This window comes from Xenopus laevis, chromosome 3S (assembly GCF_017654675.1).
Source record: "Xenopus laevis strain J_2021 chromosome 3S, Xenopus_laevis_v10.1, whole genome shotgun sequence".
Classification (NCBI taxonomy): Eukaryota; Metazoa; Chordata; class Amphibia; order Anura; family Pipidae; genus Xenopus; species Xenopus laevis.
This window is the reverse complement of record NC_054376.1, coordinates 47,029,187-47,090,134: the sequence shown is the minus strand read 5'-3', so window position 1 is coordinate 47,090,134 and position 60,948 is coordinate 47,029,187. Positions and strand designations below refer to the sequence as shown.

The following is a 60,948-nucleotide window of genomic DNA, read 5'->3' as shown; positions in this document are numbered from 1 at the left end:
GGAAAATATATAGTGTCCCTTAAAAGAAATCAGGACCCCTGGCTATGGGAGTTGAACCACAACTTCCATACTCCCCCTACCAGCAAAATATGAAGATTACATGCACACATTTTCTGAAACCTGACTTTTTGTAAGCAAATCCATCAAGTCAAATAATTTATACTTTCTTGTAGACAAATGTGGGGAATGCCATTTTATAATTTCTATAAAATATTTTATTGTGTAAACCAAGAACAAAATAATCCTTATGTTAGCTTCCACAAACTGCCAGTGATGTATATTTGTATGGCAAAAAGAAAAAAACACAATCTCCATTTATTTTCACACACTCAATTCTAAGTAAATTGTTGCACGAAATTCAGAGATAATGTGGCTGGAAACAATATTGCCATTTACAGTAAGTACTGTCATCTAATGATGTATCTCAACAAGCATATTAATCACAGGAAGAAATTTTGTCATGTCACTTTGTCATGTAATCCCAGCAATGACATGTTTACAGCTATCAGGGTCGCAGCTGTTCTATTCTGTACAGAGCACCCATCTACAATTACAAGTCTTCCAGCATTTACATTTTATTACATTCTATTCTTAGACCAGACAATCTATTTTAGTTGCTTAAAACTTTGTAAAGCATTAGGGACAATGTCATTAAAATATTTTCAGATCTAGATTACCAGATATATCTAAAATAGTGTTGATAAATTCTGTACTTTAATAAAGGATGACAAAAAGATATAAAGGCCCCACTTAACACCGAGGCACTGCTATGCTATCCCAGGAAAACATACCGCCCCAAAACAACATACTAGTCCTTTATCAAAGTCAATGTGTCGTCCACCATACATTGACACAGGCTGCATATCAACAAAATTTGGTGCTTAGAAGAGACTACATGATAAGCAGATTTGTTCAACACTAGGGGGCACATTTACTTAGCTCGAGCGATGGATTAGAATGAAAGTATTTTAGAATCGAAGTATTTTTTTGGCTACTTCGACCTTCGACTACGACTTCGAATCGAACGATTCAAACTAAAAATCGTTCAACTATTTGACCATTCGATAGTCGAAGTACTGTCTCTTTAAAAAAAACTTCGACCACCTACTTTGCCACCTAAAACCTACCGAGCACCAATGTTAGCCTATGGGGAAGATCCCCATAGGCTTTACTAGCAATTTTTGATTGAAGGAAAATCGTTCGATCGATGGATTAAAATCCTTCCAATCGTTCGTTTCGAAGGATTTAATCGTTCAATCGAACGATTTTTCCTTCGATCGAAGGAATTGCGGTAAATCCTTCGACTTCGATATTCAAAGTCGAAAGATTTTACTTCAATGGTCGAATATCGAGGGTTAATTAACCCTCGATATTCGACCCATAGTAAATGTGCCCTTAGATTCTTTACAAAATACTCAGAAATCCAAACCCTAATTTAAATCTGAACAAACACCCTACAAAACAAATTGTTTGGGGAAAAAGTTCTAATTTGGTTTGGCTTAAATCGATACCGACACATTCCTATAAAAATCATAGACACGTGTCAGTATTAAAGAGATACTGACACCAGAAAAAAAACTTTTTTTGCATTTGTCATAACGTTGTTTTTTTAATGCTATTTATAATTTCGCCATAAAAGTAATTGTGTGATGCTTTTACATTACCTTTCTTACCCCCTTGTTCCTCTATGAGGGGGCTGCCATATTTGTGCAGCAATAGTCCGTTAGCATTACAAACTCTAACTGACAGACTGAGAAGAGACAGTCAGGTTGACAAAACAGTCAGGTTTAGGAACTTGAAGTAGCAATTAGAACTATCTGCGAAAAACGATCATGACCCATTGGCAACTTTTAGGGGCAGATTTACCAAGGGTTTGAATTTCGAGGGGATAAAACCCTCGAAATTCGACCATCGAATTGAAATCCTTCAAATTTGAATATCGAATTCGAAGGATTTAGCGCTAAAATAGCATTCGATCGATCTAATAAAAATCGTTCGATCGATTAAATCCTTCGAATCGAACGATTTTTAGCGATCGATCAAAGGATTTTTATCCAATGCCAAAAACTTTAATAATGCACTGGAAGGTCCCCATAGGGCAGGCTAATATAGCAATTCGGTAGCTTTAATTTGGCGAAGCATTGAAATCGACTATCGAATGGTCGAATATTCAAACGATTTTTAGTTCGAATCGAAGTCGAAGTAAATTTGAAGTCGTAGTATCCTATTCGAAAAAATTACTTCAAAATTCAAACTTTTTGGACTTCGAAAATTCACTCGAGCTTAGTAAATCTGCCCCTTAATGTAGATTAATATTTTGAAAAGAAATTTTTTTGTGTCAGTATCACTTTAAGTATGTGCTGCACCTGCAATCCTTCCATAGGCTGAAGTCCTGTTTTCATTAATAATTAGCCTACGGAAGGATCGCGCCGCCCCCAGTCCAGCGTCACTAGCACAGCACCGAAGAGCTTTAAGCAGTGTTGGAGGGTCGGGTTCATGCAGGTTTGCAGGGCTCGGGGCGGCTTTGAGGGGACTATTGCGGGTACAGCACATACTTGATACTGACACGTTTCTATGATTTTTATATATGTGTAATTCCTACAAAAGATGATCCTACAAAATATAAAAATATGTTGGCGTGGATAATCACAAGAGAGAGACCAGACCACCATAATAACTTGTAAGCTAAGTTGGGGGGCATAGTCACTACTTTAACTGAATAGGTTACAGAATTAAGCAAACTGATAATGACAAAGAATAATATACTTAAATTGACTCAACTCTTGCCACTTCACACTGTGCAAAATGGCCGGACAGTATGGTAAAACTGAACTGATACTGCTCTGTGCACCATCATGTGGATCTTGCAACAGATCACAATGGAAATGGCAACCATATGGGCAGTATATCCATTTTTTATTTTTGTGGAAACGAAAAAAGTTAAAGCCACAGTGTCAAGAAGACAACTAACACTCTATCAAAGTGTGAAAAAATGCACTCAAACATAAAAATAAAATGCAAGGAGACAAAAACAACAAACGTCTTTCCAATTTGAAGATTACCATGAAGCAAAATTCATACAGCAGCCATGAGAAGCCTATAGGTGGCCTACTACATAAGTAACGTATCTATCCCGACCCAAGGAATGACCATAAAAAGATATGCACATAAAGCTATTACATATATTAGCTGTCAGAAGCTACCAGTGACCCTAATGTAGCGAGGAAGACACGCTTCAAAATAAAAGGTCACTTTCTATAAATAACCTCATCTTCAAAAGAGAGGAAGAAGATAGTCTTACAACAACACATGAGTTTTACATTTCAGTGAACCGTCAATAAAAAAAACTCCTCACAAACAGCAACATGAAGCTGTTTTCACCTACAGTATCAGCTCCCTTACAGATCACCTATTGGGATTAAAAAGGCTACGAAATCCTGCCTTCCATTATCTAGATCTTATCAAAGCACATATTCTTAGCATGGAATGATGAAAAGTTTTCAGAATCTGGAGAGAAAACAATCAACTGGAATGATTACCATCCCCAAACTTAGGGTAAGCATTTTCTGTACAGACCCACATTTTTGTCCCATAAGCAAAACATAACTATACTATAACTATAAAAATAATCTAAATATAGTTATATCAAGATGATCAAACTAATCCCCAATTGCCATTAAATATTTGAATTACAAACAAAATAAAATGACAAACTACATTCAATTTATTATTGAGACATTTTTCAGTGCACTCAGTAATAGTTACATATTCATGGTCAAAATCATTGCATAGCCTGCAGCGTTGATTTGAAGTGGTATTTATGATGCAAAAGAGAAGAGATAAAACTGAAAATGTATCTGTATTTACTGTAACTACAGTCTACACACTACTTTGATTTAGTTTAGGGAAACACTAAATCCAGGATTCAGTTCGGGCAGGATTCGGCCTTTTTCAGCAGGACTCGGATGAATCCTTCTGCCCTTTCAAACCAATTTCTAATTTGCATATGCAAATTAGGGCAGGGATGGAAATATCGTGACTTTTTGCCATAAAACAAGGAAGTAAAAAAAAGTTCCCTTCCCACCGCTAATTTGCATATGCAAATTTGGATTTGGTTCGGTATTTAGCCGAATACTTTGTAAAGGATTCAGGGGTTTGGCTGAATCCAAAATAGTCAATAAATCCAGGATTCAGTTCGGGCAGGATTCGGCCTTTTTCAGCAGGACTCGGATGAATCCTTCTGCCCTTTCAAACCAATTTCTAATTTGCATATGCAAATTAGGGCAGGGATGGAAATATCGTGACTTTTTGCCATAAAACAAGGAAGTAAAAAAAAGTTCCCTTCCCACCGCTAATTTGCATATGCAAATTTGGATTTGGTTCGGTATTCAGCTGAATATTTTGTAAAGGATTCGGGGGTTTGGCTGAATCCAAAATCGTCGATTCTGTGCATCCCTAATTTAGTTTACCATCTCACATCTGTTTAAACATTGATTCAACTCCAAATTAGACCACTTCTTACTGCTTCCGTCCTTTGAAGCCTTGTATCCACAATTAAATATAAGGTAAGAAAAAGGTCATACGCAGAATTACTGCAAAAATTCCAGGTGCTCTTTTATTCCACTAGTGGAATAAAAGAGCACCTGGAATTTTTGCAGTAATTCTGCGTATGACCTTTTTCTTACCTTATATTTAATTTTAGTTTACCATCTATCTACTTTCTTCTTGTATATTTCCATTATTGTGCAGCATTATTTCTGGGCATAAAATCAAGTCCCTCTCTTAGGGTCAGTAGTGGAAGGTCACTGTTGTCCTCTTAGGGAGTACTGCATAAATCAAAACACCTTTTGTTACTAGCAGCTGTCACAAGTAAACAAGTGTATACCTGCACACCTGCTAAGATAAGGACTACTATACCTTTTCACAAGACACTGATACAGATTTATTGGTTACATTTTAACAGCCAACAAGAGGGGTACAAATAATGCAATAACTGAGCATGTACATAAAAAAGAAATATTGTACCCCCAATAGAAATTATTAGTATGTTACAATTCAACAATAATTTCCACACGCCATACACAAATACACAAGGCTCTACCACAGGCCTGAGCAAAGTCTACTAAGATTATGATGTACAATCGGGAGTCAACTATTTCATGTTTTATGCATGTTTCACAAATTCACAAAAACGCAAGCAACGTTTAAACAACTGTTTATAAGAATGCCTTATACAGTTTACTCATTGTATTTTTGTACTGTAATGGCCAGATTGATCAAGGGTCGAATTTCGAAGTAATGGGAGATTTTTTGAACTCCCAAACGAAATTTATTAAAAAAAATAATAATCATTTTTTTTGCGGGTTAATAGGCTGTATTCGATCGTTCAAATTGAAGTAAGATCGTATTCTATCAAATTCGATTTTTCAAAGTCCACCAATTGACTCCATACAGGTTCTAGAAGGTCCCCCATAGGCTAAAACAGCAATTTGGCAAGGTTCAGATGACGAATGGTCGAAGTCAAAGTTTTAAAGAGACATTACATTATAAATTTTGATATCTGAATTTTAGAATTTTTTTCAAATTCGAATCAAATTTGGACTATTCCCTAGCTGAAGTACACAAAAATAGCTTGAAATTCTAATTTTTTTCTTCGAATTTTCACTTCAACGCTAGATAAATCTGACCCTAAATGTACATATCTGGAATAGCCATCTTAAAGGAGAAGGAAAGCTGCAGAGACAGTTTATTGCCAATAGATTATTAGCCACAATAGTGCAAGCTAGAACACTATATTTATTCTGTAGAATGCTTTACCATACCTGAGTCAACAGCCCTAGATGCTCTCTTTGTTTATTGAAGCAGCTGCCATATTAGCTTGGTATGATATCACTTCCTGCCTGAGTCTCTCCCTGCTCACCCATAGCTCTGGGCTCAGATTAGAGCAGGGAGGGGGAAGAGGAGCAAACCATGTCCATGTGTACACAATATAAGGAACGAAATGCTGTGTTTTTTTTGACAGAGGACTCAGATCAGTGTTACTTTGAGGGTTTACTGGTGTATTCTTATAGACTTTTCTGATAAAGCTTACTTAATTTTATCCTTTTCTTCTCCTTTAAATCTGTTGAACAACATCCAGCACCACCACAACTGAAAAACTGCTAGAGGGCATTGATCGGCAGTGTGGGTATACAGATAGAGACCTGGCTATTATCCCAATAAATTCTCCACGGTTTTCTGATTTTCTAAGCGGATTTACAAATTCTAAATCTGCTATAGATGGAAGAAGGTCACATATGTTCTATAGGAATACTTATCTTCCTATATTTCCCTTACATCTTGATCTATTTAATCAAATATAAACTTGGGAATTATTTTAAAAAAAAACATCTGTCTGGGCTATACCAAGAAATCATTTGTGAGAGCCAGCACTCCACCTGTATAAACTGTATATACACAGAGACATTCTCATGCTCTCTCTCATTACTATTTAAATTCTATATTATTAAATGATTTCTACTACAGACAGGGCCGGAACTAGGGGTAGGCAGAGAAGGCGCCGGCTAACTTTTAAGTGGATTTTTTTTCTTTTGTTTTTTTTCTTTTGTTTGGTTTGCTTGGCCTTTAATAGTTTTCAATTTTATAAACTGCTTGTTTCAACTCCTTTTTGGCTCCTGCTGGCACAATTACATATTTGGGGGCAATATTGTGGATTTTTGGATGCTGCTGGCACAAGTACATATTTGGGGCAATATTGTGGATTTTTTGGATGCTGCTGGCACAGGTACAGATTGGGTGTAATATGACGGATTTTTTGGATGCTGCTGGCACAAGTACATATTTGGGGCAATATTGTGGATTTTTGGACGCTGCTGGCACAGATACAGATTGGGGGCAATATGACGGATTTTTTGGATGCTGCTGGCACAAGTACATATTTGGGGCAATATTGTGGATTTTTTGGATGCTGCTGGCACAGGTACAGATTGGGGGCAATATGACGGATTTTCTGGATGCTGCTGGCACAAATACATATTTGGGGCAATATTGTGGATTTTTTGGATGCTGCTGGCACAGGTACAGATTGGGGGCAATATGACGGATTTTCTGGATGCTGCTGGCACAAATACATATTTGGGGCAATATTGTGGATTTTTTGGATGCTGCTGGCACAGGTACAGATTGGGGGTAATATGACGGATTTTTTGGATGCTGCTGGCACAAGTACATATTTGGGGCAATATTGTGGATTTTTGGACGCTGCTGGCACAGGTACAGATTGGGGGCAATATGACGGATTTTCTGGATGCTGCTGGCACAAATACATATTTGGGGCAATATTGTGGATTTTTTGGATGCTGCTGGCACAGGTACAGATTGGGGGTAATATGACGGATTTTTTGGATGCTGCTGGCACAAGTACATATTTGGGGCAATATTGTGGATTTTTGGATGCTGCTGGCACAGGTACAGATTCGGGGCAATATGAGGAATTGGCTGCTGCTGGCTCAGGTACATAGGGCAATATGGTGGCTGCTGGCACACGTACACAGATGTTTGGGGCAATATGATGGATTTTTTGCTCCTGCACAGATACAAATTAGGGACAATATGATGGTTTTTTTTGGCTGCTGCTGGTATAGGTACAGATTGGGGGTAGCAATATAATGGATATTTTGGCTTATGCTGGCATGGGTAGAATTGGGGGCAATATGATATGTACCGGTACAGGTACATTGGGCAATATGATGGCTGCTGGCACAGGTTCAGGGGACAATATGAATGGTAAGGTGAGAAATAGTAATGCAGGAGCAGGTGGGGGAGGGGCATTGCTTGAAGCCCTTACCTAGGGTGCCAATATACCTTGGCCCGGCCCTGACTTCAGACAGCTGTCAGTGCAAGCACTTGTGTTTATGCATGGGTGTATACTGGCATGTTTCCTTCATTTGACACCATTCCGACTTTGTACTGAATAGCCAGTAAGTTTCTTAAAGTTTTCAGATTTGTAGCCAGTCTGTACATACAGTGCCACGCATTGCATCCAGACCTTAGCGAAGTCTCAGAGCTCTTTGCTAAAAGGTCGGTGTCCATAGGGATATGTCACTTACTAATGCAAGCTCAGTCAGGAACTATGAACACACAGAGAATGTTGTATCATGAACAGCGGGCAACACACGAAATTCTCAGCAAACCTCTGATCACTGACCTGCCTTCTTCGCGTTGATCAGCCTACCCCAACTATACGAGAGGAGGGGTGTACACCAATAGGAAAAAGCCCCCTCACAATAACAGCCAATGAGAGCGGTACGGAGGTCGGACACGGAAGCCAGTTTTTCAGCTGCACATTTGAGTCAACAGCGACCTGTAGCTGAGAGCCTAATGCGCATGCGCGAAGCTGTGATTATAAACCCTGTATTGAGCAGTGTTTCACCATAAATCAAGATTATCCTTGAGGATATAGTTTGTTTCTGAATATAAACGCCCTATACTGTTAGTTGCCTTAAAAGAAAAATAAGACACTGCCTGTAAATTGTAGTCGCGTGCCTGAGACATAGGAAAGTAAGTTTCTGTAGTATGATTTTAATACAGGTATTCTGGCCCAAATTATGATTCCATAATTCCCCTTAAACAGTAAAACATTGAACAAAAGTTAAAGAAACAGTAACATCAAAAAATTAAAGGAGTGACAATGTATTAACAATGTGATGACAATGTGTATTCTGTGCCTTTATTCTCCTTTTTCAGCTTTGAATGGCTGCCCCCATGGCTACACAGAAGCTTGTTTATATAAACTATAGTAAAGTTTCTGAAGCAAACACACCAGGTTGTAGCAATACAGATCAACAGAATATTATATTTTCATTACTTTCAAACACTTTCATTTTTTGGTGTTACTGTTCCTTTAAAGAGGAATTCAACTCTGCTAACTAATAAAAAACCCTACCCTCCATAGTCCCCCCTCCCTGCTCCCCCCCCTGCATAGGTGTTTACACCTGTAAATGCACCTAAGCCTGTAATTGCAGAGTCAGTGCAGCAGAGCTCATGGGCGCCATCTTCAGCTCTTTGGTAATATTCGGTAAGTAAGCTCCATATCGGCACATGCGCAGTTGGAGCAGTCTTCCGCTTCATTATAACTGCGCATGTGGCGAAAGTGACAAAAATTTCCAAAGCGTCGGAAGAAGACCCAAAGATCACCGAAACGCCAGAAGGTGGCGCCCGTCAGCTCTGCTGCGCTGACTCTGCAACGAGGGGAAATTACAGGCTATGGGGCTATGGGGGGGTTGAATTTTCCTTTAAATCAAAATGAGGTGCTTAATTAACTGTAGACCAGTCCTTCAGTTGTAATGCTGGCTACCAGACATTTTCTTGATCTCCTGAGAAAGTTATCCAATGCAATTTTACAGAAGTGTATTCAGTTAAGTTTATGATCATGACGTTGCTAAGTCACCATACAACTTCAAGGTAAACCTAGTGGTTTTGACTGTTTACCTCTGGTCTAGGGATGCACAAATCTACTATTTTGGTATTCAGCTGAATCTTGAATCAAATCTAAAGCATTAGGACAAGGAATGCTTAAAAAGAACCCTTGTTCTTGTGATATCCTTGTTGGTCTACCCAGAGGTCATCTGATTGTAAGGGTTTTCCGATTCAGTTTGTCACCTCTGATGAAGTGCATATTTGGGTGAAATGTGTAAGGAGGGCAGAGCATGTAGGCCATGTGGCACAAAGCTGTACCTTTAGTCATTTGGTATGGTATGCATTTTTGTTTGAATATTTAATTATCTGTAACCATTTATTCTTTTTATGTGCAATACTGCAAAACTATTGTTTAATTTATTTCCATAAATCCAAATCCTTCTGAAAAAGGCTTAAATTTGACCAGATCCTATACATCTGTTAATCTGGCCATAGCTACTCTGGTCATAGTTAGGGCTGTCAGTGCCAACCAGCCAGTGATGGATCATGAGCTCTTCCACACCTTCTCCATACTTTTTTCTTGCCATCATTCTGGTAGAGGTTGATCTTGGTTTCATCTGTCCAAAGAATGTTTTTCCAGAACTGTGCTTGGTTTTTTTTAGATGTTTTTCTAGTTTGTTTAGTCCAATCTAGCCTTTCTATTCTTGATGCTTATGAGTGGCTTGCATCTTGCAGTGCACCCTCTGTATTTACTTTCATGCAGTCTTCCCTTTATGGTAGACTTACATATCATAAGCCTACCTTCTGGAGAGTGTTGTTCACTTGTTTGGCTGTTTCTCTTCACCATGGAAATCATTCTGCGATCATCCACCACTGTTGTCTTCCGTGGACGTCCAGGTCTTTTTGCGTTGCTGAGTTTACAAGTGCTTTCTTTCTTTCTCAGGATGTACCAAACTGTAGATTTTGCCACTTCTAATATTGTAACAATTTCTCAGATGTATTTTTTCTGTTTTGGTAACTTACGGATGGCTTGTTTCACCTGCATGGAGAGCTCCTGTCACAACTCACCCTGGTGGTCTAGAGCAGGGGTCCCCAACCTTTTTTTACCTGTGAGCCACATTCAAATGTAAAAAGAGTTGGGGAGCAACACAAGAATAAAAAACTCCCGTGGGGTGCAAAACAAGGGCTGTGATTGGCTATTTGGTAGCCCCTATGTGGACTGGTAGCCTACAGGAGGCTCTACTTGACACTATACTTAGTTTTTATGCAACCAAAACTTGCTTTCAAGCTTGGAATTCAAAAATAAGCACCTGCTTTAAGGACCCTGAGAGCAACATCCAAGGGGTTGGAGAGCAACATGTTGCTCGCGAGCTACTGGTTGGGGACCACTGGTCTAGAGCATTCTTTCTATTTATGGGTGATGATTATGGTATTTAAAGTGGCAGTTTGTATTTTTTCATTGCCTGTTATAAGATCATTTTTGGTGATTTCCTGGTGCTTCTGAACCTGTATTCTGTCTGATTTCTGATACCTGTTGTGACCCCTGCCTGTTTTGACGATCCCGACTTCTGAAATCCTGACCCTGCCTGGTAACCGACTCTTCTATATCCAAAAAACATATTTATTGTTACACTTTTTGATACACATTTGAAATGTTTTTAAACTGCTACTATTTGGCTATGCAAAATGAATTTCTAAATGGCGACACTGATGAGGATATGCAAAATGAATTTCTAAAATGCGACACTGATGAGAAGCAAAATATTTTAAATATTGTACAATTTGCACATGGAAGCAAGCAATTGGACACTATATTTAAACACTGGAATTAGACATTTTATTGTTACAATTTTTTTGATACACATTTGAAATGTTTTTAAATTGCTACTATGTATGTTTTTATCCATGAACTTAATTAGTCACAATGTGAATACCAATGGCACTGATTGGGAGAGATGTTTGGAATTAAGTGAGCCTCCCCCCTCTTAACACTATTTAAGGATTGTTTATAACACGTTTTTGTAAACTTGATAAAGGGCTGGAAAAGCTCGAAACGTCGCTTAGCTTGAGGCACGAATAAAGTACCAATTTTTTCACCACAATCGGAGTGCTGCTGAAGTATTTTCTTGTACGACTCTTCTATATCCGTATCCCTCCTGATTTGACCCTTGCCTGTCTGACTCAGCTTGTACTCTGCCTGCCCCGACCCGGCCTGATTTGACTACACTTTCTGCTTACGCCTTGTACTGTGATCTTCTGCCAAAAAGACTTTTGCTTTACCTTTGCTTGTCCAGAACCCTTCGCTTGGCACCTCTTTTAATAAGACGGCATCCTATTAGCCGAGGGCTCCTCCCGAGGTGAAAATCGGCTGTTAAAGGCAGAAGCAAGAGCCGAGAACACGGTGCTTAGCATTGGTTCTGGATTTAGGGTGCCGAGCGTGACAACTCCTTTGACCGCATGTTGTCTCAGCAGTATCTGTGAAATATTAGCAACTATTATATCAATTCTAACAGCTGCCTTTATGAAACTCAGTGATTCTGGTCAGCAGGGACAAAGTTAACAAATGTACCAACAAAATGTATCAATTTAGAAGGGTTAAAGAGTTGTCAACCCCCCCTCCTCCCAGAGCTGCTTTAGGTGAAAAATGTAACTTTACACTTCAATATTAGAAAAACAGTCACATATAGAAAATAGAAAGTAATTGGGAAAAGCCTTTATTTCTGGTGAACTGTCTGAAACCAACTGAACTGAAAAAAGTGTTTGAAGGTGAACACTAGTCAAAGCTGGGGCCAGTAGTACAGTACAAGTATACAAGTATACTGCTAATGTTATTGTGAAAGTGGACCATAATGTCCCATGCTCCAGTATCAGGGTTTGGTTACATAAAAAAGTTCCTGTCTTCAGTTTTTTGTTGTGACACATAAGGTAGGAATTATACCTATAGTTTACTTTAATATGACTTAAGTATATATTTATGGAAGTTCTTTTGGGAGTCAGGCACTATAACCTATAGATGTCATCACATCATTGAGTAAAGTTCTGTAACTTGATCCAGATGTTATTCTACACAGTGACTGATACATTCAACAAACCTTCTTTCACATAAGGAGTAGTTTTCCTTTGATGTCCTTCTGATGTCCTTCCTCCTCCTCTCTGTTCTGTCCCTGAAAATGTAATTTAATAAAAAGGCCATCAAGCAATTAATATATCTAGTAACAAACTCAGTATTAATGTGTAAGTTACCTTTTATGACAATGATATGGGGACTGGTGATAAGGGGATTGCAACAGCTACTGAGTACTTATAACGGCTGCAAGGTGAAAACACAAAATATCAGAATATGATGCAGTAGAATTTGTAACAATGTGTTCTGCATTGAAATGTAAATTCAAGTACCTCTTGAATAGGATTCCCTAGAAATGCCACAGCCAACTGGCAACGAGACCTTGTGAATAAAACAACAAAACCAGGCTGCATCAGACCTAGTTTCTTTAAATGGTTAATTCAGTGGACTGGATAAAAAAGGCTTCTGAGAAAACACTGGCAGTCTGTGAGAGACACTCTAGCTTTAGCACACATGCTGCTTGTACTGTATCTCCTTATTTGATAAGATGATAAACAAAGTATTTTACTATATCAATTATGTTGCAGAAAAGACGTTGTTATACATCACTAAATACATATGAATAATTAAAGGGACAGTACACCCCCTAGTTCAACATGAGTACAATAAATACCGCTTGTGCTGAATATATTGCCTATTTTTATTAGAAGGGTCTATGTTTTTTGGTATTTCTTGAGGTGAACAGGGCAAACAGGGAAATTGAACCTATTGTATGTTTAGTCCTTGTGAGGCAAATAATTTGATAGTATCAAATCTACCTAATAGATCAATCTACCTTGAAATAACCAAACATGGAGTAGCTTCAGTTTCCCTGCTTGTCATATTTAATGTAACAAATAACAAAAATCAAATTTTTTTATGATTAAAATTATAGGCAAAAAGTATGTTTAACACAATCTAATTACAATGCCTTTTCAGGTCTGACACTAATGAATAGTAACTCAAGTAAGCAGCAGATGGCAGTACAGAGTAACTTAGCAGGACTGCTCCAGAATTCTTACCTCTCATAAAGATTTTGATGCTGTACAGTGTGCTTGGGATATGTAACTGTCTGGCCAAAAAATATACAGAAAAGTGTCACTCTCTAATGTTAAGTTTCACTGGTCAGGCAATTATACTGCAGCTGGGTGAAAACACACTTTATGACTCTTCCCTGAATTCCTGAAGATGTATTTAGAAATGCAGCGTAAAGCCCAATTTTCAAATGCAAATTGCTGGGTCTTTTAGGAACAATGCAGCATTTTTCTCCATAATTTAATCATAATAGTAGGTGCTTGTAACTTATGACTTATGAGGGTTCCGTTACATCTACAGCAAGGGATGCATGTGATGCACAGCCCTTTAGGGGCCATACATAAAGCTCCTTAGAGACTTAAACAAAGAACTTGCACCCCTACCCACTGTAATTCCACACTCTGCTATGCGCCTTGCATTTGATAGAAAGTCTAGCACAAGGAGGAGTGCAGGCATCAGAAGTTAAAGTGAGCCTTGTACTTGAAACTTTCCCTGAGCCCTCATTTCATTTAAATCTCTTTAACAATTCAACATGTGCCACTTATAAAACAGGGCTGCAAGTATGTACAGTATATAATTCAGTGCTCTTCTATGTGTCATTTATTTTAAAGAAGCGAAGGGGTAAATGGTCAGCTTCCAGAAGTATATGTCAAAACTGCAATGTTATATGAAAAACCTGTGCAGTGAAACCTAGCAATGTAATTACATATATATACCTTTTGAAATCAGTGCAACCAAAAGGGACTGTTCTTTATACTGTACTATTGGCACCTAAGGGCAATGGCAACAACATGTCAGCTTTCGTTGAGCTGGAATATGCACAGGGAGCACAACTCTTTCTCATACTATCACGCCATATGCCATTCCCCTAAGGTTGTAAAAGTGTTTCATGTCTGAACTTTAGAATTGTTACTGAATCAGTAAGGTTTCAAATGAATCTCTATCTCCACCTCTTATTGCCTCAGTGGCAATGTGTAATGTTGATTTTTCTGCCTCAGTCAGTTCCAAAGGTCACAGCTAAGGCTACGTGAAGAGCTGCACATACAGCTGTCTTGGCAGTGCACCTTAAAGGAAAACGCCAACTATCATAATAAAAAATAAAATTTTGCCTATTTCTTTAATGATTTGCTTTCATTTAAAGCATTTCATAATGCATAGTAAATCATTTCAAAAGCCTCACCCAATCTCTATAACAGCATGTTCCCTCTTGTAGCATCCACATGGAAGCCTAGCTCCTTCTGCTACATGCCGTTTCGTTGATACCCTAATTGGTGAGTGCTGCAAGCCCTTTAGTATGTACAGTATGTATAGTTAGGTCCATAAATCTTTGGACAGAGACAACTTTTCTAATTTTGGTTCAGTACATGCTCAATTGGGTTCAGATAAGGTGACTCCCATTCAAGAATATTCCATTTCTTTGCTTTAATAAACTCTTGGGTTGCTTTGGCTGTATGTTTTGGGTCATTGTCCATCTGTATTATGAAACGCCTCACAATAAATAAGACTGCATTTAGCTGGATTTGAGCAGACAGTATGTCTCTGAACACCTCAGAGTTAATTCGGCTGCTTCTGTCCTGTGTCACATCATGGATAAACATTAGTGTCCCAGTGCCACTGGCAGCCATGCACGCCCAAGCCATCACACTGCCTCCGCCATGTTTTATAGATGATGTGGTATGCTTTGGATCATGAGCTGTTCCACACCTTCTCCATACTTTTTTCTTGCCATCATTCTGGTAGAGGTTGATCTTGGTTTCATCTATCCAAAGAATGTTTTTGCAGAACTGTGCTGGGTTTTTTTTAGATTTTTTTTTAGATTTTTTTTTAGCAAAGTCCAATCTAGTCTTTCTATTCTAGATGCTTATGAGTGGCTTGAACCTTGCAGTGCACCCTCTGTATTTACTTTCATGCAGTCTTCTCTTTATGGTAGACTTGGATATCGATACACCTACCTCCTGGAGAGTGTTGTTCACTTGTTTGGCTGTTGTGAAGCGGTTTCTCTTCACCAGGGAAATTATTCTGCGATCATCCACCACTGTTGTCTTCTGTGGACGTCCAGGACTTTTTGTGTTGCTGAGTTCACCAGTGCCTTCTTTCTTTCTCAGGATGTAATAAACTGTCGATTTTGCCACTTCTAATATTGTAGCAATTTCTTGGATGTTTTTTTTTCTGTTTTTGCAGCTTAAGGATGGAGCCTCTGAATGAAACTTTTTTCAGTTCTGTTGTTTTCAGAAAACTATATTATATTTTTTACCGTTCCAAGTTTAAAGTTCAATGTCCCTGTCTCTACTGTTCCAATGTGGCAGCTCAGTGATCCAGGCGCAGATTCTGAACTGTTACAATTTGCTACACTTAGTTGATACATTTCTCAGCAGTATATGTGGAATATTAGCAACTATTGTATCAATTCTAACAGCTGCCTTTAATAATTCTCAGGTATTCTGCTCAGCAGGGACAAAGATAAGAAATGTATCAACTATCAAGGGGTTATTTATTAAAGTCTGATTTTTTCTGGTCAGACTTTAAAGGGAAAAAACACAATTTTTTTGAATGAAAAAAAAACGTAATTTTTTTGTGATTTATTAAACTCCAATGGTGTTAAAAGTCTGAATAAAAAATTACTCCAACTCAGACCTGTCGTGTTTATGTAGAAAAGTCTGTGTGGATTTGGTCGGAGTAGTTTTCAGAAAATAGTGAGAATTTTTTAGATTTTGATAAATAACCCCCTAAATTTATAGTTCAGAGCAAATTTCCCCCCTGCCAATGCTGCCTCAGAATGGCATAAGAAGACGAAAAATTAAACGTTACCTTCAATATTAGAAAAACCGTTGCAAATAGAAAATAGAAATTGGAAAAAGTTTTTATTTTTGGTGAACTGTCTGAAACGAATTGAACTAAAAAAAATGTTGGAAGGTGAACAACCCCTTTAATAGAAAAAAAGGTTCAATACAATGATAAAACAAAATATATAAATGAAATATAGTTACATTCAAGTTTATGCACTGAGACAAGAAGAAGCTTACAGTCTAAGTACTAAGTAATGCCCCCCCCAATATATATTATATCTATCTGATACTCGACTTCTGCATGAAGAGAGAATGAAGAGAGAGAGAGATCCTGAGAGGGGCAGAGTAAAGGGAAACTTGATTATCAGAAAAAACATCAGTATTAATTAATTATACAGTATTTAGAAAGTTTTTTTTTTATCAGTATGATAAAGTATGAAATATATTCAATTTGTATTTTAATTTGTTACATTTTCAGTTTCACGATGGTTCCCCCTTAAATAAAAAGGAAGGTATAAGACCTATGGAACAAGATGCAAGTACAAAGGACCAATGAAACAAAAAAAAACTTCAGAGTTTGTTGCAAAAGTGAAACAAAAAACAAGGGGGCTCAGGGAGTATTTTCTGTCTGCGGGGATAGGAATCTGTTTGTGGATGGAATGTAGAAAGTCAGCAAGGGTACAGGATATGCTTTACTATGTTCTACTGTGCACAGCAGAGCAAGGATTTTCTTTAAGATTTCAGTCAACGAAGGTGACATGGAACTGCACTGGAAGTCCCTGTCCCTTTCGGGTGTTAAATCTTTCAAAAGCCAGAATAGGTCACAATCCATTCTGATACTATATAGAACGAAACATTTTTTTTACTGAAATGGATCACTATTTACTTATCCCCAGGGTGCAAGTGCTAGAGCACTAATGTTTGCAAGAATGAACACTTAAGTGCTCACTTAACAAGTACTTGCACCTGGACTGCATCTTGCGGCGGATAGATAATTTGGTCTCTTTGCTCCAAACTGGAGTGCATACTTTGCACACTAGGTTCTCTTAAATCACCCCTAATGTATTTTGATCTATGCTCTCTTCTTTAGGTGTGGAGAAAAGATGGAGCTGGAGCTGGAAATCAGCCCCTACACTGGCATTAGCCTCCTGTCTGTACCTGGAACAATTGTGTCAGCCCAAGTGCAGACACACACACAGCTGATTTCACAGCTGGGCCACAGTTGTACACAAATGCCCCGAGTGCAGACAGGACAAGAGGCTAATGCCAAATTAGAGGCTTGTGGTAGGGGCCTTAGGGCTCAACTCCACTGTGCGTCGTCATCAGATCCGATGCAATGAGAGGAAGCGGATGCGAGGAGACTGATGCGGCGAATATAAAGTAAGTAATAGAAATGTCGGACCTTGTCACTGCGTGCATCTGACACGACACGACCATCGGATGAAGACAAAACGTGCATCGTTCGCATCCAACAGTCGTGTCGGATGCACGCAGTGACAAGGTCCGACATTACTATTACTTACTTTATATTCGCTGCATCAGTCTCCTCGCATCCGCTTCCTCTCATCGCATCAGATCTGATGAAGACGCACCGTCAGACATTGCAGATCTCAGCCTGTAGAGAACACAGGTAGAGAATCTGCTCCTCCACTGCTTGATGTGCCTGCACTCAAATACATTGCTTTGACTCAGGTGCAGGCAGAGGCATTGGATTTCAGCAAAAATGCAAAATCTTGTGTTTTGGTGCCAGATCAAAATCGGTCATATCTGTCTGCACTCAAGCCAAGGCAATGTATTCAGATGCAAGCACATGGAGCATCGCAGGTGCAGATTCTCAGTCTGCATTTCTCAGAAGGCCTAGATCAGCATTTTCTGGCACTACCCTTACAAGAAATGCCAGTGGTTGATCTTAAATCTTTGGAGCAAGCTGCACCAGTGACATTATCTAAACAGTGTATCAGGGATTAATGAAGCTTATTTCTTATTTATGCTGTTGAAATCATGGACACAAAACTGATAATGGGCAAATAAATTAGTAGATTGTTTAGTAGATCTTTCCAGACAACATGTCTGCGTAATAGTGTTGACAGAACCTTGGATATAGTACTTGATGGCAGTTAAACAATAGCATGAATACAACAGCAGAAAGTTATCACCAGGTAAACACTAATTCAACCAAAGGATGTTTCAAGATTTTATTTTGTTCATTGACTAAAATATCATGTTTATCTGAAAAAACCTAACTATCCCTGTTTTCATATTGACAGAAATAAGTTTGCTTAGTTCAGCAGCAAACACTGGTCAAATGAGGATTTCTGAGCTCAATGATCAGGCTTATTTATTGATAGGCCCTAAGGAAAAATATTCTAAGCAAAATAGGGGGGATGTAGTTAAAAATTGCTAGCAATGTTTAAAAAAGAGTTTTTGCAAATGTTTAATGCTGCTCACAATGTTAAATCATTTGCTGGTGAATATTATCACTAACACCTGCTCTGGAGTTTCATTAAATATTTTGTCGCAAAATACCCTTAACAATTGCAAAATTGTATTACATACACTGCGCATGTTTGCAAAAGCCATTTGTTCACAAACTTTGCAATGAAGTCTTTGGGGTAAGATGCAAACAATGGAAATCTTGGTCGCTAACATTCTCAAAGGTGTTTGGGAATTTTTTTTTTGCACTAAAGAAACATATCACATTCCCCCAAAGATGTCCTCTTATCTGTCCTCTTATTAAGACCTGTCTTTTAGATAAGAAGCATAGTTTACAAAAATTAGAAATGTTTGCAGAATTGAGTTTTCACAAAGCAGTTATAAAAATAATAAGCAATAAGCCCTCTTACATTTTATATCACTATGATGTATGCTGGGAAGTAAGTGCACAGCTCAGTACATCCATACATCAATTCCTATTTGCTGCAGTGATCAAAATGTGGTTCATAATGGATATCAATGCTGGCCTCTTGGCTAAAATCAAGTGTAGTACCTTTGGAAACACTTAAGGTGGCCATACACGGGCCGATAAAAGCTGCCGACAGACCAAGTCGGCAGCTTATTGGCCCGTGTATGGGGGCCCCCGACGGGCTTCCCCGATCGAGATCTGGCCGAAAGTCGGCCAGATCTCGATCGGATGGGGTTAAAAATCCCGTCGGATCGCGGCCGCATCTGTTCGTTGATGCGGTCCCGCGATCCGACCGCCCGTTTGGCGAACGCTAGGATCCGATCGTTGGGCCCTAGGGCCCACGATCGGATCAGCCCGATATTGCCCACCTCAAGGTGGGCATATCGGAGGTAGATCCGCTCGTTTGGCGACATCGCCAAACGAGCGGATCTATCCGTGTATGGCCACCTTTAGTCCTCTGGCTGGCAAGATCAAGGAGGAGTATCTGTTCTTATGGTCCTATGTGAAGAACGGAGAAACACTTAGTCCTCTGGACTAGGCTGGCAAGCGGAAGCTTGATGAAAGCTGGGTTGCTGTGCTCCCATGAGGGAGGAACCTGATTTGCTTTTGAGTCAGGGGCAATGCACATGCACCTATGCCTAATCATGCTTCACTTCCTTTGCCTTGGCCATTAGGCGGGCGGGAAGTTATTTCTCCTTCCGGCTGCCAGCTGGAGCCTTACTAAAGGCAATCAATGGCCATACACTGCACACTCCAGCACCTTTTTTGTGTTTGGTTTGAGCACCCTGGATGGGATCATAGTCCTTTGGCTGGACCCCAGGCCATGACACTCCCTGGGGGAAGCTTCAGAAGAACCCAGGGTAGACGGGACTCCCGATAGCTTCGGCGAAGGGGAGTCCAAACGACCCCAAACCCCTTTGGGGGGGCAGGGATGGTGGGCCCTCCCTAGCTTTGGCAAAGGGGGACCCATCCGTTCAAGCTGTTCGCGGGCGGTAGCCTGGGACACTTGGGCAACGGAGCCCATGCTTTCGGGTAGGACTCGGAAGGATGATTCAATATCATCAATGCTGGTAATAACTGACAGAATACTCCTCAGTTGGCTTAAAGGGATACTGTCATGGGAAAAAAAAATTTTTTTGCAAAATGAATCAGTTAATAGTGCTGCTCCAGCAGAATTCTGCACTGAAATCCGTTTCTCAAAAGAGCAAACAGATTTATTTATATTCAATTTTGAAATCTGACACGGGGCTAGACATATTGTTAATTTCCCAGCTGCCCCAAGTCATCCAACCTACAGCACTCAAAATGTTTTTGAAATAAACTGCCAGCTCCCACTCAGAGTGTTGAGATGCACTGCAAAAATGTCCGGAGAGCTGCAGATTGAAGAGGTAAATATACTGAGCAGTTGCTGGGGGTGCAGGATTAAGGCAGGCCAAGCTGGGCCCCTACACATTTTCAGTATGTGTATAAAACAGTCACTAAATATAAATTGCTGGCCCCATTATCCAACCTACAGCTCTCAAAATATTTTTTAAATAACTCCCAGCTCCCACTCAGAGTTGGGATGCCCTGCAAAAATGGCTGGAGAGCTGCAAGAAGGGCAGCACTGATAACACATAAATTGTTAGCACCACATCCTTCCTTCCTATATTTCTTTTTCTATTTGTAAAGTTTTACTCTTCCTGCCGCACTCTTTTTGTGTGGGGCCCCATGGCAGCTTTCCCTATGAGGCTGTATTGGATTTGCATTTTACAAAATGAATGTCAAGTTTTCCAGTCATTACAAAGAGACAGTAAACAGATGAGGATGTTGTTTGCTAAACGCGACATGGCCTGGTGAATATGAATGGTGTGCTATGGGCAAATTTAATACTGCAAAGAAAATACAGTAGGCACAAAAGTCAAAACTCAGAGCCGGTAAAGTGTGATAAGAGTTGACAATGTGACAACGAGTGTACAGTGGGAGGGATTACAATCCACCTCAGATTACACATGAAAGGGTTCAGCTCTGGATTTAAAGGAGCCTCTTGAGCATCAGATCGGTGCAGATCAGCAGAGAAGCCACCTTCCATCCAGGCCAAGTCAGCACATACAGGTATGAAAGACGATTCATATTCAGCCAATTCTTGTGCATAGGCACAACTTTGATAACCAGTGCTTCTATTCAGGCAAGTGTTACCTTACAGAAAGGGTGCATTGATTTGGCTTTAGATTTTATTTTTAATCATTTTTTCTCTGTATTTTATCTATGGGGTCACATATAAGAAGACTGAATTGGTTATCATTTTATAACTGCATTTTTTTTTTTATAAACCCTGCTTTTGGTCATATTTTTGACCAAGGGACATAAACTCGGTCTCAGTGACCCGTCTACTTTCAGCTAATGGCACAGAAAAGTGGCACAAACAGGCACTCCAGGGTGGCATCGGCTAAACGTATTTTGCATATGCAGCTCCGTGTTTTAACCCATGGTTAAGGTATTAGAATTAAAGGATATTTCAGTTCATTCTGTTTTTATGAATTTCATAATTCCCTTGCTATATTCTTTCAGCAGCATTTTTTCACTATTCCATATATATTTATATATACTGTATATAGTTTCTAGCTCTGACAGTGCAATTATTTTTCATGATTTCTTACAACCCATTTTCGGCTTCAGTTATCTGGACTTAATAATATGCCCTTGGTTTTCTAAAGGTTCTTACTCCAAAAATATATATACCTTATAAACTGTACACAGAGGGTAATTGATACCCTACTTAAATATATACACAGTATATATATATATATATATATATATATATATATATATATATATATATATATATATATATATATATATATATATATATATATATATATATATCGTAGATGTACAAGTCATGATATAAGGCTACAAGCCAAGTTAGAGCAAGGTGACTTTCAATATGCTTTTGAAAAGGCATAGCTTGTAATATACCTAATGCATTATTTCTATTTAAATGTACAATGTTTCATTTATTGTATGGTGGCAAATCTCTACATAAGCCGGATGCCTTTTTTTGCATATTTTTTTATGTGTGGAAACACCCACTCTCTTTACTTCGGCTGTCTCATTCTATATTTAACAAAGCGTTCAAAAAAGTTAATTTTTAATTTTAGATTTCTCGTTATTAAAGCTTAATTTATATATATAATTAATATATATACAGTATATATATTTTTTGTGTGTGTGAGTGTGTACTACTATGAAAGAACAGATAAGAAGAGACCACCAACATTTAAATACTTTTATTTAAAAATTGAATTCATTTTTCCAATTTGCTTGGGCTAATATAAGAATGATATAACAATACAGGCTAGGGAAAGTTCCAGACAAGGGTGTGTCTGGTTACTGATTAATCTACCACACAGACCTCTGCTGATTCCATCATTCCTGGTTTGTGTGCGAACCTCAGACACTCCTAGCCCCAGACTTCATTCAATAATCTTCCTTTTTCCTTCTAGAATCTCAGAAATGAATTTGCTATGGGATAACACATGTTACTTTTTCAAACTATGTCACCTTTCTAGTTAATACAATGATTTTAAGTATGTACTAGGTGTACAACTCACCTTTATACACTGATTTGCTACTCTTAGACCAGGGTGCGGCTGTTTAAGAGGTTTGAATTGGTGAATGTATTATATTTTGTAGTTAGAGCCCCAGTGTCTCAATGCAAAATTTGTTATTAAATCTTCTCCTTCTGTGTGCTGGTAATACATGGGCTGATTTAAGAACAAAGGGTCTAAATTGAACAAGTGCAGTCTCTGTCCAATCAAATCTTTGCTTTCATTTTCCAACTTTCAGTAGACAGTTTGAAGCAAATTGCTATTTGGTTGCTAGTGGCAACTGTACCTGTTCAATTTAGCACCTGTGTTCATAAATCAGCCGTGTATTTAGGAAAGTATGTGACCCACCAGCATGTGATTTCATCATTTCCCATTCATTGTGTACTGGATGCTTACGTGGCATTGGAAAAGTGCATAATCTATAAAAGTGTTCCAGCAATATGTGTGTCTCTGTCCTAGGGCCCTGGTATAACCATCAGAAATTGAAACTTTATAAGCATAAACAGGATTATAACCATTATGCATACCTCCTAACTTTCCCATTTTTTTGGGGCACACCCGTTTTTGATTGGTACCGGATTGGTACTGTAATGTCTCGACTTTCTGTTTGATCTCCACCACTGAACAGCTAGAAAAAGACATAAAGTTTCTAAAATGTAGTTGGCTTTTGGCAGAGAGCCCAGAATATGTGGCAAGTGCACTTAGATACTTTTGTAACAATTTAAGATAAGCAAAGAAACAATTGTAACAATTTAAAGGGTAATTCACCTTCATTAGCAAAACTGTAATAACATAAAAACCACAGAAATGTGTTCAAACTTTTCATAACCTGCAAAATGTAGTAAAATGAACATGGTAATTAGGGGGTGATCAAAAAATTTTTGCCACGCTACGCACGGCTAATTTTTTTTGTCCCTCTTTCTATTTCCAAAATGTTGGGAGGTATGCATTATGTGACTGTGCAAGTTTACTTTGCTGCAAAGTCTTAAACTTAACGTTTACCTTTTGTTATGTTGGTGCAACTGTCATATTTCTGCTACAGGCCTTTATATTTGTCTGTGTTTGGAATCATTTAACTTTAACATAGTATGTATTATAAGATATAAATGGAGTAAACATTAAAACAAATAATGGCAATGTGCTTTGTGCAGTGTAATAATGTACAAGATATAAGATATTTGATTAAATTGCAAACAGGAATTGAGCATTGTGAATTTTTAAGACCAGCTTAAAAATGGCATTTTTGAGTGAAATAACTTGTTTTTTAAGTAACACATTTTATTATATACACTGCACACTGGTGCAAATCTGAAATGGCATTTTTTCCAGTTGGTGGTTGTGTCACTTTGGAAGCATATATTAAATACAATTGCCAATTGTCAGGGAATGGGGCAGGATGAGGTTTGGTTCATAGAGCAGCAATTAATTCTTCATTTCTATGGTTTGTAATTCAGAAGTATAAATAAAAACGAATACTAACTAACAATATCTGTGTTCTGCCTTCATACACGTTCTCACAGTGTGCAATCCAACATTCAGCTTAACCATCACTGTCTTCCAAATAAGCAGACTGTCTTGTAATCTAACTTGTTTATTGATAACAGGTTGTTTGACTGTAAGTGGTCAGTTGCAATTAGTAAACAGGAGCATCGACGTAGGTGTGCCGATGTATGTTCATGTGGTAAAACTATAAAGATACAAATGGTTTGTATAAGTATATAGCAAAAACATATGAATAACATATACAGCAGCATTCATTCTAAATCAGCATGTCTGAACATATTACATAGCACAAGCACATGTTGAAGATGGCTGACAACCTATAAGGCCGCATGACTGGCTATCTACTAGAGTAACAACTACTAAGTGCAGATTAGAACTATAAAAACATCACTAAAGAACAGACTATCCTGAGACTTGTATAATTCTTACCAGATATGCTGGCTGTGGGGTAGTGGAGATTTAAGAAGCAGGAATGCTAGGAGAGCTATGCAAATGTGCTGTAAACAGTATGGTGGCTCCCTTCTCCTTCCCAGAATGCACTAGCCACCCACAATGCACTGTAGTTGCATAATTAAGAACTTTATTTATACAAATGTAAGAAACATAGGTTGCAGTGGATTTCTACTGCCGCTAGATGGCGCTGTTACGTAACTAGCTATACAGATTCTAGCTTGTTGAAGTAGTAATGATTCTTCAACCCTTGATGTGGGGCAGAACACTCCCCGTCTGGCGTCAACGGACGTCACTATTTGTCTTCTCAGGTGAAAACAACAACACGAGCTCTGTTGTTGGTCTGAGGAATAGTTTGCACTCGCCAAGCTTACAAATTTTGACCTCGGCCTTACGTACATTCCCATCCTTGCTTGGAAACGTGTTGGTGATGAGGCCCAGTGGCCACTCGTTCCGATGTGATTGGTGGTCTTTCATGAGCACGACATCCCCAGGTCTGATGTTCGGCTTGTTAGTTTGCCACTTCCTTCTCGACTGCAAGGTAGAGACATACTCTTTTCTCCATTTGTCCCAGAAGACATTAGAAAGACTTTGCACCTGCCTCCATTGACGTCTATACAGGTCTTTTTCAGTAAATTCTCCAGATGGAGCACTCAGGGTGCTGGTCTTCTGTGTGAGTAACATGGCAGGGGTAAGGATCGTCAAATCTTCAGGGTCACTGGAAAGGGTAGTCAACGGTCTTGCGTTCATGATGGCTGAGACTTCTGCCAAGAATGTGACCAGACTTTCGTGTGTGAGTCTCGTACTCCCTACCTGCGAGAAGATGGAATCCAAGATTTTCCTTGCTATCCCTATCATCCTTTCCCAGACGCCGCCCATGTGGGAGGAATGCGGTGGATTAAAGGTCCATGTGCATCCTTGCTCATTTAGGTATCTGTCCACCTTGGCCGTATCCAAATTGGAAGGAATTTGGAGTTCTTTTACTGCTCCAACGAAATTTGTGCCTCTATCTGAACGAATACATTTCACAGGTCCTCTAATGGCGATAAACCGTCGGAATGCATTTATGAAGCTGGAAGCATCCATAGATTCGATCACTTCTATATGGACTGCCCTACTGGACATGCAAGTAAACATGACTGCCCAACGCTTTGCACCGGTGTGAACACCTCTTGTGTGCCTCGTAGCCACTGACCAAGGGCCGAATACGTCTAAGCCAACGTTAGTGAAGGGAGGATCTGTGCTGAGTCTTTCAGCTGGGAGACTGGCCATTTTTGGGTTCTGAGACCCACCACGAAGTTTGCGACAGGTAATGCAGTTGAAAATGACCTGGCTTACACGTCTCTTCGCTCCAACAATCCATAGTCCAGCGGCTCGTAGATTCCCTTCGGTAAACATTCGGCCTTGGTGTTTTGTTTGAAGATGGTGATGTCGTATGAGTAGGGTCGCGACATGGTGATGTCCCGGAATTACTATAGGGTGTTTTTCTCTGAAGTCTACTTTGGCTTCCTGAAGGCGGCCTCCTATTCTCATCAACCCACCTTGGTCAATGACGGGATCAAGTCTTCTCAAAGCGCTGTCTTTAGAGACTGTTTGGCCTTTCCTGAGGTATTCTATCTCCTTAGTGTAACATTCATGTTGAATTGTGTGGATTATTATGTCCTTGGACCTCTCCAGATTGGAAGCTGTAAAGGCGCTCTTGCAGTGATGCCAACCTTTACAAGGTTTCTGACTCACAGGTAATGTAGATGTGTAGGACTTAGCTATATGAATCAAGATGGCTATCGCACGGACCAGAGACATCCAGGTGGAGAACCTGCTGAAACGATGGGATTCGAGTTGACGATCTGAAGTCACTGTGTTAAGAACAGACACTTCAGGTCGGATCTCCTCATCTGCGTCTGGGTCTATCAATTCAAATGTGTCACATCCGATGTTGCAAGCCGTTGAACGGTACAGGAACGCAGGACCTGTGAACCATGTTGTGGCTTTCAGGTGGCAGGCTGCGACGGATCTGGTTGCGTAGTCTGCGGGATTATGTTGTGTAGGCACATAGTGCCACTGTTGAGGACTAGTGGATCTCCTGATCCTCAGCACTCGATTGGAGACATAGACATAAAAGCGTCTAATTTCGTTGCAGATATATCCTAGGACTACCTTGCTGTCCGTGTGGAATTCGACTTCTTCGATTTCTAGGCCCATTCCTGAAGTTATAAGTTCAGCCAACTCTACCGCAAGCACAGCAGCGCAGAGCTCCAGTCTGGGTATCGTGTGTTCACGGAGAGGTGTCAGTTTGGCCCGACTCATGACGAACCCTACATGGCATTGTTCTTTGGCATCAATGGTCTTCAGGTATGCTACAGCAGCAATTGCCTTGATTGAAGCATCGCAGAAGATATGTAGCTTTTGCATCTTGACTTCTGTAGATGGTATGGAAGCATAGGGTCGTGTCACATGAAGGCTGGTCAAAGCTTCAAGAGACTTTTTCCAACTTGTCCACAGGTCCTTTTTCTCTGTGGGAAGCGGATCATCCCAATCGGACATCTCTGTGGTGAGGTCTCTTAACATAATTTTGCCTTGGATGGTGACAGGTGTTACAAATCCCAGAGGATCGTACAAGCTGTTTATTGTAGATAGAACTCCTCTGCGTGTGAAGGGCTTTTCTTCTTTGTTGATCTGGAAGGTAAAGGTGTCTGCCTTCAAATCCCAGAGCAAACCGAGACTCCGTTGCATGGGAAGGGAATCGGTGTCAAGATCCAAGTCCTTAAGGTCGCTTGCATGGTCTTGGTTTGAGAAGGCTTCCATTAACTCACGGCTGTTGGAGGCAATTTTGTGTAACCTCAGATTAGACAAAGCTAGCATCTCTTGAGTCCTTTTTAAGAGACTGATTGCCGACTCATTCGTGGGTGTGGATTTCAAGCAGTCGTCCACATAGAAATCTTTCTCTACAAAGGATCTGGCATCTGACCCATACTTCGCTTCACCCTCTTGAGCTGAAAGTCTGAGACCATAGATAGCGACTGCAGGTGAAGGGCTGTTTCCGAAGATGTGCACCCTCATTCGGTACTCTACGATGTCTTCGTTAGGGTCATTGTTGCGGTACCAGAAGAACCTCAAGTAATTTCTGTGTTCCTCCTTGACAAGGAAGCAGTGGAACATCTGTTGTATGTCGGCCATGAATGCTATGGAATCTTTACGGAAACGCAGAAGTACCTCTAGAAGTCGGTTGTTGAGGTCTGGACCAGACAGTAAGACATCGTTTAGTGATAAGCCTTTGCACCTGGCACTTGAGTCGAACACTACTCGTATCTGGCCTGGCTTTTTAGGATGATATACGCCGAATGTGGGTAAGTACCAACGCTCCTCTGAGTCTCGGAGCGCGGGTGCCATTTCTGCGTGGTTGTTCTGGAATATTCTTTCCATGAAGGTAAAGAAATGTTCTTTCATCTCTGGTGTCTTCTGAAGTTTGTGCTTGAGGGAGATAAATCTGTTATAGACAAGTTCTTTGTTGTCAGGTAAGCGTTGTCTCTTGAGTCTAAATGGTAAAGGCGCGACCCAGCTTTTTGACTTGTCCTTTGTCATTCCTTGATTCATGATCTCCAAGAACAGTCTGTCTTCTATGGACATTGCGACCTTGTTGTCTTCTCTTGACCTATGGAAAACTGTACACCCTAAGTGATCTCGTTCACCATCACAGGCGTGGTCTTCGCTGGAAGGATCCATGAAGGGACAAGGGACAGGATCTCTATGAGGCAATTCTTTTATCAGGAAACTGTTCTGACATGGTTGGAATAAGGAAGGACGTCTACTTTCAAGTGTGTTGGTGAGCATGCTGTTGACAGAGATCGGCTTGTGTGCTCCTCCTAGACAGACGTCTCCTATGATGACCCACCCTAGGTCAAGTCTCTGGGCGTATGGAGCGTTTTGGGAACCGTTAATCTGTCCTCTAGCCTTGTGAACACGTAGTATGTCTCTTCCTAGGAGTAAGGCTATTGGTGCTTCTGGATCCAGTTCTGGTATCTGGTGAGCTATACGCTTCAGGTGGGGGTGGTATGCTGCTACTTCTGGTGTAGGTATCTCAGAACGGTTGTCAGGAATTTGGTTGCACTCCAGTATGGTTGGCAGTGACAAGCAGGTCTGCCCGTCTATGGACTCTACCTTGTATCCCGTTGCCTTCCTCCCCGCCGTCTCCACTGTACCTGCACATGTCCTTAAGGAGTAGGGAGAACCAGGTCCTATGATGTTGAAGGTGTCAAAAAAGGTGGATTTTGCTAAAGACCGGTTGCTTTGATCGTCTAAGATTGCGTATGCCTTGATCGCCTTATCTCTGTGACTGGCCGGGTAAACTCTGACAAGGCAGATTTTCGAGCAGGACTTTCCTCCTACCACTCCTTTACAGATTTCGGTACACTGAGAAGTGACTACTGTATTGGTTTTGTTAGTGTCTATCTGCTTCTTTTCATGATCCTCTGTTTGGTGCACTGCCTGAGAGGGTGGTCCAGGGTGTAAAGCCGTATTGTGTTCTGTGCTACCACATTCTGAGCATGACACACTGACCTCACAGTTCCTGGCAAAGTGCGATGTTGTAGTGCAGCACCTGAAGCAGATGTTGTTGTCTTTGAGGAACTCTTTCCGGTCTTCTAAAGTCTTTTCTCTGAAGGCTCTGCATTTTAGTAAAGAATGTGGTTTCTTGTGCAGGGGGCATTCTTTGTTAAGATCTCTGTGTCCGTTCCCTTCTTGAGAAGACTTAGACGGCTTGTATGGAGAACCTGTGGAGGCAATGTTAGTTTTATGGACTGCCACTGGTGTTTTATGAGGTCTGACACCAGGGGTAGTGGGGCATGACATTGTGAGATCAAAACTGGGATCATTTCTGATTCTTGCCTGTTCACTGACAAAGTTTACAAACACCTCGAAGGGGGGAAATGGTACATTATGAACCCGTTTATAAGTAGAACCATGTGTGACCCACTTCTCTTGTAGGTTATGAGGGAGTTTTTGAACAATAGGATTGACCCCTCTGGCGGTGTCTAGGAAAGCTAGCCCTGGTAGATCTCCTTCTTCTTGAGCAACCTGTACCTCTCTTAACAAGTCACTGAGCTCTCTGAGCTTCTGGTAACCCCTACCCACTATTCTGGGAAAGTTATCAATCCTTTTGAACAAAGCATTTTCAATGGCTTCTATGGACCCGTAACACTCATCAAGTCTTTCCCACACCATCTTTAGGCCTCTGTCAGGATAGTTTATGTTAATGTCTCTGATTCTTTTGGCGTGTTCAACTGACTCGCTTCCAAGCCACTTTACCAGGAGGTCTAACTCTTCCTGATGGGAAAGGTCTAAGTCTCTTATGGCGTTTTGGAAGGAGGCTCGCCATGACCTGTAGTTCTCAGCCTGATCGGTGAACTTTGTAAGTCCCTTGGTAACCAGCTCCCGTTTAGCATAGAACTTAGCAAAGTCCATGATGGCCCAGTTAGCATTAGTACAATCCGGTGTGCTGTTATGCTGCACGTGTGGTGTATTACCATACCTCTTAAGAGCTTCTGGCTTAGAGCAGTCAGTATAATGCCGTTCTGATGCAAAAGGTGTCCCTTTAATTCGGGGCAAAGGTGGTAGTCTCTGCTCCATAGGGCGGTAGTTGTCAGCATCGTTTGGTCGCATATCGTCCTGCCTAAGGTACTGTGGTTCAAGGTAGGATCTTTGGCACTCTTTATAAGCTGGCTGATGTCCTGGCTCATAGTTGCCCTCTGTCTTGGGGTGTTGGTGGACGTATTCTGAGACACGCTGGGCTGGATCTTGTTCATCTAGGTCTGGCCCAAGTACTCGGCTGTGTTTCTCAGATCCGGAAAACTCCAGGGCTTCCAGGTATTCTGCTTTGGCTATTGCGGCTGCCGCTTCCTTCTCTGCGGCTAGTCTTTCTAGCGACGCTTGCAGATCTACTCGTTCCTTTTCTAATGATGCCCTCTCTTTCTTTAGTTGCATCTCTTGTGCAGCGAAGGAAGACTTTACTTTTGCAGCTTCAGCTTCTGCACGTGCGAGAGCAGCCATTTCTTTTATGGAGGATTTGCTAGAGCAGCTTGCTCGTGATCTGGTTTTGTATGATGATGCTCGGCTAACAGACATTGTGCCTGTTCTGCCGGCCGCTTAATGTCTCTTTGTGGACTCAGTCTATATAGGACCGGGCTTCAGCGTGGTCTGGATCGTGTTGAGCTGCACTCTCACTTCTTGTCACTGACCGTGTGGCAGACGCTGCAATCGTATACGCAGAACCGCGTGTGTGATGGCAGCTCCGTTTGGTCACATCCACTATCGTTGCTGACCAGCATCTGTTTTACTGTTCTGCCTTCATACACGTTCTCACAGTGTGCAATCCAACATTCAGCTTAACCATCACTGTCTTCCAAATAAGCAGACTGTCTTGTAATCTAACTTGTTTATTGATAACAGGTTGTTTGACTGTAAGTGGTCAGTTGCAATTAGTAAACAGGAGCATCGACGTAGGTGTGCCGATGTATGTTCATGTGGTAAAACTATAAAGATACAAATGGTTTGTATAAGTATATAGCAAAAACATATGAATAACATATACAGCAGCATTCATTCTAAATCAGCATGTCTGAACATATTACATAGCACAAGCACATGTTGAAGATGGCTGACAACCTATAAGGCCGCATGACTGGCTATCTACTAGAGTAACAACTACTAAGTGCAGATTAGAACTATAAAAACATCACTAAAGAACAGACTATCCTGAGACTTGTATAATTCTTACCAGATATGCTGGCTGTGGGGTAGTGGAGATTTAAGAAGCAGGAATGCTAGGAGAGCTATGCAAATGTGCTGTAAACAGTATGGTGGCTCCCTTCTCCTTCCCAGAATGCACTAGCCACCCACAATGCACTGTAGTTGCATAATTAAGAACTTTATTTATACAAATGTAAGAAACATAGGTTGCAGTGGATTTCTACTGCCGCTAGATGGCGCTGTTACGTAACTAGCTATACAGATTCTAGCTTGTTGAAGTAGTAATGATTCTTCAACCCTTGATGTGGGGCAGAACAATCTGGAATTCATTTGGTTTCTTGGATCACTGACTTGTAGACATAAAGAATAGTAAAACAAATACCTTTAAAACTACATTATAATTAAGACTAATTATTTTTACCTCCTTAATAGAGTAGGTTCAATGGCAGTTTCCATACACATTCATACATTCGAAAACACAGATGAAAGGACTAAAATATCACATGAACATATACTGTATTTAAATCAAATGTACAGAAGGATATTATGTACATTAAAAGGGAATTTTAATTATCATTGCATGCATTAGTTAATCATTACTGTATCCACAGGTAAATGTATATTTGACAATCTAGGGGGTTGGTCACTGAGCTGGACCTTGAAAACTCAATATTCCATCTTGCAGATGGATTTATGTTTTTGCATTTAATGTATGTGGACACATACAATTGTTGTCCTTACAATTGCAAGAAAATATTTCTTAATTGGCTGTCTGGAATATCACTTTATTAGTTAACAAGAGAGCTGACTGCATTCAGTGGTGCCAGACATATTGCACTTATCTACTAGAGACTGTAATGGGTAATAAACCAGATAGTCACACTGGTTAACCAAACAAAGAGAATTACATTAGCTACAGAAAACAGAAGACTTTGGCTAATCCCAGACAATATTTGTTAAACTGGCCAAATTAAATACTTTCTTGAGGACAGGGGAACAATGGGGGCAAACAAGAATGGATGCAATTCATTTAGCCTTTTAATTAGTCCTGTCACTGTGATTGTCTGGAAATTATGGAATTCAAAGGGGTGCAGCCCTGTTCCTGCCAGCATCCCATTGTACTGTTCTGCTGCGTCCGACAATTTTTTCTGTGGCATAAACAGATTACCACTAATGTTTTAATTGTATTAAATTTATGGATTAAATGCAACATTTTGCCCTGCCTGAAGAAAAGAAGTGGAGCAGCAGGGCAGCGCTTTCAGAGAATCTGCAATCACCTGGCCTTAGTCTTAGTATTGTGGGAAAACATGGATAAAAATAGGGGTGTGGAAGCACTCTAAAGGCTAAGTAATAGTATATTTAAGTATAAAGGAAGTGCTAGTTTTAATGCACATTCCCTGGGCCCCTGTCTCAAAAGTAAGTTTACAAAACAGGGGTTTTTTAGTTACAAAGTTATGATCATAAAGTTGAAAAGCCACCATACCATTTGGCCGAAAAGGCAAACAAGTTAGGGACCACCATGTGGGGTTTACCTTGACGTGGTATGGTGGCTTTTAAACTTTATGATCATAACTTTGTAACTAAAAACCCCTGTTTTGTAAACTTACTTTTGAGACAGGGGCCCAGGGAATGTGCATTAAAACTAACACTTCCATTATACTTAAATATACTATTACTTAGCCTTTAGAGTGCTTCCACACCCCTATTTTGTACATTGGAAAACATGGATAGCCATGTTTTTTTCCTGTACTATTTCCCAAATGTCCTAGGACACTGAGGGGCCGATTCATCAAGAGTCGAATATCGAGGGTTAATTAACCCTCGATATTCGACTAGGAACTAAAATCCTTCGACTTCGAATATCGAAGTCGAAGGATTTAGCACAAATGCTGCGATCGTACGATCGAAGGATTATTCCTTGATCGAACGATTAAATCCTTCGAATTGTTTCAATCCAACGATCGAAGGAATATCCTTCGATCAAAAAAACTTAGGCAAGCCTATGGGGACCTTCCCCATAGGCTAACATTGACTTCGGTAGCTTTTATCTGCCGAAGTAGGGGGTCGAAGTTTTTTTTAAAGAGACAGTACTTCGACTATCGAATGGTCGAATAGTCGAACGATTTTTACTTCGAATCCTTCGATTCGTAGTCGTAGTCGAAGGTCGAAGTAGCCCATTCGATGGTCGAAGTAGCCCAAAAAATGCTTCGAAATTTCAAGTTTTTTTTCTTCGAATCCTTCACTCGAATTTAGTGAATCGGCCCCTGAGTATCAGTTTATGATAGAAATAAAAAAGTCTGTGTAAGGAAACTAGAGCCTTTGAACAGAAAATCATCATCATTTATTTATATAGCGCAGACAGTGCTTTGACTTTACAGAGTACAACAGGATTAGTGGGGCCTACATATGAGAGTTTACAAACTAAAGGTTAGGGAACAACTGAGACATTAAGATTTTAGAAACAATTTTATGATTCATGATACCGCAAAGATTAATTAATTAAGGTACATTGAATAAGCTTCTTTAAACAGGTGGAACAGAACAGAAAATGAAATCATTTGCTGATAAGCAACAGATAAGCCTTACATTTCCTTACACTGTGATGATTATTGACAAATTTGAGAATAGTTAGTTATAAATTATATCACACACAAAGGTGGATTAGGAACGGTAGATACTATTCATGATTAAAGGTAGCCCTTAGAGACAATAATATGATATATCACGAGAGACAGGAATAATATGTAAATAGTAGTTTTACCATTGGCGCTTAGTGGTGTTAGCAGCTATACTTGACCCTTAGGGGTAGATTTACTAAAGGCTTTTCGCCAGCTTTACCATCCGCAGCGACATCGCCAATTCACTGGCACAGGCATCAATTCACTAGCGAAAAAGAACGCCACTAGCGTTCGTTCGCACTCTATCACAATTTTTTCACCCATTGCACATCAATCAAACCCCAACTTCAGTATTTGCAGTTCATGATTAAAACAGATAGTGTAAAATATATATATATATATATATGTAGTATGGATTGGCAGGGTTCCTCAACCTGTGTTGTAGTGCAGTTAATGCCTCAACAATTTTCTTTAGCAGAATGAATTAGCACAGATTCATCAAAATATACACAATCCGTTTTTTCCCATAGCAAAAGTACCTTCCAATGTCAAGACACAGGCATTATTATATTAGCTGATGTTATATATTTTACATAATCTTGGAGCTGTGGTCGTGTTTACTCACTCAGTTATTCTTCCCTTATGTTACGCTACATAGGCTAATCTCCAGTTTGTTAAGCAGGCTTTACCCCTGCATCATTGTCCCTGCTGTTCCTTTATGCTTCCTTTTATAGTTCCAGGACCCTGCTCTGAACTCCATCCCCTACTAGTCATGAATCAATAAGAAAAGACTGAGAGCATTCCTGTTTTATGTTCTACTGCAGCATGGATCTCTCATTTCATTGCATAATTATGACTAAAGATTCCAAAATAAAATTTTACCAACTTCATTCTGATTTTAAAGCCACATGATTTTCAGAGTTCATATTCAGCCCGGAATTCAAATCCTACAAAAACTGATGGAATTAGTCCAAATCCCAGACTAAGCCCTATTGCACTAGCTATATAAGCCATGAACATATTCAAATTTGATGTACTTCCAGCTGTTGTTCCTCTACAAATCCCAGAATCCTTGTAGTCATTTAAATAAAGAGTTTAGGTAGTAGAGTCATACATCAATTTGGCCAGTGATTTTATGCATGCACCAATATGATCATTGACTGAGTAGAGTTATATCTGATTGCAGTCTGCAAGGCTGCATGTTAATTCATTATGTGAATGAATTACTATTCAGCTTTGTATTGTCAGTTTTTATTTTGGGTTTATATTCTGTGTATTGTGAGCTAGTACCTAAGCTTAGGTAATCAACAGAAGCCCAGAGCGTGTGCTGTGAGTCAGCTAAAAGGAGATGGGGAGCTAATCAGGGCATTTTTGGAGGTTCGTTGTTCCCTTCAGAGATCTGAACTGCTAAGGCTAAGGGCACACCTGGTGATTCTGGGAGATTTAGTCACCTGGCGACTAATCGCCTCTTCTTTGGGGCGACTAATCTCCCCGAACGGCTTCCCCCTGTCTTCCGACGGCTATAATGACAAATCGACTGCGACATGGCACACGCATTAATTCGTATTCTAAAGTCGCCCGAAGTTTCCTCGTGCGGCAAAACGACGCGCCACGTGTACCAAAGAAGAGGCGATAAGACGCCAGGCGACTAAATATCCCTTTCCCTAAAGGGCTGTGGAGGCGATAAAAAAGAAGCTTGGAAGATAACGTGTAGCATTTTAGCCTAATTCTTCAATGAGCTTTAGTTATTATTATTATTATTGCTACCATGTATTTTTATATCGCCAACATATTTTGCAGTACTGCAAAATGTATTTATACAAAGAACACACAGATTTCCCAACTTAGAACATACAGAATGACATATATAGCGACTAGTAACTAAAACAAAAGGCAAAGGCCCTGTGCAAAAGTGCTTACAATCTAAAGGGGGAAGGAGTTGAGACACAAGGTGTGGGAGTGGGCAAGAAATAAGCAAGCCTATGGTATTGCATTTGGTAGCTAAACAGAATGAGGGTAGACTTCTCTAAAGTGTGTTTTACGAGATCTTTTGAAAGCAGAAAGGTTGTGAGAAAGTCAGCTTGAACAAGGGAGAGAGATCCAGTGAAGGGGTGCAGCCCTTGCGAAGTCTTAAATGCGAGCATGTGAGGAGAAGAGTTGAGGAGCAGGTCAGTAGAGGAGGCTAGTAAGTGGGTGGTTAAGTATCTAGAGATGAGTTAAAAGATTTTTTATTTAATGCCAGCCAGTGAGATTGAATATTGCCCGTGTGCTTATGTATGTAAAGAACATACCCCTCTAAACTGTGCATCCATGAATTCTTCTTCACTGTCCACTTACTTGGATGCACTCACTAGTGCCATAGCAGCATTTATAGTTCTGCATCCAAGTTTTGTAGCAGATGCCTTTGCCTGTCCTAGTGCTGAGGTGAAATAAGCTAGATACCCAGTGGGCTGGCTGCAGTCAGTGTTGTAATCTCTTCTGTTGAGTGCAGTGCTTTCTATTCACATCACGTCCTCCCCCCCCCCAGCACTGCTCCTTCTGTCTCTCTCACACACATAGCTACAGCCCCTTCTCATTCTCTCTCTGCCTTTCCCTTGGTGTCTCTGCTCCTCTCATACTCTTTTTCTCCCCTAGAGCTTCAGGATCCCCAAAATGGCTAGTACTTTCTCCAGAATCCTGTCCTCAAGGAAATCAGCTGGACTCCTGGCAATGGTTGGAGCTGGTTCTGTCGCAACTGGATACCTAATGACCAGAGATGCAATCAGTGCCGACACCAGCCATAAGAGAAGGATGTACCCAGCAAGGTAAGGGGAACAAATACTGCTGGCAGTTTATGGTATTAGTATGATGGCACTGGAGCTGATTGCACAGTTAGTGATTCACTATTATCCTGGATACTCTCTCTCTCTCTTGCACATGCCATTACTCTCTGATATAATGCATTCAAGAGGAGCTGCAATGATATGTGAGCATGTGATAGAATCTGCAGCAAGATGGGATGCAACCAGATTTCCATAGGCAACTGATGCTGTAGCATCCAGATCTTCATTGCTCCTCATCTGTAGAACTTCTGCATTATGTTTCCAATCAGTAATTTGCAGCACATCAGTTTATTACCCCAGGATCTGTCCTGCTTGAGCTTTCCCTATACAAATACATATTTGGAGTTTCAAAAAATGCACCCCACCGTTACTATGGCAGAACTCTTGGATTGGCAAACCTGCTACTGTTGTTAATTTATAACTCTGAGCATTTTATTTTTACAACTGCTTCCTTTTCGAAAAAAAAGTAAAAGCTTTGATTCATTTGGTCAGGTTTGAAAAACGGTTAATCATGGGTCTTTCCAAAGACATTTGGGACAGATTATGTCTAAAACACACCAGGATACTCTGTTCCGATTTACACATTGCTTGTCATTAGTGATCATGCTGGCATTGCACAATACCAAGATGATGAGTGTAAATGTAATGTTCTCCTTAGCTGTGTCCTTCTCCAAATGTCATGTCAGTCGTTTCCTCCCCTGCCTCATCTTTCAGTCATTTACCATAATAAACAAGAATTAGTCCCAGATGCCGCTGACATTGGCCTCAGGCTGATTCATAGAGTGCATGGTTCTCTATTATGAATGAGTAATGCAGAGATACATTCAGTACGTGTCGATTTCTGCTTCTCATTCCTTAGCACTATCTGAGCTGCATAACAATAGCAGTATAAAACCTGGCGAGGAAAGGGTTAACATTAGCCATTCCAGAATAATCTATATTAGTGCCTACATAGAGAATTCATTTGGTTGGTTTGTGCTAGCAACATATATAGAGACCCGCATTGCTTAGAAAATGTGCTCTTCCAATCTATGGCTAAATCCAGTTACCTATGAATATAATAATATCACTTTGCTGTATCAATTACTGAAGCTTGCCCAGCCTATAGCTAAACAAACTATAAAATCCACAGAACATTCTAGCCATATGACCCTACCCGGATGCTCTTTGTCTGTGCATATATCTCCATTGCTAATGTCATATATCCATGGGCTCCAATGCAGTCATATTCGGTTGGGGGTTGCTGCTTTCTATTTTCCTGTTTGACTGGAAAGGATCCAATCAATCATTCTCCTAGGGGAGAGGGGGACGATCTGTACATTTATATAATGCTGATATAGATATATATATATAATTATTATATACATACATATATGTGTGTGATAGATTGATATGGATAGAGTGATATACAGTACTGAAGATAGGTAAGTAGATAAATGATACAGACAGGCAGATAGCTTTAGGGATGTAACTGTAGACAGGAAGATAGATGATAGATAGATAGATAGATAGATAGATAGATAGATAGATAGATAGATTCCAAAATGAAAAACAAGACCTGAGAATATGTATACAGTATAATAGGCCTAGACAGACAGACAGACAGACAGATAGATAGATAGATAATAGATAGATAGAACTTATAGACAGACCTTAGAATAATATTAATATATATCTATATATTATGCCCCAAGTGCATTCTAGGACAATGTATGGTTGTGTTATAAACAGTAATAAATAAAATTATATTGCATTTGCAGTAAATCGATGTGCTGCCATACAGGCAGTTGCAAGGACACTCTATCCTCTGTTGCTGTTTCTATAGTTAGAACCTTTTGTTGATGAGTTCTGAATTTGTTCTGGCTGACCTTTGTGTAACCTAGAAACAAATGCAACAAAATCATCAGATTTGTATACTAATTTTCTGTTTACTCTTGCCCTGTACACTATTTGCTGTAAATCTACTGCCTTCTGAAAGTGAGCGGATATTACAGTGGGAAGTTGTTTACTGACACAAGCAAGATATTCCTATATATATATATATATATATATATATATATATATATATATATATATATATATATATATATATATATATATATATATATATATATATATATATATACAGTATATATATATATATATATATATATATATTTATCCTAAAACATTTCTCCCAACAATCCAACCTTCATTTTGGTGTGCTAACAATATGGCTCCCCATATTAACACAAAGTCCACAATGAATGTTAAAATGCTGTGCTGTGCATTAAAATTCCATTCCATTGTGAGCTTATTCCACCCTGAAACTCTGGCATCAGAAACACCATTCCTTACTAAGACTTACTAAGTTTATACATTTCATTCCATTATATTTGATGCATTTCAATAAATTGTTTCCTCTTTTAGGTCATTTATGCTAATTATGCTTCTAAGTGGGTCTCCATGGAGACAACATCAGCTGCATTATGGCATATGATAATGTGTGATTGTGCGTGAATGAGATATCATTATTCAGTGTAACAAAGGATATCCAGTGGTACTAGTGCACTTTTATACCATGGCCCTTTCATAAGGTGGCCATACACTATAAGATCTGCTCATTTGGAGAGGTCGCCAAACAACCGGATCATTCTCCCGAAAAGCCCATCAAAGGCAGGGCAATATTGATCTTATCCGATCGTTCGGACCTAGGCAGGGTCGGACTTGCCCGGCGGGACACTGGGAAAAAACCCAGTGGGCCCCGACCCTTAATGGGCCCTCGTCAGGTCAGACCCCTCTCCCGATTGCATTCTACAAAAAAAAGTTATTTTAGGCGACGCGCCATCTGTGCATGCGCATGGCGACATTCACACATTCGCCGTCTCGCAGGAGTGCCGAGGGGCGCCTCCATGCAGGCACACCATGCGCCCATGGCGCGTCACAGTAGGGGGGCAGTGGGGTTGGAGGGGGGGCCCTTGACAGTAGTCCTGGTGGGCCCTGGACCCCCCAGTCCGACACTAGGCCTAGGGCCAATGTTGGGAATGGGTGCAGGTGGGACGAGGACCACATCAACTAGCCGATACGACCCCTTGATTGCAGGGAATATCAAACCTGTCCAATCAATAGCTGGCCTATTTTTGGCCAGATATCAATCAGGGAGGCCTGTCAGAAGGCCCCAAATACTGGCAGATAAGTGCTGAATCAGTCTAAATGACCCAAATTGAATCTGCTTATGTATGGCAACCTTTAGATGCCCCCTGTGCTGTCCAGGCCTGGATTTGTGGAACGGCCAAAAAGGCCGGGGCCTAGGGCGGCAGGATTTTAGAGGGGCGGCATGCTGCCCAGTCACACCCATATTGGTTCAGAAACACTGGGGAGACGCAGGAGATACGATAGTTTTTTTTAAATTTCCTGTGCGGCAATCCCCATTGCTCTAGTCCTGATGAAACTTTGAACAAATAAAAGGGAGGCAGCGGGGGGCTACAAATGACAGCAGGCCTAGGGACGCCCGCTATATAAACCCGGCCCTGGCGCTGTTCCCTGGCAGTTGCACTGACCCATCAACATTAAAGGGCCAACATCAAATGGTGAAAACATGTATTTTATATAATTTAAAGCTACTTATACATCATCTTAGGGGGCATATAGTATCATTTATATTACTTTGTCTTTGCCAATGTATTATACATTTCTAAGAATAGAAGGAAAAGTTTCCTTCAGAGATGCCAGTGTATCCAAGCTGGTCTGATATCAGAAAGGATTAGTGGGAGCTCCAAAATAATTTATATATGCCTATAATACACAAAAGCCATGAATATCTTGTAAATTATATCCTTATAAACGGTGAGTAGTGATGTCATCAGTTATAAACGGTGAGTAGTGATGTAATTTCTGTCACATGACTCACTAAAATTTGTGTATTATAATTAATAAAGTACCCCCAGTTGTAAAATATGAGGATATTAGAAGTTACCTCGGAGTTCCATGACCTGTATAAAAACACTCGGCCTTCGGCCTCGTGTTTTTATATGGTCATGAAACTCCTCGGTAACTTATAATATCCTTATATTTTACAAGAGGAGGTACTTTATTCACTATATATGTACGTAAATGTGGCATATATATATGAAATATAATTGGCTATGTGATATAGGTGATTTTAAAAGATGCTATAGGCCCAATTTCAGATCCAGTGATGAGTGTAGTAAAAGGATTGGCAGGACTACAACCCTAATACTATGCCAGTTGGACCATGACAAAACTTGCATTCTATAGTAAAACACTGAAATGTACAAGACTTAAAACTCCTGCAAACCTAATTTATACAGAGTACTGTGTGACCTATTGTCCTGTACTGTGTGCTTTGTGCATTTAAAGTTCACATCATGAGAGAGGATGGAGATTATTTATACAGTACAGGAAGATAAGGTGATTAACAGGAAAGGATTGGGATTCTTCCTAATATAACCGCAAGCTACTTAAATGCTGGATCCCCAAGCCAGGCCCAGCCTGTTTCACTTTAAACCCTTTAGGTTGGTCAAAACCTATATCCTGAAATAAGTTGAATAGCACATGCAATGCTAGGCTTTCTTATAGTGATGTAAGAACATATTATATCTCCCCAAAGCAAAATGACGGCATATTAATATTATTATTACGGTATACTTATAAATCGCCAGCTTGGTCTGCAGCACTGTACAATAAGTTTGTGCATCCATTGAGTGTACAGATTTACATACAAAACAACCAATAACCAATACAAGAAGTAAAGGTGTCACGTACATTATATTGAAATAACACATCAGTTAGGCAACACTGGGCTTTTTTCACCCCCCCCCCAGCAGTCACAGACTACTAATAATTATTAAAAGGAAAACTAATGCACACACAGTACTTTCTTTATATTTATATTTATACACATGAGTGACTTACATATTTATAAATGGGAATGTGCAGAAATAGAATGTTCTGTGCTGAGGAGAAGACTCACACTCAGAACCTCTGCTTTCAGCAGCTGTCAGTGTAAGGCTGCTGCCACCAGACCACATGCAGAGGGACACCCATTTAACAGCCAGACACGTCTCTAATGAACTCATTATCAATGGCTAGTTTGAGAGAGGGTCAGTGGCTGAACAAGGCAGCCACATAGAAATAATAATAACTTCAAACACGATAGTCCCTTGATGAGGAATGGGGTACTGTGTAGCTGCAACTGTCTCACCAATGAGAGAGTGAGACTGCCTAAAGAATAATGTGCCTATGGCCTATATTTGCAAGCCCCTGTCCCTCAAAAACTACCTGTAGATGGCTATGAGCCTGACCAGTGGCTGATGCACAGTTGCATGTGTCCTGCTAGCATTAAAAATGGCAGATTGATACAGAGACAGCACAAAGTGCATGATCCCTTTGTTTTGTACATATATTCTTAATCCTATGTGAATATTTATGATTAAAGATGACCTTTTACTTATGGAATTTGCTTATCTAGGGATACTACCTAACTTCTCAATGCTGGGCAGCTGTAATAGTAATCAAGGATATACAGATATATTTAAAAAGATCTAAAGGTTATTAATGGTCTTAAATGGGTCCCTTTCCTTAATTTTTGGTGGAATATGTTTTTACTGTAGGTTTATATATGCAAATTCCTTTCATCCCCACTCATGCCTACAGGTATGGGAGCTGCTATCCAAAGTGCTTGGGACCTGGGCTTTTTTGGATAATGGATCTTTCCATAATTTGGATCATCATACTTTAAGTCTACTAGAAAATCATAGAAACATTAAATAAACCCGATAGGCTGGTTTGTCATCCGATAAGGTTTTATTATATCTTAGTTTGGATCAAGTACAAGGTTTGTTTTATTATTATAGAAAAAAAAAGAAATCACTTTTAAAAATTTGGATTATTGGTTAAAATTGAGTACATGAGAGACTGCCTTTCAGTAATTCGGAGCTTTCTGGAGGCCAATAAAACCATTGTAGGTTTATATATATTTTTTTCTTATAACACAGTGCAGAGTATCCTGATCTGCGCAAGCACAACAACTGCATGGCCAGCAGCCTTACTCCAGCTATCTACACCAAACTCTGCGACAAGACCACACCTGCAGGATTCACACTGGATGAGTGCATCCAGACTGGAGTTGATAACCCAGGGCACCCCTTCATTAAGACAGTAGGGATGGTAGCAGGAGATGAAGAGTGCTATGAGGTGAGAGCCCAATGGCGTCTACAATGCTGTGTCAACCCTTCCCATTGATTCAAGAATCCAGTGAGCAGTAACTGTCCAGTGACATTTGGTTGAATACACTGACAGCTTTGTTTGACTTGGGGGGGGTATAAGCAGACAGCTCTACTATCCTGGCAAGTGTTTGCTGTCAATTCAGTTTACAAGCAGACAGTCACAGTGAGAATATGGAAGATAATTGGCTGTTCAGTTGTCTGGAACAAGATCCATAGAATGTATAGGGGTGGGAAACTGCTAAATGTCAGCAGCAGGATAAACTAAAGAGAAAGGGATGGCAGTGGAATGGGGCAGAGTGTAGGAGGGATAAAGGAGGGAAGGTGCTTTTGGGCCTTGATTGTTTCCTAATATAGTCACTAAAAATGTATCCTGTCTTTGCTTTGGCCAGTATTCTTTCCATTGGGAAAAAACGACAGCAAAATGTCACGTGCTGTAACCAACAAAGCCACTAAAATATCCTGGAACTCTGACTCGAAAGAAATAGATAAATTAAAGTTCCTGTACATACACTTATGCTATAAAGTCATTTTCATGATAACTTCCCATATTATTCTGACTCTTATTATTGCCAATCACACAGCTGAGCTTTTAAAACAGTCAAAATGTCCTTTTAGTACACGACATTGGCGTTTCCTTTTTTTGGTCATCATTTTCTTGAAATCATTGAACAATGGCAAATTGTTTTCTAACTGCCTATAAAATATTAATATGGGACTAAGAACTGTGTTACTAGATAAAATAGATAACTAGATAAAATAGTGGAACAGTGCCAGATTTAAGTATGATATGTCTCTTTCTCTGTTGTGGTAGCAGAGTATAATGCAGTTAGTGCACTAGTAAAAACAACTCTGGGATGTAACCTGCTATTGATTTACCTTTTTTATTCAGAAATAATCGTGTGTTTCAGGTGTTCGGAGATCTGTTTGACCCTGTTATAAAGGAGCGCCACAATGGCTATGACCCACATACTATGAAGCACCCCACAGACTTAGATGCAAGCAAGGTAAACACTTGAGATGTACATACTGATTAGAAATTGTACCATGTTTATAAGTAAAGGATGCAAGTTTGTAAATGTTTTTATAAACTAACAGCATGAATGCCTTGCATATTTGCCTTCATTTATAAATAAGAGTGACCATGTTGCTTTCATTGGTTTAGATATTTTCCACCGCCATCTAGAGGTTGTAAATTTAAACCAGCTTGATCTTAATGAGCCTGAATTGATACACACAACCTTGTATTCTACTGTAGGTGCAACTACTGGGCACAAAAAGTCTACAGATTTGTATGTTAAAATGAGATACATATGAACAAGATGCAAGTCCTGTGTTTTGCCCCTGATAGCGTACAAGAAAGTACATGTTTGAGTACGAGTTAGGGCACATTCAGAGAGTTGATCACCCCTATTTGTAATGTTGATCATAATGAAGTCACCCAGTATAGGTTACGTTCTATATTCTTGAATGGGATGCACTAAATAGCCCTGTAAAAGCAATTACTACTAAAATATTTCTTTTTGAGCAGCACTTACAAGAAACAGAACAGCCTACTGTGCCTCCCATTCAGATTTGTAGGTGTTACCTATTAGAAAGTAGGAACAGGCTTTATTTTACTTAGATACAATGCTGGGTCTGTGAGACTTGGTGCCCCAGTCTTTATTTATCCATATAGCACCACAAATGTACGCAGTGCTTTACAAAACATAAACACAAACTGGGGTATTGAGATTAGACAGTAAATAATGTAAACTTATTAAGAGTGCTCATTTGAGCACTTTTGCAGTTTACATTTTTTATTATTTTTGTGGTTTCTGAGAATTTTGCAGTTTCAGACTGCTAATAACAAGCTTTCGCTTGTTATTAGCACCTAGTGCTCTTTCAGAGTATGGGATAATCACTGTTCATTGTAGTGCACACATACCGTAATATTCCTATCTTTGAGAGAAGGTGTTTACCATGGTACAGGACATTATTATGTGATATACTCAGCTGAAGGTTATTGACCTCTATTTTGAGACATTTTTGGCTCAGATAAGCTCACTGCAGTGTTCTATATTAAGGAGACTGAAATAAGTATACTGTGCAGATTTCTGTGTTTTGCATGTTCTACATGGCTTACAGTTATAACTTCATTTGTCCAATAGATAAAAGGCGGCTTCTTTGATGAGCGCTATGTGCTTTCTTCTCGTGTCCGTACTGGACGAAGCATTCGTGGTCTGAGCCTGCCCCCAGCTTGCACCCGAGCAGAGAGAAGGGAAGTGGAAAAAGTGTCAGTGGATGCCCTTAGCGGACTCAAGGGAGACTTGTCTGGACAATACTACAGCCTCACACAAATGACAGATAAGGAACAGCAGCAGCTTATTGATGTAAGCAGGTTGTTTGGGGCTAATAGTATAATCAGTGGGACTTAGTTCCATTGTCAGCTTATTCAGATAGACAAAAGTTAATGGCATTATCCACTGTTTGTTAAAACAACAAAAATTATAATTATTTATATGCTTAGTTCCGCACAAACATCCAAGTGTGAACTTACCAAAGTTAGTTTGCTTAAAGGGATACTGTCATGGGAAAATAAAGTTTTTTTCCAAACACATCAGTTAATAGTGCTGCTCCAGCAGAATTCTCAAAAGAGCAAATTATATTTAATTTTGAAATCTGACATGGGGCTAGACATAATGTCAGTTCTCCCAGTTGCCCCAGTTATGTGACTTGTGCTCTGATAATCTTCAGTCACTCTTTACTGCTGTACTAAAAGTTGCAGTGATATCACCCCCTCTTCTTCTCCCCAGTAGCCTAACAACAGAACAACGGGAAGGTAACCAGATAACAGCTCTCCCTAACACAGGATAACAGCTGCCTGGTAGATCTAAGAACAGCACTCAATAGTAAAATCCAGGTCCCACTGCAACACATTCAGTTACATTGAGTAGGAGAAACAACAGCCTGCCAGAAAGCAGTTCCATCCTAAAGTGCTTGCTCTTTCTGAAAGCACATGACCAGGAAAAATGACCTGAGATGGCTGCCTACAGTATTACAACTAAAAAAATAAACTTGCTGGTTCAGGAATGAAATTTTATATTTTAGAGTAAATTATCTGCAGTGTAAACAATGTAATTTAAAAATAAAAACTGCCTTTAAATTAGAAACAAGCTGTATATCAATGCAATCTATCAGACTTTGTGTGGATCAGCAGGCAGACAGTTAGGCGACAGTGGAACAGTGCAGCATTTCCAGGGTTAAAGCTTATACCCGTGTAGTTCCTGTTCTTGTGCCTGATTAATGAGTATAGCTATACTATAAACCTACTAAACAGAGTGAGACAATATTCGCTTCCCATGATATCCTTATGGTACATGAAATTATGATACATGGCAGGAATGGCTCAATGCAAACGTACAGGCTTGTATGTTAAATTAATCATTATTACAGACCGATTCATAGGATCTCTCTGCTAGTACATTGCCTGTCAGGACTGTGGTTATTAGCATTGATATATGAGGTCTATTATCTACCATATCTGTACTATAATATGATATCTGTTTAATTAGTATATATTAAGTGCATTCAACTAAAGAGTTGATTTTGCAGAAGACTCAGGCCAGAAATAATGTTTATGCTGGGAGACCACTCAGCTCTGAAGCAATGCTCTCTGCTTGCCTTTGATATCATATTTATTTTTGTAATCACAGGAGTTTTATTACGTGTCAGTTGGGCCCAACAGTTATATGAGGCTTATTCTTATTTACTCATCTGGTCTTCTGCTCTCTTGTCCTGTAATACGGGTCAAACAAGATTCTACATTTCTTGTAGAAATTTCTAGTAGATTTCCCTCCATTATAATAAAAATGCAAATATATATTTAGATGACTGGATACATGTATGAATTAGTGTAAATATAATACTAGCGTTGAACAGATTTATTGTAATATCCAGACACTTTCTAGTTGAATACAGGAATATATTTCTAGTGGTCTAACACAAGCAATAATGCACAGGAAACATTGAGCTGGGAATTAAATTACCACTTGTATAAGTAAAGGTTACAAATATTTAGCCTAACTCTATCACTTAACTCTGATTACCTCTTTCTTCTTATAGGACCACTTCCTTTTTGACAAGCCTGTGTCTCCATTGCTGACAGCAGCTGGAATGGCTAGGGACTGGCCTGATGCTAGAGGAATATGGTAAGGATAAAGCCAATATGCCTTGCACTCTTGCAAAGGTCTATCAAAAACATCTGCCCATTTGATCACCTTGCCAAATGTGCACATTTTTTACATGTATGTGCAGCTCTTAATCTGTGTCACCTGATAAGGATTTCCAAAGTCAAGTCATGCACAACACTTGGGGGCACATTTACTTAGCTGGAGTGAAGGAATAGAATAAAAAATACTTCGAATTTTTGGCTACTTCGACCATTGAATTGGCTACTTCGACCTTCGACTACGACTTCGAATCGACTACGATTCGAACTAAAAATCGTTCGACTATTCGACCATTCGATAGTTGAAGTACTGTCTCTTTAAAAAAAATTCGACCACCTACTTTGCCACCTAAAACCTACCAAGCATCAATGTTAGCCTATGGGGAAGGTCCCCATAGGCTTTCTAACAAATTCCTGATCGAAGGAAAATTGTTCGATCGATGGATTCAAATCCTAAAATCCTTCGAATCGGTCGATTTAATTGTTCGATCATTCGATTGTTCCTTCGATCGTTCGATCGAACGAATATCACTAAATCCTTCGACTTCGATATTCGACCATTATTAAATGTGCCCCTTGGATTAGGCTGATAGCAAAGGGGATTAAAGGCACTTTTATTTCCTGTTATCTTCTCACAGCCGTATCCCTCTCCTCCATTTTCAACTGTAACAGGCACAACAATGAAAAGACCTTCCTCATCTGGATAAATGAAGAGGACCACACAAGGATCATCTCTATGGAAAAGGGAGGAAACATGAAGAGGGTCTTTGAGCGTTTCTGTCGAGGCCTGAAGGAGGTAAAAAAAATATATATATATATATTATATATATATATTGACTGATACTTTCCACATGCCACAACTGCAACTTGCCCCATGAAAACAGCAGTTTGGTAAGATTACTTAAAATGCCACTTAAAGGGGTTGTTCACTTTTGAGTTAAATTTAAGTATGATGATATTCTGAGACAATTTAACAATTGGTTTTCATTTTTTATTATTTGTGGTTTTTGAGTTATTTAGCGTTTTATTCAGCAGCTCTCCAGATTGCAATTTTCATAATCTGGTTGCAAGGGTCCAAATTACTCTAGCAACCATGCATTGATATGAATATGAGACTGGATTATGAATAGGAGAGGGCCTGGCTAGAAATATGAGTAATTAAAAGGAGCAATAACAATACATTTATAGCCTTACAGAGCATTTGTTTTTTAGATGGGGTCTGTGACCCCTGTTTGAAAGTTGGAAAGAATCAGAAGAAAAAGGCAAATAAATAAAAAACTATAAAAAAATAATGAAGATCAATTGAAAAGTTGCCTAGAATTGGCCATTCTATAACATATAAAAAGTTAACTTGAAGGTGAACCACCCCTTAAATATGATGTAAATTATATGTTGCTTAAGTATTCATTTTGGGTGTATAGTTTTCCTTTTAAGCAATTCTTCGGTTTGATTTAGGTTGAGAAGCTGATTCAAGAAAAAGGCTGGGAATTTATGTGGAATGAGAGACTGGGTTACATCCTTACTTGCCCATCCAACCTGGGTACAGGCCTGAGAGCTGGAGTGCACGTTAATCTACCTCTCCTGAGCAAGGTGAACATCCCATGGGTTTTGTAATTGGCTTCTATTATCTTTATTAAGGGGTGAATATGAATATGTTATTTTGAGATAGAAATGTTTTTTGGGTTATAGATTTTTCATTTTTTTTACCCTTGAATAAGTAGTAACTTATAGTGTTAAACAGGGGTATATATTTTTGCAAACTTTTAAAATTTTTAAAACTAATTCCTGTGGAGTATCGCTATGCACTTTATTACTGAGATATTTTATAAGTTTGAGGTGAGTGTATAGTTGTATTGACAGTGAATTTTCAAAAGAGTTATTGTCAAAAGACAACACATTGCAGGGAATTAACAGGGGGATTCCTGTGAAATCAGTGGTTTTCGATTTTATTTAATCATTTTCAGGCTTCCATGGTTAGACTTGTTCTTTCGTTGTACTTACCACATTGGCCTGAGAGCTGCTTTTCTATCTTTTAGGATGCTCGTTTTTCAAAGATACTGGAAAACCTCCGTCTTCAGAAGAGAGGCACAGGAGGAGTTGACACTGCTGCCGTTGGAAGCACTTTTGATATCTCTAACCTGGATCGTTTAGGAAAATCTGAGGTACACTACTCAGGGTTATTGAAATTAGCTCTTAAAGGGTTGTCCACCTTCCAAACACTTTTATCAGTTGAGTTGTTTTCAGATTGTTCACCATAAACAAACACTTTTTACCTCTTTCGCCAGAGTTTTCTTCACCAGCTTAGACCTGGCGAACTGATAAGATGAAGCTCCTGAATCTTATGTCAGTGACATCATATCCTGTATGCCGAAAAGTCTTAAAGTTGTAAAAAAAAACGCTGGCGTCTATTCATTTTTTAAAGCAGGATTGCCTTCAAAAGTCCTAACTATGAAAGAATTTTTTTTAACCAAATCGAGGGTCATGCCACATTTGTTTTAGGGTGGACTCATGTCTAGGGCATTAGAGCATCTCTTTAGTCTTTATTTAGCTTCCTTGGACATCTGTAATAATAAGTGGCCACTTCAAATAATTCAAACAACATCTCTAATAAAGACACATATATGACCTATATGTACCCGCCCTATTCAAATTGACCTTAGAGTAAAAGTACTAATAATGTTTCGCTAGGCAGAATTGAACGCTAGTGAAAGATTGCCAAGAAATGCTCATTCTGATGAATTAATGCTAGCAAAACTTCACCAGCGTTTGGCTGCTGAGGGGCAAATTCGCATTTTAGTGAATTAGTGTAGTGGTAGCGAATTTATGCTTGGCGAAGTGGCGCAAAGTGGTCGCTTGTGAAAATTCGCCCTTTAGTGAATTTGCCCAATTTTCAACCTAAATTACCACCTACTAATCTGTTCCTTAATACAAAAATGTCTTCACATTACATATATATATATTTATACACACACAACATATGTAGAACTACTAGGAAGTGCAGTTTTTGACTTGTTTGACTCTCACTGGCTGTAAAATTGTGCAGTCATGTTCCTTCTACTTGGAGATATATGCTTATAATCCTTCCTTCAACTTGGCTTCCAAAAATGTATAGTAACTAGAAGCATTTACTCCAATCCCTGCCAGAGAGGTAAAACAAAATCAGATATTCTGCAATTCTGGTTATTTTTATTGGATCCTATTTATTGCACTTTTTTGTTTCTTGGTTTATATTATGTTTGGTGTAATAAGAGAAATGTTTGAAATCTGTGTGTTGAGTTTCTCTTAGCATTCACAGTTCAGTGTGCAGTTATCTGATAAGACATTTGCAGGGTCACCTTCAGGATCCAATAAGATTTCTGCAGAAGCTGATTTGTGAGCCAAAAGTAGCTTCCCTGGCCATGTGTGACCTTCATATAATCTCTTTGTAATCTCTGCAGGTGGAGCTGGTGCAGATGGTTATTGATGGAGTCAATTACCTTATTGACTGTGAGAAGCGCCTGGAGAGAAAGCAAGATATCCGCGTTCCTGCCCCCTTGTCTCAGTTCAAACATTAATCTTAAGCCATAGACTTGCACCCTAAATGCCAAGGCCTCTTTTCAGCAAGGAAGTGAGTGGGAAAAAGCGAAATCAACAAGGAATCAAGGCAGGAACCAAAAGTATCCCACATCTTTCCTTCTGCCCCATAGAATAAGGTGGGCAGCTTGCTATACACATGTGCCCTAAATATTTTACATCAGTTGCAGCATGGTGTGGATATCTATAAATATATTATTATATATAAACATTGTCCCGCTTCCATTTCAATAAACAACACTGCTTACCTTAGCTGGCATCTTTCTCTTCATTTCATTCTCTAACAGCAGGGTAGCTCATGGAACACAGTCTACAAAAAAGATGATATAGTTATCATCAAAATAAAATGTAATGTTGACAAAAGCAGACCAGATCTTGTGAATCTACAACTTGCGGCATCCTGCAAACTCGAAGGGGTCAGAGAAAGTCTGAAAATTTTACTTCAATAACAACTAAAGGGTCAACCTTGCATTAATGACAAGCACACTTGATAATGCTGTTTCTTTTAGTGCATGATCACAAAAGTACATGTAGCAAATCCAGTGACCAAAATAAATGCTAAACCTTAAAATAGAAAAAGTCTCCATAGAAACAGAAAAGAAAACTCTTCCATACAGGGCAGGTATGAGAGCTCCAGGGAAGGCAGGTTCACTTATTGTGCTCTGGATAGAGGGGAGAATGGCACAAGCACAAACTGTGTGCGTGGGCGTTTGATCATTGGCACATTGTGATGCTACTTTAACTCTCTGTAATTAACAGGTGCCCACTTACTTCTACTTTGCAGTCTGAACAATGCACCCTATGCAAGCTACTGGCAGGGCAGCCAAACACTGCTGTCTAGCACAGAACAGTCTTATTATCTCAGTCTCAGTATCCAAGAGTAAACAGCATGCAAAACAATGGCTCCTTTATCAAAGGAAGCAATCTCATCCTACTGCTGTAATGCAGATAACTAGTATTATAAAGAACATGAATTTGAATAGCCAGTATGAAATTATAAACACATATATTATAATGTTTTATATTCATGATTTTATATTCAGCCAAACTATAATGCTGTGTGTTTAACAAGGGCTAGAGTTAAAGGAGACATATGTAAAAAAATAAGAATGTACCAGTGCATTAAATTCTTCTAGATATAGAAGAAATCTACTTTAAAAAGTTGTGTTTCTGGTTACTTTCTTGTAAATTTCTTCAAAATCCCTACTAGCCCCGCCCATCTATTCCACATGGTGCTGTCTCCTTTCCTAGGCTGTGAAAGAGAAGCCAGCGGCACTCTGCACTTAACCCATTATCAGTACAGTATATTTAAGACAGAGACATTTTGTGCCCTAAGCTACTAAAAATGCTCTAGCCAGACCAGGGATGACTTTAACGTAGATCAGGGGTGCCCACAAGGTAGATCGGGATCTACCAGTAGACCTTTAGCTGGTGATCAGTGGATCTCAAGACACTTTCAACAAACAGCTTGTCTAAATTATATATAAAGATGGACTGCAGCTCACCGTTTGTTTGCTTGATTGGTTATCCTGCGGGGTATCCTGTGTTGATCCCCCAATAGAGTCAATCAGTAGAAATTCGAATGCAGGACAAATCCACAGCAGTATTCTTAACTGCAAAATCTTTTATTGGGAATGTACAAAACACAACATGTTTCGGGCTAGGCCCTTTATCAAGTGTGCAGGAACATACAAGGTGTGGGTATTTAAGCATTTTGTGACCTTTCACCTAATGTGATGCATTGTGGGTAAGTCAGAATTGGTATTAATTAAAACCATTTAACACAATTAAATCAATTAATATGCATAACACAAACAGTTTTTCAGTGTCCATGAAAAATTCGCTTGAAATCCACCAATTTGTGAAATATTCGTGTAGTAGAAATACTAAAACCTTTTAAAAAATTTGACAATATTTGAGACAAAATAAGAAAGTCCATTTCTCCATTTCCACTTGTCACCAGGCCAATACTTCAGTAGTCTAGCCTATACGTAAAGGAAACTGCCGTTAGGCCTATCCAGGCACTAGCTATAGAAAATGTTGTTACTCACGCATTATTGTTACATTAGTAGTTGTTTAAAACATTGTTGCTTTCCAGGTTAATAAATACTTTTTGTATAATGTTGTTACTGTGTCAACATTGTTATATTTACTTATAAATGCAACATGATGTAGCCAGCATGTAATTTTAGTCTCCTGTATCAAAACTCACCATTACTTGATACGGCAGGAGATCCGTAAAGGCTAGCTGACTGTCAATATCTCCTGTAGGAAAGCAACAATGTTTTAAACAACTACTAATGTAACAATAATGCGTGAGTATTGGCCTGGGAATAGCTAGTGCCTGGATAGGCCTAACGGCAGTTTCCTTTACGTATAGGCTAGACTACTGAAGTATTGGCCTGGCGACAAGTGGAAATGGAGAAATGGACTTTCTTATTTTGTCTCAAATATTGTCAAATTTTTTAAAAGGTTTTAGTATTTCTACTACACGAATATTTCACAAATTGGTGGATTTCAAGCGAATTTTTCATGGACACTGAAAAACTGTTTTTGTTATGCATATTAATTGATTTAATTGTGTTAAATGGTTTTAATTAATACCAATTCTGACTTACCCACAATGCATCACATTAGGTGAAAGGTCACAAAATGCTTAAATACCCACACCTTGTATGTTCCTGCACACTTGATAAAGGGCCTAGCCCGAAACATGTGTTTTGTACATTCCCAATAAAAGATTTTGCAGTTAAGAATACTGCTGTGGATTTGTCCTGCATTCGAATTTCTACAGCTTGTCTAAATTACCCTCCTGTTTCATGCTTTTCATTCAGATATTTATGATGTTAAGGTACATAAAAAAATAGTTTTTTGTTAAATGTAGCATTATACATTTTCCCATAAATCAGTATTTAAGTAATATTTTCCATGGAGCAGACCGCTAACAATGTTTTTATTAATGTAGATCATAATGGGACAACATCATTAAAAGTAGACCTTGCATTAGTAAAATATGGGCACTCCAGACGTAGATCTTAAATATATTGCAATATTTGGACAAACAATCCCTGTGTTGTTGGGAGGGCATTTTTAGTTGCTTAAGGCACAAAATGTCTCAATCCCTTAAATATATTGATCATGGGTTGAGTGCAGAGGACTTCTTGTATATGTATGTATGTATGTATTTTGTGGTCCCAGCCAGATTACACCCCAGCATTACAACCAACAGAAATGCTTTGCTGTAGTGTAACACAATAACAGTGGCTTTTTGTATGTATAGAGATTTATTATAAATTCACATGATAGTTTCTCATTAAAATCCCACTAACTAGGCTGGGAAATGAACATCATATCAGGAATAGAAACAATGTCATGAGATACCATCTCCAGCCAATCGTGCCACTATTCTCTCCTGCAAATGGAGGGAATCACATCATTAGACAAACATTATCACACCACATGCAAAGGGGGTACATGAACCTTACATGTGTAATCCTATAGCACCCATGCAACACAAATATCAGTTTATGTACATACCTGCTTATAAACAATATAAATATATATACACTGCATGTCTTGCATTGTGATGGGCTTTTTGGCTCATTTTAGCCAAACTCAACCTAACCAGGTTGGTTTCTCTGCTAATAAACTATATAGCTCGTATCCAGACACCTGCCTGCCCAAAATCTCATCCCCAAACCAAGGGCATTAATATGAAGCTGGCCCTAATGTTGCTGTTATACCACTCTCTGAACTTCATTGAAGGCTTTCCACTAGTTGTTGGAACTTTGTTTGGGATTTGTTTACATTCAGTAAAAGTAGAACACGATCAGTCCTCATCCCACAGGTACCCTGTCAAATTCTTCCACTCCCATTTTAAAAAAAAAAACCTGTATGAACCTTGCTTTGTACACTGGGACATTATTTTGCTGAAACAGAAGAAAGCCTTCCCAAAACTGTTGCCACACAATGTGAAGCATCAAATTGTCATAATACTCATTAATACCAGGGACCCTAGCAAAACTGCCTTAAACCATCATTCCTTCTCCCCCAAACTTTATGCGTTCAGGCAGGTAATGTTCTCCAAGCATCCGCCAAACTCAAACTTTTCTGTTAGACTTCCAGATGGTGAAGTGCCAATGGTGGTGAACTTGAGAACTATTTGTCAGACATAACTTTTGAACAATTGCTGTCATGGCCAGAACATCGTCTGATTTGTTCTTTTACTACTGTATTTAATCTGAATGGTTAGTGGCAGGTCAAGTGATAGGGCTGTACGATTGTTTATATACGATAAGAGGCTAAAATCTGCACGTCTATGGCTTGCTTAAAGGATTAGATACCTATTCCTGGAAATGTCATATATTATAGGCAAAGCTTAACTTGGGAAGCAAGTTAATACTTTCAGCAGTTAGATAAAAGATCAGCCTTGTTACAGTATCTATATCTGTCTTTGTCCACTGTGTGGGATGCCTAAGCAAACAGAATAGAAAATCGAAATCAACAAAAAAAGGTGTGCACTCCCATAGTGTCAAATAGTAAAAAGCAACTTATTAAAATAAGTTTAGTGCACTTACAAATATTGAATATATAATCAGCTTGTACATTATATAATGAAATATTTTAGTTATTTTAGAATACTTGTTTTGGCTACATCTTGTAGCTTGCCTTATTCTCTTCCTTTCCAGAAAATAATTTACTCTCAGGTGTTAAAATTTTGCTTATCCCTTGGGGCTATTGCGAGGTCCAGTAAAACTGGATCTTCCTTTTTGTTTTCTTTCATATTTTCACTTGCACAATCCAATATTTGACAGTATTAGCCATCAAAATATGGCAAAATAACAAATTCATTCTGTAGGTAGGTCTTTGAATAACTTTGTAGAAACAATGACAAAACATCATCTTCGATTCACTTCTATGATCAATGTCTAGTACTTGGAAGCCAAATAATTGAATGTGTAGAGCACAGAGAGCCTCTAGTGGACAATTAATATTATTTAGTGCTACCTATATGCAGATGATGATCTTTTGTGTGTTTCTGCAGGATTCAATATAGTACAACCCCGAATTTACGTCCCCGGGGTTAAGGTTTTCCTCCTTTTCCGACCGTTTTTTTTTTTTTTTGCTCTCCCACCAATTTCAATTTATCCCTATGGGCTATAATCCTGGGTTTTAAGTGTGCATTTCCCTCATTTTACACTGTTTTTGTCATGCCTCTCCCTAGCAAATCACTTAATTTTGAACTCAAAATACTGTTTACTTTTGTAATTAAAATTTTTCCCCCATATCTTGTGATCGCAGGTGCCACCTTAGGAAGTTACTGAGAAAAGGCACACTGGCACACAAGATGTGAATGCAGGTGAAAACTTTGCAAAATTTGCCAGGTTTTCACCTGCATTCACATCTTGTGTGCCAGTGTGCCTTTTCTCAGTATCTGATCTGAGGTTGCCGGTTACCTCTATCACTGAGCACCAAGTGGATTTGGATATATCTGCACAGACAGGTGTGCGGGAGCAATCACCAATTTGCCACCTTAGGAAGGTCAGCATCATCATTATTGTTACATATTTTACACTGCACGTGCGTGCCTATCCAAGAGCATACAAAATACCACGAGTTGCACAAGCTCTGGGAATTTGTAACTGTGCAACGCAAACGCCAGTCCTCCATTAAAACGGCGGTACAAGGTGCAGATTCTCATTAAAAGGGTACAGATTTTTGTTTTAGATGCAACAATACAGTGCTGTACAGTATTGTTTTCTGCAGCTTTTTATATTAGAGCAAAAGTTTGGAGTTATGTTATGTGGTGCCTCTTTTTGTAACTTAGATTTTTATTGGATAAAATCAAGTTTACATCAATTGCATAAGAACATTGCGTACAATGGGAACACACAGTGTCCCTTTCACTGTTTACATTGATGCCAATATTAGTATATTATGTTATCAATTTTTTATTGAATAAAATCACATAATGTCAAGTAAACAGAAATTATACAAAACCAACTAGTCTAACTAGTGTGCTTGTTAATTTGTGCTTGCTAATATGTGGATCTTACGAGGATTTTGGCCAGGTCATACAGCTTTATTTCTAGATGATCCATTATCCATTACCTTTCATTAGGCAAGAATGGCTTCCTTATTATATGTATAAATGATTTACTATATTGTTGTTATAAGTCAGCGGGTTTCCCCAGAAGTTCATATGGGGCCCATATAGCCAAAAATTTGGGGGTCCTGTTTTGGATATAAGCAATAGCGCTCTCAAAATGCATGTTAGTAATGAGTTTCCTGTGTATTTGAGGGAGTGATTTCCATTTAGCTGCTATTGTTATACGAACTACAGTCAATATATGGTTCATTCATTTCTATAAATTTCCTCTATGGTTTTTCACAGAAAGTAGGTGTTTTTTTTCTATGTCTTTATAGGTAACTTTTGTTATCAGCCTATGAACCTCCTCCTAATAACCATTGATCATTGGACAGGCCCATAGCAAATGGTATAATGACCCTGTATTGGAGCAACGTCTCCAGCACTGGTCTGGAATGGTTGAGCTTGTTTTATGCAGTTTTTTAGGGGTCATATACCAATGCATCATGACCTTATATACATTTTCTTGTTATGGGGAGCCTCTATATCAGTGTCAAGCAGCATTTTTGGTGTCAGTGTTGAACAGTACTGTTAGGGACAGATTTATCAAGGGTCAAATTGAAAATTCGTATTCAAAATTGGAATTTTCTAGTTTTTTTATGGTCAAAGCTGTCAGATTTGACTAAGGGGTTATTCAAATTCAATTTGAATTTGATTTTCGCAATTTATCATACTCTGGCCCTTTAAGAACTTGAATTTGATTATTCACCACTTAAAACCTGCCGAATTGCTGTTTAAGTCAATGGGAGACGTTAAGGGATATATTTGGAGTTGTTTGCAGCCTTCCTGACATTTGGGGGCAGATTTATCAAAGATCAAGGTGAATTTTCGAATGAAAAAAATTTGAATTTCGAGCAATTTTTTGTGTACTTCGACTAGGGAATAGTCAAAATTCGATTTGAATTTGAAAAAAAATGTAAAATTCGAAATTTATCATGTACTGTCTCTTTAAAAATTTGACTTCAACCATTTGCCATCTAAAACCTGCCGAATTGATGTTTTAGCCTATGGGGGACCTCCTAGAACCTATTTGGAGTCAATTGATGGACTTTGAAAAATCACAGTTAATTGTCTGTTTTGTATCCATCTATAATATATTCAAGCTTAGGTTGTAAAGAAGAAACTCGGTTCTACACTTCTCAAGGAACCATGGTAAAAGATGCAGAAGTGACTCTGAACCATTTACAATTACACTTAACATAAACCAACATGACAGTACCCCAGCATAAATTGGGCATTAGTAGTTGCAATCACTGTGGTTAGTGTAAAGTAAGATACTGATTATTATTATTATTAATAAATATATTAATGTTACTCACAAGTCCACTTTTAATTATTATTATTAGCTTTTGTGTATGCAACCATACACCTTCCAGGCTTACTTATGACTATCTATCCCTCATACCATGCTGTTCCCTATTTATTTTTTCTGTCCCGAATTAGAAGATACCAATGGTTTCTTATGAAAACATTTCCTGAGCAAGTTTGTACCTCCTTTTAGTCCACTAAGAAATTGTAACTGCCAGGGATTGCCCTGAACTGAGAAACAAATGGTTGTTAAGTCTTTCAAGCAATGGGACAGCAGGGGCCAAGAGAAGAGACTTTTAAAAAGATAGAGCATCGAAGTACAAGATTAGACAGGGGCAAGAAAGAACAAGCAAATTCCAGGACTTGATGGACACTGAGCTAGTGTAATGTACAGGACTAATTAAAGTCAAGATGGAGCAGGCAAGACAAGGTAAGAATGAGGAATAAAACCACTGAGGTCAGGGCCAGCAGCAACTAAGCAGAGTTGGGGACAGGCCAAGGTTAGAATCAGGTATTTGGTTAAGGATTCAGTCATCAGGAACAAGATCAAGATACACAAGTACATGTGAGAGTCAGGATAATACACAGCTCTCAATGCTCAAACAAAAGTAAGGCAAAAGTGTTAATAGAGCAAGGGACAAGCAATGATTGGCTGGACCTAATTATCCTATATGGCAGCTGGGATGAATTTCAAGCCATGCTCTAAAGAAATAACCATAGATGGCACTGGGGACGGTGTGGATTCCCTCTAGGTCGAGAATTCAACTGGGCAAAAGTTTACAAAGAAAATTATTATTGGTGGTGTATACTACTTATAATTGACAAGAATGAAGCCCAGCTACTTTTACAAATAGAAGCGGCTGCACAACTAGACCAAGTTATCATTATGGGTGACTTCAATTATGCAGACATTGACTGGGGTAATGGGAATGCCAAGTTAGAAAAAGCTAGTAGGTTTGTAAATATGCTGAATGACTTTTTTATTTCAGCTCGTTCAAGAACCTACATGAATGACTCTCAGACAAGCTAAAATTGAGATGGAAAAGGTTATTGCATCAAGGAATAAAAAGAATCCAAAATAATTATTTAAATATGTAAATAATAAAAAAAAGGGAAACAGGAATGGGTGGGACCCTTAATATCAGAGGGGGGTCAGCTGGTTCATGAGTACAAAGAAAAAGCAGAGATTCTAAACTTTTTTCTCATCTGTCTATATCAGTGATCCCCAACCAGTAGCTCGTGAGCAACATGTTGCTCTCCAACCCCTTGGATGTTGCTCTCAAAGTCCTCAAAGCAGGTGCTTATTTTTAAATTCCTGGTTTGAAAGCAAGTTTTAATTGCATAAAAACTAAGGATAGTGCCAAGTAGAACCTATTGTAGGCTGCCAGTCCACATAGGGGCTACCGAATAGCCAATCACAGCCCTTATTTGGCACCCCAAGGGACTTTTTCATGTTGGTGTTGCTCCCCAACTCTTTCTACGTTTGAATGTGGCTCACAGGTAAAAAAAGGTTGGGGATCCCTGGTCTATATGAATGAGGAACCAGTTAATGAAGGTTTCCTTGTTAACAGTCCCAATTCTAGTAATACAACTAGGGGCACATTTACTAAGGGTCGAATATTGAGGGATAATAAACCCTCAAAGTTAAATCCTTAGAATTCGAATATCGAATTCGAAAGGATCTAGAGCAAATGCTTCGATCGAACGATCAAAGTAAAAATCGATTGAACGATAAAATCCTTCGAATCGAATGATTTTAAGCGATCGATCTAAGGATTTTTCTTTGATCATAAAAAGTGATGGGGTAGGTCCCATAGGCTAACATTGTACCTCGGTAGGTTTAAACTGCCGAAGTATGTAGTCAAAGTTTTTTTTAAAGAGATAGTACTTCGACTAGCGAATGGTCGAATAGTCGAACGATTTTTAGTTCGAATCGTTCGAATCGAAGTCGAATTCGAAGGTCGTAGTAGCCTATTCGATGGTCAAAGTACCCAAAAAAATACTTACAAATTCGAAGTTTTTTTCATTTGAATCCTTCACTCAAGCGTAGTAAATGTACCCCCTAATGTTGCATTGTTCACGCAAGAGGAAATCCAAAAGATACTAGAACATGTTAAGATAAACAAAGATCCGGGACTGGATGGTATCATCCCAGGGTACTAAACGAGCTTAGCTCTGTGACTGCCAAACTTATTTACTTAATTTTTCAGACTTCATTGAGGTCTGGCATAGTGCAGAGAGACTGGAGAATTGCTGTGCTGCTATTAAATAAGGATCCCATTTTTAGCCTCAGAACTATAGGCAGATTAGTGTGACATCAGTGGTAAGGCAGCTTTTCGAAGGGGTATTAAGGGATAAGATCAGGGCCGCCATTAGAAATCACGGGGCCCCGTACAACAAAATTTTTGGGGCCCCCTGGGCCCCGCCCACACTGACGACCAAGCTCCGCCCCATATCCCGCCCACATCGCAGTTAAAAGACCACACAGACATCAGCGCTAAAAAAGTAACCCCCC

General features: G+C 39.2%; 2 protein-coding genes across 5 annotated transcripts; one reads left to right on the top strand and one right to left on the bottom strand.

Annotated features, from left to right (window-relative positions):
• The first annotated feature begins 3,486 nt into the window (after nt 1–3,486).
• On the top strand, nt 3,487–51,229 carry ckmt1b.S (creatine kinase, mitochondrial 1B S homeolog). Of its 3 annotated transcripts, none has more exons than XM_041587503.1 (10): nt 3,487–3,555; nt 36,783–36,952; nt 42,967–43,165; nt 44,106–44,201; nt 45,345–45,566; nt 47,299–47,384; nt 48,077–48,200; nt 48,860–48,994; nt 49,441–49,566; nt 50,842–51,229. In XM_041587503.1, exons 1-10 carry the CDS (start codon nt 3,487–3,489, stop codon nt 50,956–50,958), a joined length of 1,344 nt encoding a protein of 447 aa, XP_041443437.1. In that variant the 3' UTR covers nt 50,959–51,229.
• On the bottom strand, nt 24,409–31,844 carry LOC121402154. Of its 2 annotated transcripts, none has more exons than XR_005966623.1 (2): nt 24,766–31,844; nt 24,409–24,520 (listed from the first exon to the last, which is right to left on the bottom strand). XR_005966623.1 is itself a non-coding variant. In XM_041588264.1 (2 exons), exon 2 carries the CDS (start codon nt 30,904–30,906, stop codon nt 25,069–25,071), a length of 5,838 nt encoding a protein of 1,945 aa, XP_041444198.1. In that variant the 5' UTR covers nt 30,907–31,313; nt 31,559–31,844; the 3' UTR covers nt 24,409–25,068. The 2 variants fall into 2 exon arrangements, 1 of the variants encoding a protein (XP_041444198.1); XM_041588264.1 differs by having other exon boundaries at nt 24,409–31,313; nt 31,559–31,844.
• Nucleotides 51,230–60,948: the final 9,719 nt, after the last annotated feature.

What these genes read in the sequence shown, in the direction of transcription:
- ckmt1b.S (XM_041587503.1), top strand. Translation starts at nt 3,487, where the DNA reads ATGATGAAAAGTTTTCAGAATCTGGAGAGAAAACAATCAACTGGAATG. An exon ending in AGAAGGATGTACCCAGCAAG is followed by an intron (nt 36,953 to 42,966) that starts GTAAGGGGAACA and finishes CTTATAACACAG; the next exon opens with TGCAGAGTATCCTGATCTGC. An exon ending in CCTGATGCTAGAGGAATATG is followed by an intron (nt 47,385 to 48,076) that starts GTAAGGATAAAG and finishes CAACTGTAACAG; the next exon opens with GCACAACAATGAAAAGACCT.
- LOC121402154 (XM_041588264.1), bottom strand. Translation starts at nt 30,906, where the DNA reads ATGTCTGTTAGCCGAGCATCATCATACAAAACCAGATCACGAGCAAGC.